The sequence below is a fragment of the Lygodium microphyllum genome, chromosome 28, assembly GCF_053477565.2.
Source record: "Lygodium microphyllum isolate KBCC chromosome 28, Lygodium_microphyllum_v1.1.10, whole genome shotgun sequence".
Taxonomy (NCBI): domain Eukaryota; kingdom Viridiplantae; phylum Streptophyta; class Polypodiopsida; order Schizaeales; family Lygodiaceae; genus Lygodium; species Lygodium microphyllum.
In genome coordinates, this window is record NC_141162.1 from 34,731,002 (window position 1) to 34,803,090 (window position 72,089).

The 72,089-nt window shown below is 41.2% G+C and overlaps 1 protein-coding gene across 1 annotated transcript; it reads left to right on the forward strand.

Moving 5' to 3' along the window:
* The first annotated feature begins 19,214 nt into the window (after positions 1-19,214).
* MSH3 (homolog of DNA mismatch repair protein MSH3) lies at positions 19,215-59,447 on the forward strand. Its single transcript, XM_087670172.1, has 12 exons — positions 19,215-20,683; positions 46,464-46,646; positions 46,805-46,969; positions 47,117-47,215; positions 54,642-54,917; positions 55,671-55,934; positions 56,016-56,147; positions 56,369-56,629; positions 56,732-56,800; positions 56,915-57,064; positions 57,162-57,656; positions 58,046-59,447. The coding sequence occupies exons 1-12, from the start codon at positions 19,337-19,339 to the stop codon at positions 58,403-58,405; spliced, it is 3,801 nt and encodes a 1,266-aa protein (XP_087526298.1). The 5' UTR covers positions 19,215-19,336; the 3' UTR covers positions 58,406-59,447.
* Positions 59,448-72,089: the final 12,642 nt, after the last annotated feature.

Sequence of the window (72,089 nt, forward strand, 5' to 3'; positions counted from 1 at the left end):
TTAAAGAATCACGTACGTATTCTTCTTCTTGCCATGAAGTTGGACAATACTCTCATGGTTTTGAACAACAGCAAGGTTCTTTTGGTCAACCATATTTACCATACTCAAATGCTTTTGAACAACATACTTATGATAGTGCTTACGGAAATGCCTATAGCTATGATCAGCATTATACGTATGTATGCAATGGTTATGATTGCTCCAATGGATAGCATCCTAATGGGAATCATGCTACTCTCTCTCAGCCATATGCAGTAGAGAATGGACAGCACCATACATCATTAAATGTGGGGATGCATTCCATACTAATTCATGTTGATCATGCATATGGAGAAGAGTTGAAAGCTAAAGGAGTGGGCAGCATTGAAGAAAATGAAGAATATGAAGTACATGACAACTTACAAAATGAAGAAGATAATGAAGAAGAAGATGAAGAAGAGGACAATGCAATAAATGAGGAACAATATTATGATCAAGAAGGGGATCAAGGAGAAGAAGATGACATTGAAGACACTCAAGATCCTTTTGTCTTTCAAGAATGATATGATAGGGATAGTCTTGTAGATCTTGTGATGCCTCATGTGCACCATGATGCTTATCATCCTATTGATGATGATGATCTCTATTATCATGATACACACATGTTTAATGAGAATGATGGTAATATTGATGACTTTGAGGTATATGTGGTACACAGATCGGATGTTGTACGTGTGCATAGTGAATGCTGGAAAGTCCCCAAGAACAAATAACTCTACAAACCTTCATAATTCCAAGTACAAAGCAGAAGCAAATTTGCACAACATGAGATAAAAAGACAAATTGGGTGCAATCTCCCCCCATGCCTTGTGTGAGCGCTTCACAAGGCATGTATTTATAGATTTATTTATTTTCAAGCCCAAAAATAGCCCACTTTAACCGAGAGCCTATGCACATACAATATAATAAATGTTTTGTCAAGTGCTTTAATAAATAAGTGCGCTTAAATAAATATTGGCGCCACACCTTTAGTGATAAGACGTGCATCCATAAAAAAGAGAAATTATTCTAGGCGTTTGGATTCATGCTATCACCCGGTGCTACCCAACGCCACCGGCGCCTACTCTACGCATCAAGTAAAGCATTCACAATTGTTAGAATTTAATTAAATAAAACCCAACAAAAGTGAATACCTAGCAGTCTTCAGCTACAAAATAATTAAATAGGTTGGAACTCTGTCCTAAACTTAATTTAATTCGAGTGCACACTCTAAACTCGTAAACGTCTATTAATTTAATATTTATTTTATGGAATCAACTGCTATGAAATCACCCATGTGCACATTTAATTAATCTGAGGTCCAAAAATGACGTGTCCCTGTCAACTTCTCGCACAAAGAATCCTTCTTGTGTACAAGCCCTGACAAATAAATAGTTTTGCGGAATCCATTGAAAAACCTCACAGAATCCACTATGAAATATGCCTCTTGGCATCATATCCCCGGGGTGGGATAGCAATTGTCCTCAATTGCTATTAGCTCAATGTGGAGCAAGTAGTGAGAGGTAAGCACTTAGGTCACGGGCGTGCATCCATTGGGCCTCCTCAACAGGATGATTTTTCAACTTAACTAAATACCTAGAATATCTATGGCTAGTTCTAGTAGTCATAAAGTCAGTGCCTAAAATAGTTTCAAGTTCAAGGATTTCAATTTCTTCTTCTAATAAAGGGGGGTTTTCATAGACAGCGTGGACATGTAATTGGCCGTTGAAATGTCATAATAAACTGATATGAAAAGTATTATAGATATTCCAATGCTTGGGTGGTTCCAATTTAAATGCATTGTCATTGATCTTGTGAATTATTTTGAAAGGTCCATAACACATGGGTGCTAATTTAACAACAGGGTGTTTCTCAACACTTTTCAATCTTCTATTTTCAATGTATAACCAAACATAATTAGCAACATTGAAACTCATGACTTGTCTTTTCTTTTTAGCTTGTTTAGTGTATGATTGCTGGGCTTTCACAATCATATCTTTAACTTGAGCAAAAATAGTAGCATGCATATTGACAATATCATCAGCAGCTTTAACTTTATTCGACAATGATGTAATATGTGTAGGCAATCTATGTCCATAAATGATTTCAAAATGTGCTTTATGCGTAGCTGTGTGTGGTGTATTATTGTATGCAAATTGAAGTAGATGCAATTGTGTGTCCCATGTTTGTGGTTTTGAAACGGTATTTGCACGCAAAATATCTAGAATTGTACTATTAGTAGCTTTTGTTTGCCCATTGGTTTCAGGATGGAATGCAGATGAGAAATAAATCTTAGTATCCAAATTAGCAAACAAAGTAGTCCAAAAATTATTACAAAATCTAGAATCACGATCAGAAATAATAACTTTTGGCAAACCATGATTTGTGAAAACACTTAAAAAACAATTGTGCAGCTTGAGATGCAGTTAATATATTCTTGCATGGTAGAAAATATGCTTATTTACTAAATTGATCTACTATAGTCTAAATCATATTATGATTAGCTTATATATTAGGCAAACCAATTATAAAATCCATTGAAATATGTTCCCATTGAAGGTCAAGATTTGGTAAAGGCATTAACAAACCATATTTCTTACCATGGTGTCGCTTGACTCTTTGGCAAATTAAACACTCAAAAACAAAGTTAGAAACATCAGATTCCATTTGCGGCCAGTAAAAATCTTCAACCAATGTTCTTAAAGTGGAAATAATACCTCTATGACCTTGATATGGAGGACAATGAATTTCGTGCAACGCAAATGATCTAAATTGAACAATGACACGCAATCTTTTCTCATAAGCATAAATCCATCAGAATAAGACAAAGAATCAATTGGAATCCAGTTATTAGCAACTAATTTGTTCCAATCAGCTCTTGAAAAATGGGGTCATGGTCATAGGTATCCTTCATAGAACTAAGGAATCAAAGGATAGACTTGAAATATTATGGATACTTGGTATTCTACTCAATGCATCGACAACAATATTTTCTCTTCCTAGTTGATATTGGATAAGTGGATGAAAAATTTGAATGAAAGCAGTCCATTTATATACGGCGGTCAGAAATTTGTGGCTGACTAAGGAGATGTTTGATACTTTGATGGTCAGTTTTAATCATAAATTTGAATCCCATCAGATAGTGTTTCCATTTATGTAAGGCTTGAACTACAACTAATAATTCTTTATCATAGGTGGAATACTTCAACTCAGAAGGTTTAAGTTTACAACTAGAATAGGCTATGGGATGTGAATCTTTCATGAGAACATCTCCTATTCCTGATCCGCAAGCATTAGGAATGACTACTAAGATGAATGGTCGACTGAAATCAGGTAATTGCAAGACAGGTGCATGTGTTAAAGCATGTTTCAACAAATCAAAAAACTTTTGCTGGTTTGCAGACCAATGATACACAACACCTTTCTTTAACAATTTCGTTAAAGGCAATGCAAGCAATGAAAAAATCCTCACAAATTTTCTATAAAAGCTGGCAATGCCTAAAAAAGAATGTAGCTCATGCACATTTTTAGGGATTGACCAATTCAAAATTGACTCTATCTTTTTAGGATCAACACGAATACCATCAGAAGAAACAATGTGAACTGAGTATTCAATCAGAGTTTGAAAAAATTCACTATTATTAGGATTAGCACATAATTGATTCTCTTTCAACAATTTGAAAACTAAAGATAGATGTTTACAATGCTCATTCTCATCCTTACTGAAAACCAATATATCATCAAAGAAAACAATCACATAATTTTGATATTTAAAAACTATATGATTCATCATATGACTAAATGTAGCTGGTGCATTGGTCAAACTGAAAGGCATAACAATAAATTCATAATGACCAAATTGAGTTCTAAATGCAGTTTTAAAAATGTCAGGTGTATCCATGCGTACTCGATGATATACAAACTGAGTTCTAAATGCAGTTTTAAAAATGTCAAGTGTATCCATGCGTACTTGATGATATACAAACTTGAGATCTATCTTGCTAAAAACAGTGGCCCCTTGTCATTTATCCATGAGGTCATCTACCTTAGGAATCAAATATCTATTCTTAACAGTGATTTTGTTGAGGACACGATAGTTAATGCACATTCTATAGGTATTATTTTTCTTCTTAACTAATAGGACAGGTGCACCAAAAGGAGAACTATTGGGTCTAATGAGTCCTTAGTTCAACAATTCCTCAACTTGTGTTTGGATTTCTTTTTGTTCAATCAGATTGTGTCTATAAGGTGCTTTGCATGGTGGTTGAGAACCTGGGATTAAATATATTTTATGGTCTTTGGGACGTGTAGGTAGTAAATCAGGTGGTAAATTAGCAGCAAAACAATCTTTAAATTGTGAAAGAAATTGTGCATGTCTAGATGCATCTTATTTTCCTTAGCTTCAATTTCATTTACCCATACTAAATATGATTTGCTACCTTTTCTCAATGCACGTTTAGCCTATGTGTGACTAAGCAATGGAAAATTATCAAAGGTGTGCAATCCATGTAATCTGATTTGTTTTTCGTTAAAATAAATTTTAATGGAATGTGTGGAATAATCTATATCAGGGTCATATTTGTGACGCCAAGGCATTCATAAAATAATATCACTAGCTTGCAAAGGCACAACTAAGAAATTTCTACGCTCAATATAATCATCTATTTTAATCTCTAAATCATGTACTTCTTGCATACCATTGTAACTAGTGCCTACTAAGAATGCAGCCTTTATGCGATAATGAGTTAGAACAGTATATAAATTCAATTATTTTACCAACTTTGCGAAAATAAAATCATGCATGCTTCCATCATCATGCAAAACAATATTTTCCTGACCATGCATAAAATATTTCATTATTAATAATGAATGAGGATTTGGCATATCTAGTAAAGTATCTAAAGCATCATCAATATCAACATCATCTTCAGTGAAGTCTGGCATATCTTCATGGTCCTCGTTTTCAGTTGCTCCCCAAGGAATTAATTTGAATAGCTTGCTTCTTAGATTGACAGTTCGCTGTTGAGTGTCCAAGCTGATGACGCTTGTAGCAAACCATAATCTTTGCTTTGGAGACATCGTTGGTAAGGGCTAGAAGTTTGGGTGTATTGGGATTTGGCTGGAGGGAAGGATTAGGGTTTAAATTTGTATTTGATGGTAAAGCAAGAGGTTTGAGTCCAAGGTTTATGGAAAGAAGAAGGAGCAAAGCGATTTTGATTGAATTTTTGAAAATTAGAATTGAATTGCTTTGTACCAAAGTTACCATTAATCGAAAATTATTGTGGTCACCTTTCTCGTCCACAAATTTTATCATCCACTAAAGAAATCATATCCTCCAAAGTCTTTGGCTTGAACATATTCACTTCTGTATAGAAGTGACCAAGCAAACCAGACATGTACTTGCGCTTGTGGGTCGCTAGTAACATCTTCAAGCATTGGAAGTTGAAGTAAGGCACTCAAGAAATGCTCTGTGTATTGCGGGATGGATTCACAATCTCTTTGTTGTAGAAGATCCCACTGTTTGATGGCTTTCTCATGGAATTGAGGCGGTAGGAAATTTTGCAAAAAAAAAATTTGAAAGTCTTCCCAAGTAGAGGGACAATCAACACTCTTGTGGACAACAGTCCACCATAATGATGCTCTATCAGCTAAATGGTTAGTGACGCATTTAAGTTTATATTTTTCAGCATATTGCTCTTCATGAAAATAGTCATCAAACTTACTAATGAAAGCAATAGCAATTTTGCCATCACGTTATCCATTAAAAGTACAGAATTTAAAATTTCTTTTACTTATCTTGGACTCTTTCCTAAGAGCATGTGTATTGAGCATTGCATCAATAGTACGTCGAATGACATCTTCAAGTTGCACTCCATCTTGCTCAACAGCGGATTGTTGAAGTGCAGCCAATTGTGCTTGCAAGTTTTGACATTTCCTTCACTCTTCTTGAAACTGCATCATGATTTGATCCAATTTCTGTTCCATAGTCGGCTCTAGCAAATCGCCTTCGCCCATAAAATCATCCATGTTATGATCCGACATCTTGCAAAAATCTCAAACAACCTCACAGACTCAAAATATCATTAGAAGAATGAGCATAGCTCAAATTTGGGTTTACAAGGCTTGCTTTTTTTTGTGGCAATTGAAAACAATCTTGTTTTTTCATCTTGCTTTTTCTCAGGTATGGCAATTGAAAACAGTCTTCTTCCAAGCAAAATAGTCTTCCGCATAGACTGCGTGTGACAACCTACTTGTTGTAAATCCATTCAGCCAAGTTGCAGGTGGGAACATGGGCTTACTGAAGATTCAAAACCGGTTCAAGAGTAGCACAGTATGAATGTTTGCTATGTAAAAGATTGGTAGTTATGCTTTAAGCTTAAGTTAAGCTTAATAACTTAAAGATTTTTAAAAGCTTATTGATTTGACAAATTTGACCCAAGACAATAGTATGGGTTTGAGGGAATGGTCGCCAACAAGTACATGTCAAGTTATTTGTTTGAGGAATTAGTGCTTAAGCTCTATCTAAGCTTAAACATAAAGCTTAGCAATTCTTATGAACATCAATTGCTTTCTCTGTGATAAAAACAACTTGTAGAAGAGACTTTCTGAGTGGTCCTCTGCCTCTTGTGAGAGGTCCTTCATGATCAAAGGGTATATCAAGGGGTTCTTCATCACCAAGAACACGCCCGTGTTGTCAGCTCATCATGAGACAACCTCTAGAGCTTGTTTATTCCAAGAGCTCCGCCTTTGCGCGAGATGGTAAGCGATTAGAAGCTCTTGATCTCAACTCTGCTCTGATACCACTGCTGCACAGATCGGATGTTGTACGCGTGCGTAGTGAATGTCGAAAGGTCCCCAAGAACAAAGAACTCTACAAACCTTCATAATTTCAAGTACAAAACAAAATCAAATTTGCATGACACGAGACAAAAAGACAAATTTGGTGCAATCTCTCCCTATGCCTTGTATGAGTGCTTCACAAGGCATGTATTTATAGATTTATTTATCTTCAAGCCCAAATATAGTCCACTTTACAAATAGAATACTTTCGCTTTTGCGTTAGCGTTTGCCCAAATATAGAGTAAGCTGTTTGGGCATCCAAAAGTCAGGCTGTGCCCAAATACAAATATCCAATAAAGAAATAATTAGTCGACCACCTATGCGCATACAAGATAATAAATGCTTTGTCAAGCGCTTTAATAAATAAACACACTTAAATAAATATTGGCACCACGCCTTCAGTAAGACATGCACCCATCAAAAATAGTAATTATTCTATGCATTTGGATTCACGCTATCGCCTGGTGCTATCCAACACCACCGTTGCTTGCTCTACACATCAACTGAAGCATTCACAATTGTTAGACATTAATTAAATAAAACCCAACAAAAGTGAATACCTAGTAGTTTTCAACTACAAAATAATTAAATAGGTTGGAACTCTGTCCTAACATTAATTTAATTTGAGTGCGCACTCTATACTCGTAAATGTCTATTAATTTAATATGTATTTTACGGAATAGCCTGCTATGGAATCACCCACATGCACATTAAATTAATCTGATGCTCGAAAAGGACATGTATCCCCGTTAACTTATCACACAAAGAATCCTCCTTGTGTATGAGCCCCGGCAAATAAATAGTTTTACAGAATCCACCGAAAAACCTCATGGAATCCACCGTGAAATATGCCTCTTGGCATCAATATGGGGTTGATTATGCAGATCATGGGTAGGACTCTTCTTATCCTTTTGACCCAAGTGGTGGTCAATATTGTGTTGATTATTTTGATGCTAATTTTCCTACCCTAGATGGCTATTATGATGGGATACCCTTTGATCCGAGTGAGGATTGGGTTCATTGGGCTGTAGATGACTATTACTTTGGAATCCCGTACGATCCGAGTTGATTTTGGGAGAATTGCATGTGGTTGGTGACATGGGATAGTTTGTTGTATTAATTTTCTGTGAGAAAATTAATCAATATAACTTCATCAAACATGGCAAATTTTGTTATGGGCTGATAGCTTATGTTGTGAACTTCGTTTCTAGTGTTCATATGTCCAGTTTGGATACTCCTGCTAAAAGTTATGATCATTTTTCCACAACTACCCTATTCAGCCCAGATTCATTGTTTCATGGCAAATCTCCTATCCTATGAAGACCATTCGTTGAAGATCCACTTTTGGAGTTTGTCATGAGTTTTGTGTCCTATATTCTCTCCTATTACATGTCTCCATCCTTGTATTCATTGTGATTTCAGCTTTGAGAACAAAGCTTTTCCAGGAGGGGATGGTTTGCAATGTAGGAAAATTTCCCATGTATTTAGGACACCATTGTAGCCATAAAATGGACTGACATATGTAAATACACCCTATAATTAGAGGATTAGGGTTAGCTATAAAAGGTGAGGCCAGCCAAATGTAGCATCATCTTTGGATCATTTGGGGAATTCATGTATGGCAATATCTTTACCTTTGCCCTACTAAGGCTAAGTACATTGTAGCCACCGTCGAGGCTTGTAAGGAGGTCCCATGGTTAGGTAGTTCGGTAGGGTAGACCTTGGTATGACTATGATTCATACATTGCATTGGACTCTATAAGTGCCATCCAGTTGGCATATAATCCAGTATTTCATACGAAGACCAAGCATATTGAGGTCTGTTACCACTTTATCTTAGAGATGGTTGAGGGCAAGCAAATAGAGCTGGTCAAGATCTCCATTGATGAGAATCCTATAGATCTACTCACAAAATTCTTCCAATGAAACATTATGCCTTCTGTAGGAATACGATGTGTGTAGGATAAGATGGCATTTATTCCTTATCTTGTTGTACTTCGACGTATACATTGTATTTTGTCACTTTTTTCTTATTTTCTCTACACTTAAGCATATTCTCCTTTAAGTGGGAGGTTGTTGGGGGTTAAAGGTGTCACAACTCTATAGAAACAGAATCTGTATCCTTTTTCATTAATTTGTCTATATAATGATTTATTAAATTTATTTCCTTTGCACTAATTAGATATAAAGAAAAGTGCATTGGAGCTGGCCACTGATGAGTGGTCACAGGTTATGGTGGACCCATGCGGTGGGTTAGAGAAAAGATAGTTCACACTTCCACCTACATGACCCGATTGGGCGCCTGTGACTAGAACTCACACATATTAGGGTTAGACTCGCACACAGAAAGGATTGATGCCTTGAAGTGTGGGCTAGATCCGCCAGAACAAACAGTTACAATCAACAAGATGGCATGATCATGAAATGCTTGTATAATGTGCATGTGTGGGCTGAAAGCTTGAAATGCACATTTCTTTGCATAGGAAAGTCACATGAAGATTTGGATACTATTTTTGCGATGTACACGGAAAAAACTTTCATATGGCACCCATATTGGGGGGGTCCCTAAATTTTAGGAGATCCCTAAATTTTAGGAGGTCCCTAAATTTTAGGAGCCTCGAATTAGCCTAAAAATGCTAGTCCTAAAAAATAGGGATGTCATTCTAAAAATAGTAAGTTCTGTACTCTGACTGTGCTTGCTAAATTTGATTGTTTCTATTCTTGACAGTATTCAACCCAAAAAGGAAGGCCATAGAGAAGAGACAAGTGTCAAGACACTTGTCACACAAGTTTCCAAGTGTCCCACCACTTGTCACATCTCATGACATGTGGCTGGACACTTGTCTTGTGCTACTCCACTTTCCCCTTTTGTACTAGCTCTCCCCTCTCCTATAAATAAGAGCTCGTTTTTCTTCATTCAACATCATTTTTCTTTGCTGTAAACTCATGTACAGCACCCACTGATAGCCAGAAATTGGCCCCATCCATCCCCATCATCATCCCCCGCTTCTCCATTATCAAATTCCTCCATATTCCCTCTTCTATCACTGTTGTTTTACAAGACAGCAAGCCTGTAAATTCATTACAGCACCTCCTTCTCGAGCTCTATCTTCTATTTTAGTAACAAGAAGCAAGCTCTATCCATGTACTGCTGATCAACGATGGAGAAAGGCTGATTTTCCCTTTTTCTTCTCTCATACTGTAATGAAATCAGTTCTTGTCATTGCATAATAGATAATGCATGTGTGTTTGTACATCTTTGCATGATCTTGTGAGAGTGAGAATTACTTCTTCTCACTCTCAGGTTGATTGTAACTGAGCTCTTCCCTAAGGGACTTGGGTTGAGCAGAAATACATTCCTTCGGGGGGGGTTGCCCATCTTCAACCCTCAATCTTGTCTCCATTACTTTTACATTCTCATGGCTGTAATTTTGTGAGTAATTTTCATTTTCAGCTTTAAGTGTTCATTCTCTTTTATATTAAATCTCGAAAACAAGCGAATATCATAATTGTTAAGCATACTACGTTGTTCGGGGCGTTTACAGTGGTATCAGAGCTTTGGCTCGGTCCTCACCCCCAACACTGGTAGTGCTTACAACTATAAGTTTGTTTGTTTCCAGCCCTTGCATTGAGTGCTTGAGCTTTTTTTTTTTCTTTAGTCTCAATGGAGCAATCAAGTGCTATCCTTCAAGCCATTCAAAGTCTTAGAGAGGAGAATCAGCAAATTCGTGAGCAACTTCTCAAACTAGAAAAAGTTGAGAATCCCAAAGAATTGAAGGAAAGAAGCCCATCTACTTCAAGGAGACAAAGCCATACCAATGAAAGGAGCCGATCAAGAAGTCCAACTACTTCTAAGAGGCAGTCCCATTCTACTTCAAGACAAAGAAAGAGATCGCGTCGAAGCTCATCCTCTTCTTCAAAGTCATCTGGCGCCTATTCTGATGGATCCTCTTCTAGCAATGAAGAGTCACACCCTTCTCGTGGAAGACCTCATCATCGTCAAAGGCGTCGACATTCTTCACCCTCATCTCCATCTTCGTCCCCATCAAGCACTTCATCATCTTCAACCTCAAGATCCGAGCATGGACGAAGGCATAAGAAGAAGAAGAAGACTAAGTCACTATCTCAACTTGAAAAGAAGATCAAGTTCAGTATGTATGATGGTTCCCGAAATCTTGATCTTCTTCTTAAGTTTATTCGTCAATTTCAAATTTTGTATGGTCGTGACAAGCATAAAGAAAAAGAAAAGATTAAGTTTGTAGCTTTACATTCAACCGACTTAGTCCATACTTGGTGGACGGGGTTGGAATATAATCATGCTGCCCCAAAATCATGGCGGTCCTTTGTTCGCATGATACAAAGCCAATTTCTTCCTGTTCATTTCAAAAGAGATGTAAAAATGGAATGGGATCGGCTTTGGCAAAGGAAAAATGAGTCACTTGGTGACTATACCAAGAGATTTTGGGAGCTACTTTTGAAGGTCCAACATTTCAAGAAGATCAGCAGTTCGGAAAAGCTTAGGAAGTTTCAAGGAGGTTTGCATTTTAAACTTCGTACTGCTCTTAATCATTATCATTGTTCTAGTCTCAGGGAACTCATTGACCATGCTGAGACATGGGAAATGGAACACAATGGCAACAAATCATTCCAAAAGAATGATAAGAAGAGAGTAGCTGATGATGAGGAGTATTCAGTCCCAAATGAAGGACAAAAACAGTGGCAAAAGCAGCCATCAAATCAAAAGAAGATGAAGCCCTATGCACCTCCTAATGCTCCTCAATTTCGCTCCAATATATACCCACAAGCAAAGCAACTTTCCGAAGAAGAAAAGCAACGCTTCATGAAAGAAGGGAAGTGCTTTAAATGTGGACAAACAGGCCACATAGCGAAGCAATGTCCAAACAAGGGACAAAGCAAGGTTTCTGACAACAAGCCTAAGTCGCCAGTGAAAATCAATGCTATCAGTGATGTAGTTGCAAACACAACTCACACTCCAGAGACGCGAAAATTATTAAAAGCTTGGGGACAGTTGCAAGGTAAGCAAGCACTATTCTTGATAGATCTTGGGGCGAATGAAAATATCATTTCCTTGCAATTAGCTAAAGAGCTTGGATTAAAGAACGAAGAGATGGACACTCCGACAGAAGTTCGCCAAGCTTTAAATGCTGATGAAGGTGACACAGTGAAGACTGTGATACCCTACATTGGCAAGCTCAAGTTTCAAATTCAAGGCTATAGTGACGAAGATACCTTCTGTATCGGAGACCTTGATGGTTGCGATGTGATTCTTGGCATGCCCTGGAATCATAGAGTAGATTCAGCGATCTTCTCTCAGAAAAAGAAGGTAGAACTCACCAACAAAGGCAAGAAGTACGAGATCCAAGCTGGAGTTTCTGGAGACACCATACCTATGGTAAGCCATATGCAAGTCTCTAGAGCAATTAAGGATTGTGTTCAATGTTGTCTGCTTTATGTCACTGATGTAAAAGATAATATGAATGCTGAAAACCAAGAGCAACATCGGCTCTTGGAAAAGTATAAAGATTGTTTTTCAGAAGATCTTCCTTATCAGCTTCCCCCAGAAAGGCCAGAAGACCATCATATTGATATTATTCCGGGCAGTTCTCCTCCTAATATAGCACCATACCGTGTGAGCCGTCCTCAACAAGAAGAAATCAGAAAGCAAGTCGAAGACCTACTCAAGCGTGGGCTAATTAGGCCAAGTAGCTCACCATTTTGTTCACCGGTTCTTCTTGTTCAAAAGAAAGATGGCACATTCAGGATGTGCATTGATTATCGAGCCCTTAACAAAATCACTGTGAAGAATCGGTTTCCTATTCCTAGAATTGACGACATTTTGGATCGTCTAGGAGGCTCAAAGGTTTTCAGCCGCATTGATCTAAAGAGTGGTTATCATCAAATTAGGGTAATACCACAAGATGTGCACAAAACTGCTTTCCGCACTTCATACGGTCTTTATGAATTCTTGGTGGTTCCTTTCGGATTAACCAATGCACCAGCCACCTTTAATCGAATGATGGAGCGCATCTTTAGAGAGCATCGACAATATGTCGGTACTTTCTTTGATGATATTCTTGTCTTTAGCAAGAATGAAGAGGAGCATCATCAACACTTGGAAATTGTTCTACAATTACTACAACAAAATCAACTCTTGGTAAATGGTAAAAAGAGTGAATTTTTTATGCATAAAATAAATTACCTTGGGCATGTCATCTCTTCTGAAGGGATTCAAATGGATCCTGAAAAGATCAGGATAATCCAAGAATGGCCTCCTCTTCGTGATGTACATGAGGTGTGATCGTTTCTTGGCTTATGTTCTTATTACCGCCGCTTCATCAAGCATTTTGCACATATGGCTTCTCCACTTCATGACCTTACAAAGAAGAAGATCTCTTTCCAATGGAAGGAAAAAGAGAATGCAGCCTTCACAAGGCTGAAAACAGCTCTTACTTCTGGACCTGTTCTTATCATTCCAGATCTGGTAAAACCATTTGTGGTGGAAGCAGATGCTTGCGGTGATTGTATTGGTGCAGTGCTAAATCAAGAAGGCCATGCCGTAGCCTTTGAAAGCCGCCGTCTAAATGATGTGGAGAAAAGGTATGACATTTATGAAAAGGAGCTCTTAGCAGTGGTTCATGCTTTAAAGATATGGAAACATTATCTTTTAGGCAATGAATTCCTTATTAAAACCGATCATCAAAGCTTGAAGTATTTCAAGACTCAAAAGCATTTGCAGGAGAAACATGCAAGATGGGAAAATTTCTTGTCTATGTTTCATTTTCAAATTATGTACACTCCAGGAAAACAAAATGTAGTTGCTGATGCACTTTCTAGAGTGCCTCGCATTGCAACTATTACAGTGGCTCATCATGAAGATTTTCAAACAATGAAGAATACTTATGATGAAGATACTGATTTTGCAGCAATTTGGTCAAATTTACAGCAAGGAGGTTCTCATCCAGATTATTCCATCAAAGACGGTTACCTTCTCATGAACAATCGCCTTTGTGTCACTCTTCCTGTTCGACAAAAGGTGCTTAAAGAAAGTCATGAACCCCCTTATGCAGGGCATAGAGGGAGGGCAGCCACTCTAAGTGCAATTGAGCGCTACTTTTATTGGCCAACATTACGAAAAGATACACATAACTTCATTGAAGCTTGTCTGGTATGCCAAAAATCCAAATATGATAGGCAGAAGATTCCAGGATTGTTGCAACCTCTTCCAGTGCCCAAAGATCCATGGGAATCTATCACAATGGATTTCATCTCAGGTATTCCAAGAACACCTCAAGGTCATGATATGATTTGGGTCATAATTGATAGATTCAGCAAACAATCACATTTTATTCCATGTCATAAAACATTGAAATCCGCACAAGCTGCAAGACTTTTCATTCAACATATCTTCAGATTACATGGTATGCCTTCTAAGATCATTTCAGATAGAGACTCCAAATTCACAAGTAACTTTTGGCGTACTTTATTTGAGAATTTGGGAACCACTTTAAAGTTCTCCTCAGCTTTTCATCCTCAAACTGACGGCCAAACAGAGGTGATGAATCTCACTCTTTTGGATATGTTGAAAGCTTATGTTAGTGAACATAAGCCACAATGGGAGAAATATCTTCCATTATTGGAGTTTGCTTACAACAATACGGTGCACTCATCCACAGGGAAAGCTCCAAATGAAATAGTACAGGGTAAAGTGATTCCTCCTCCAATTATTCGCACTAAAGATAAGATTTTTGCTGCTGATGAGTTTGCTTTAGATTTAAAAACCACAATGGATCAAGTTCGAGCCACTATCAAAGTTGCCCAAGAGCGACAAAAGAAGCAAGCAGATAAACGAAGAAGACCTTTGGCTTTTGAAAAAGGTCAATATGTCTTGCTAAAGTTTGATAAAAGCAGGCTCAAACAAGGTTCTGGTCAAAATTCATCTTTTCCAAAGCTCTCTAGTAGATACTTTGGACCCTTCAAAGTGATTGAGAAAATAAATGAAGTTTCTTATCGACTTGAGCTTCCTACTCATTGGAAAATACACAATGCTTTTCATGTAAGTTTGCTAAAACCTTACATAGGACCAGAACCAAAGGAACCCATTACTGAAGATCCCCCAGAAGTTGAAGAAACAGAGCAACTCTTGGAACCTGAAAAGATTTTGTTTCTCAAGGATCGAACCACGAGAAGTGGCCTTGTGACACGAAAATTCTTGCTAAAATTCAAGAATCTACCCACAACAGATGCACGATGGGTAGATGAAAAATTCATGAAGGATTACCCAAATATTCTACAACAATATCAAGAAGCTTTTCAGCTGAGGACAGCTGAATAAAAGCCAGAGGGCTGTCACAACTCTATAGAAACAGAATCTGTATCCTTTTTCATTAATTTGTCTATATAATGATTTATTAAATTTATTTCATTTGCACTAATTAGATATAAAGAAAAGTGCATTGGAGCTGGCCACTGATGAGTGGTCACAGGTTATGGTGGACCCATGCGGTGGGTTAGAGAAAAGATAGTTCACACTTCCACCTACATGACCCGATTGGGCGCCTGTGACTAGAACTCACACATATTAGGGTTAGACTCGCACACAGAAAGGATTGATGCCTTGAAGTGTGGGCTAGATCCGCCAGAATAAACAGTTACAATCAACAAGATGGCATGATCATGAAATGCTTGTATAATGTGCATGTGTGGGCTGAAAGCTTGAAATGCACATTTCTTTGCATAGGAAAGTCACATGAAGATTCGGATACCATTTTTGCGATGTACACGGAAAAAGCTTTCATATGACACCCATATTGGGGGGGTCCCTAAATTTTAGGAGCCTCGAATTAGCCTAAAAATGCTAGTCCTAAAAAATAGGGATGTCATTCTAAAAATAGTAAGTTCTGTACTCTGACTGTGCTTGCTAAATTTGGTTGTTTCTATTCTTGACAGTATTCAACCCAAAAAGGAAGGCCATAGAGAAGAGACAAGTGTCAAGACACTTGTCACACAAGTTTCCAAGTGTCCCACCACTTGTCACATCTCATGACATGTGGCTGGACACTTGTCTTGTGCTACTCCACTTTCCCCTTTTGTACTATCTCTCCCCTCTCCTATAAATAAGAGCTCGTTTTTCTTCATTCAACATCATTTTTCTTTGCTGTAAACTCATGTACAGCACCCACTGATAGCCAGAAATTGGCCCCATTCATCCCCATCATCATCCCCCGCTTCTCCATTATCAAATTCCTCCATATTCCCTCTTCTATCACTGTTGTTTTACAAGACAGCAAGCCTGTAAATTCATTACAGCACCTCCTTCTCGAGCTCTATCTTCTATTTTAGTAACAAGAAGCAAGCTCTATCCATGTACTGCTGATCAACGATGGAGAAAGGCTGATTTTCCCTTTTTCTTCTCTCATACTGTAATGAAATCAGTTCTTGTCATTGCATAATAGATAATGCATGTGTGTTTGTACATCTTTGCATGATCTTGTGAGAGTGAGAATTACTTCTTCTCACTCTCAGGTTGATTGTAACTGAGCTCTTCCCTAAGGGACTTGGGTTGAGCAGAAATACATTCCTTCGGGGGGGGGGGGGTTGCCCATCTTCAACCCTCAATCTTGTCTCCATTACTTTTACATTCTCATGGCTGTAATTTTGTGAGTAATTTTCATTTTCAGCTTTAAGTGTTCATTCTCTTTTATATTAAATCTCGAAAACAAGCGAATATCATAATTGTTAAGCATACTACGTTGTTCGGGGCGTTTACAAAAGGCTACGTGTGCCTAGCCATCTACATTTTCTTGTACTTATGATATGCACACTTGTATATTGCAGGTTGTGGCCACCCATCATTGCCATTTTATTATCTATTATTTCTATGACAATAGAATAAGAGAAGGTAGGTCACCATTGTGATTGTTAGAGTTCTCACACATTGTCTTGCTCTCTCTTGCTTGAACCTACATAGCTCTTGCTTCTAGTTGTGCTTTCACTCTTGCTCCACCTTTCAAATAACACTTTCATAGTAAGCTAGTAAATTGGATTATTGAGCATTTTAGGCACATTAGAAATCATGGGAGGAGGTTTGGGTAGCTAGCATAAGAAAGTGGGCCAAGTCAACACCCTTGGAATATTTTGTTTACTTTCAAACTTCATCTTGAATGGCTTCAATATCAAATTTGCCCGATTGTTAGTTTATTGGTGATACTCCAAGAAACCACCCAATCAAATCCTTCCTTTTCCAACAATGATTTTATTGAGCTCTCTAGCACATATATATTTGAACATTCTTGGCAAATTTTTAAATCTAAGTGTTTCTCCATGCCACCTATTAGAAAAGCCTTAGTCTTAGGCAATCAAGAAATCAATTTGTGGTCTTGGACAAGTAATTGTAGTTTTAAGTAGGCATGGCTATGCATAGTCTTGAGTAAGCCTACATAGTCTTGGTCTTATGCATACATTGTCTTAGTCAAGCAAGCATTGTCTTGATCTTAAACAAGCAAGAAAGTGGTGATGTAGTAGTAGTTGTAGATATGCAGCACAAAGTTGAGGTCTTAAACAAGTCTACACAATCATGACCTTGAGCAAGCCTTCGAAAGCTTGGTTTTAGGCAAGCATGCACATAGTGATGTTGTCATAGTAGACAACTATGCAACTAGAAAAGTATTAAGCAAGCAAGCCAACCATGGCCTTAAGTAGGTTTAGCAAATTCATTGTTCGTGCTTGACACAATGTTCAAATTGGCATTAGAAACAACATGAAAAGGGCGATTACAAAAACATTAGAAAGACCGTTTCATTAGGCATTAACAAACCCTTTTGCACAGGTTTTAATCATGCATTAACAAACCCTAACCATGTTTGCACAAAGTTTCTATCATGTTTAAACATGCATTAAATACATCATTAGATCCAATGTTCATTAATGCATTCAATAGAATATTTCATGAACCCAACCAAAGTTTCACAAGGTCTGTTGCATGTTTCATGATGAATTTAATAGAGTGTCTAAAAACCCATTCAAAAAAACATTTAAATTGCAATTCAAAAACACGTTCACAAGCATTTAAAAATGCATATGATATGCAATGGTTCAAATAGAAAATTGACGTATTCAACAACAAACAAGAAATAAATTCTATATGAGGAAATGATAAACATATAAGCCTTGGATTTTTGAAGAAGAGGGTTCTCTCCACTTTTTGAAAGCTTGCATGCTTTGGATATGAGCAGTAGTACCTCATTGAACCTCGAACAAGCTCACACACACACACACACACACACATACACACACACACACACACACACACACACACTCTCTCTCTCTCTCTCTCTCTCTCTCTCTATTTGCCCTAAACTTCTTGTTTCTTTTTTCTTTTCCTTGATTTTTTGGGATGCCTAAATTTAACGTGGCAGAGTTCAAAATTGGGTGCATGAAAACACACATTAAATACACCGTAAAAAGTGTTACTAATTTGCATGTCTGTAATACTTCAACCAACGAACCAACCTCATAATCATCTAATCAGATGGCCTAGGAAAGAAGATCCAATTCATTTACACTAGTGTTGTCCCAAATGCTTCAACCAACGAATCAACCTCATAATCCTCTAATTAGATGACCTAGGAAAGGAGATCCAATTCATTTAGATTGGTGTATTCGCAACAAGAAGAAAGGGATTGGAGATTGGCTTTATGTGTGGAATATTGAGGAAATTATGTTTATACTCTACCATAGTCACCTTAATTAATGTTCGATATTGATCCATGGATTTGAAAATATGTATCCTAACTTGAGTTGAATGCTAAGGCCTTCGAAAACTTGGAGATCCATATATGATAACCACACTAAGAAAAGCACACTTTAATTTTTGATGCAAAGACTTCTTAAAAGAAAGTATTTTGTTTGCACTCTAACATAATCTGCTTTGCCTCTTCAAAGCAAACTTTTACCATGGACCAACAATCTCTAATGTGCTAGAAGGAGATCGACATCGGGAGAGAAGGAGATCACACCAATGGGCCAATCATTGGCAGGCACATTGTGCTCTCATTGGCTGTGGTCGCTCACAAAAGTGACATAATAGTGGAGAAATAGCAATTCTCAAATAGGGGATACGTTGACGTGCTTCTGAATGGGGCTCTTAGCTTTCAGTAGGGCGAAAAAACCCTTGTTTGGACAAAAGCTGGTGTTAAGCTGCATGTGTAAAACCTCCATAGGCTAGGACATGAGTAGCCCAAAAACCTCGTCATCATACATACTTGTAAAACCTCCATGGGCTAGGATATGAGTTGCCCAAAGACCTTTGTAAATCATACATTCCTTGTGAGAGACAAAACTTGGCGCCAAATGCATGGACAGTAGGTAGCGAGAGGTAATGTCGGCTCGCGCTCTCTCTCTCTCTCATGTTATCATTCTCAGTCGTTCATGGTAAGGCAGGCGATTGCTGCCTATCAGCATGAAGCACAAACAGCAGGTCATCTCGCGCTTCTTCACCCCCAAACCATTGCTTTCGCAGGCCACCGCCTCCCCTGCGTGCTCGCCTCCCTGCTCTTCGACCGTCCAATGGCCTCCCGCCAGGACATCCGCCTCCCTCCGCAGGGTTCAGCATAGTTCCAGCACCGACTCCCCGAGCAATAAGCCCCCTGGGCACCACTCATCGAGGAAACGGCCTAGCTCTGAATTCACACACGACAACTTTCGGCATGGCAGCCCCGAGTTTGATGGTAATGGTGGCGTGGGCATGGGCATGGGCAATGACGACGCAGAGCTTCTGAATCCTGTCGACCTTGAGCGGCCTGAAATCTGCAGCGGAGCGACCCTACTGGGCGACGAAGAAACACAGGATCAGAAGGAGCACCTTCATTCTGAATCAGTTACTTATAAAAGGAGGAGGAAGAGAGAAGTATGCCTTGAGACGCAGACACATCCGTCGATATCCGACCAGCCACAGATTCCACCCCAAGAGGAAACAGTTTCCTCGGCCGTCTCTGCATATTGGAAACCAAAAGAGAACTTTTACATTCCTGCTTCTGACCCAGCAAGGCATAAGAGGTTCGTCAAAACGCTCCTAGCTTCAGATGACAAGGACAGGCTAGCTTCGGTAGCTGAGCACAGGGCCTCTTCTAAAGAGCAGTATACCCCACTAGAACAACAGGTGGTTGAGCTCAAGGCAAAATATAAGGATGTCCTCTTGCTGATAGAAGTGGGCTACAGATACAGGATCTTTGGGGAGGATGCTGAGATTGCTGCAAGGGTCCTGGGCATCTTAGCTTACAATGATCGCAACTTCCTTACTGCCAGTATACCCAGCTTTCGTCTTCATGTCCATGTGAGACGCCTGGTGGAGGCGGGTTACAAGGTTGGTGTAGTGCGCCAAACAGAAACAGCAGCAATCAAGGCACATGGAGCAAATAAGTTGGGTCCGTTTGCGAGGGGCCTGTCGGCTCTGTACACCAGAGCTACACTTGAGGCTGCTGCAGATCTAGGAGGAGAGGACAATCATGTAGAGTCAGGCGCCTGCAGCAGCTACCTCATGTGTATCACGGAGCAGGTAGACATCCCCAGTTCTGGGGCAAAGAGCTTGGTCAATAAACAAGGAATTCAAGCTGTTGGAGAAGTTGATAATGAAGCAGGTGCTCATGATACAACTATTGGGGTGGTTGCTGTTGAAACTGCCACAGGAGATGTCATGTATGGGCAATTTAAAGATACTATTTTGCGTTCTGAGCTGGAAGCCCATTTGCTTGCCTGCTCACCTGCAGAACTGTTGCTTGCCTCTCCATTGTCATCAGCAACAGAGAAGGTACAAGAAATGACTTTTGCAAGTTTGAATTATATATTAAGGACATAATCAGGGCATGATTTTGAGTGAGAAGTGAATAGTAAAACACTCCAAATTTGCGCGCCTACCTATTTTCAGGAGTCCTATCTTGTGCAAAGTTGCTTGGATTTGAAGTTTATCCTTGAACATGTATAGCTATCCTAAAGGGTGAAATTGCTATTGTAGTTGGATTGTTAAGGTGTGAAAATCACGTTGAAGTATTTTAAGTATTGACTAGTCAAAATAAAGTCAAACGAGTAAGACATCGATTGCACTTTGATGGTTGGCTACTTTAAGGTTGGGTTACTAGATCAACTAGATTGTAACTAGAGCAGATGACTACAAAGATGAGGGCGAGATTGATCTTTTGTTACGGTTTGTGCTCTTTTGCGGGTTCGAACTCCATCTAGATTTGCCAACTTTGCAAGACCTTGGTTTGTTTCCTCTTTCATTGGAAACACAAGAGCATAGCGGTGAATCAAATTGAGTGCACAAACACTCGAGGATTTGGTAATGTGAGGTGTCAAATGATTGAGAAGATTGGCTTTCTATAGGGAGAGGTTAACACATTGGGATCATCTTGATTAGATTCCTTTGTTTTCCAATCAATGAGTTCATTGGTCAGCTAGACTAAAGTAGAGAGTTTGGAGAGTCAATGTTTGTGCTCCATGACACTCCTAGAAGACCCACATTGTATCATCTCAGAGGCATTCAACAAAATTGGTAGATGGCCATGACGTTTTCTTTGGTGTCTTTTGAAGGAACCAAGTGAGAAAAAGGAAGCAAGTGTTGTAGGTGTTGTGAAGATATGTTAAGGTTTGCACCGAGGAAACACAGTATATACGACCCAAGTCGGAAACACAAAGATTTAGATAGAGACAAAAAAATCTCAAATCCTAAACGTAAAACACAAAACCCAAAATACAAAAACTCAAAACTCAAATGCAAAGATAAACATAGAGAAAAAACTATGAAGTGAATGAATGTTGTAAATGAATGTAAGTGTATAGAATGAGGGTGATGTCCACCCGAGATGGATCCCAAGTGCTGTGACCACCAATTGGAGTGTTGGAGTGTGGGAAACACCAAACATTGATCACCAGAGTGTCAGGGAATTGAGGCAACGATAGAAGAGGTGTTTGTTGATGTAGACAACTTGTTGGATAGCAAAAATGCAGGTATTGTATTAGTCTCCTAGTGGGAGAGATGGTAGTAGCTAGTCACCTGGCACCAGATGCTAAAAATGGAGGCTGATGAGGTGCTTTGATGATGTTGTAGATGGAGATCTCCAAAATAGCAAGGTGATGGCTAAAAGCAGACCGCCTAGGGTTGGATAGTGATGGGATGTAGTTGATGATGGTTGGACAGTAGATGGTAGGTGGCTGATGGCTGAAATTTGCATAGTAGAGTGAGAGACTTGCACAAAAGGATCTGATTGAATGGTGGGCAGCTTGTCTATTTATAGGTGTTAAAGAGTGTCCCAAAAAATTATGGTTTTGGGGAATCATTGAAACTCTTTGGAAATGTATACCAAATTTGCATTTTTCATTAATTAAGCGTGTTTTGGGGTTGTTTAAAACTACTAATTAGTTGTAAAGCGTGTGTTAGCTCAACATCCCCTCTTAAGCTCAAAACTAAGTCTAAAAGGAAAGGGCCGGCAACCTTTTCCTCAAGGTGTTGCATCCCAAAGCAGTTAGGGCATCAGACAAAGAGTGCACATCGATTGCCTAGTGGCTCATCAAGACTATAGAGGCGATAGTTTTTTTACCAAGGGAGTCTAAGTAGTCACCCTAGAGAGGACAAGGCATTGGACAAAGGGTGCTCGTTGGCTGCCCAGTGGTCTACCAAGCCCTATAAAGGTGAATGGAATCATATTGAATTGTTTGTTTTCGTTTATGGTTTTTTTTGGGTGGTGAAAAGTTAATTTTAAGAGTGGTAGCCGATTATGTAACAGTGACCTAGAAAATGGGAGTAGGGATGATACATCCAACACATGACAAAACAATACAAGTTTACTTAAATACTCAAGGATACTGATGAGAAGGGAACTGTGTTGAAGTATCATGTGAAGAAGAATGGTGGTGTACTTCACCGGTGGAAACAACTTAGGATTCGTATAGTAGTGCTTTGCACAATGGGATGTATAGTATGCTACATGTTGAAGAATGCTTATGTAGCAAGTGTCACTTGGACAGTGTCCCTCATGGAAAAGTTGTTCACTTGCCCAAGCGCCTTAGTACAAAGATGATGAAATTATGTAGTGCTAAGAGAAAGATACAACTTAGATTCTCCTTGATTTTCTAATTTGCCAGCTTGCTGCCCATTGGGAAAGTCCCTTGTAATGTGGCCCTCTTGTTCACAAGTAAATATTTATTTGCAGCCATCAATTCCCTATGTTGTGCCAATGTTTTTGAGTTCTTTCTTTGTTGTTTTGGCCTCTTTTCAGATTGATTTTCAGATCTGCCCCTTTTCTTAGCCTTAAACAACTTTTTATTTGGCTTCTTCCCACTCTCTAGGAAGCCCGAATCCTTCCCATGCAGCAAAGCATTGGTGGTAGTAGCAATCTCTATGAGTTGAGACATGCTAGACATGGTGGATTTAATGCAAAAATCCTTGATTCCTTTGGGCAGTCCACAAACATATTTTTCCACTTGCTCATGAAGGGGTACAAGGCAATTCTTATTATATTGCTCCAAATTCTTGCATTCCTTAGCATCCATCTTATTCCAAGCTGTCATAATGTCCACCTCAAAGGTACTTATCAACCAATTTGATGCAAACATTCGCTTGAATTGTATCCACATTGACAACACTCTACCTTGCATTAAAAGAGTGCACTACCATTGCAATGCATTTCCTTTCAAGAAAGTAGCTTCCTTTTGAATCTTCAAGGACTCGGTGAAATCCCCCCTTGAATAGGTTGCATCAAATTGTTGAATGAAAGTCAAAGCTTTCAGTCTAACTTGTGTTCCGTTGAAGGACTCAAACTTCACTACTTTTCCACCCTCATAGTCTTTTGTTGCCCCTTTGGGTGTCAAGTTGTCATACATTGGCTGTTGCAAAAAGGATGCATTTGCAGAATTTATGTCAAAACCAACACCAAATGGAGCATTTCGTAACTAGCTCTCATTCCTTGAGTCCCATAAGCATTTGGGGGACGTAGATGCCTTACCAAACATGCTATTTTGTGCCCCAGGCATCAAACGAGTGCTGCCATACATAGGGTTTTGCACATTTCTAGCCATATCTGAATACATTAGGCCTTGCACACCATGCATTGATTGTTGCATACCATAGGGATTTGTGCCATACATTTCGGTATGCGGTCCTTGTTCAACCATAGTATAAGAAATCATGCTTTCACTAAAGTATCTTGGTTGCTCCATCATAGCACACATGCTCAACTGTCCAAAATCCATTGGATTGGCACTTCCATGATGGTCTTGCATTTGCATTCCTTGCTCTGTAGGTATCAACTGTTTCGCTTCAGTAGCATCTTTGGGAGCTTCAAATGAAGGGTTTGACATTATCTTCGGTGCACCTCGCTCTCGAAGGTGTAGAAGATGCCTTCGTCTTCTTGCTCTTGTTATTATTCTTCGAAGCATTTAAAAATCGGACAAATTGAAGATCCTTTGCTAATTTAGCAAAGAGATTTGTTGCTGTCCTCATACGATTCTTAAATTGGTAATCAAATTCCTCTTCACTTTATTGGTCATTGGTCTCATTATTCCTTGAAGGTCATGCATCTTGCCCAACAGCAACATTCTCCTCTTGTTGTTCATGGTATGAGTCTTGTCGTCCAAGATCAAGCATTGCATTTTCTTCATTTCCATGTGAATGTTCATATTGAGGCACATCATCATTGCTTGATTGCATCTCACTATATGAAGATATATTGCAATAATTTCTTAGCTGTGAGCAAAAATCGACACTAGCACAAAGCTTTGGCTTGCAATCAAGTGCCTTGGGCCGACCAAATCAAGGGATTGAGTGGTATCCCAACAATGGAACCATGAAACCAACCTTTTTTTTGGAGAGGATGGTAATTCTTTGATTAAGCACTTAATTACAGTAATCAACAAATAAACATAAATTAAAATGTACAATTTATCTTAATAATATTGTCCAATAGACACCCAATGGACCCCAAAATTGGCACCCCTTTCGCTATTTCTTTAACTTTAATTGCCAATGGATTGAGTATAAGTTGAGATTCCACAATCTTCTTTGTTGATCTAAAAGCCCCTTGTTGTATATACAATTAGTAAGCAATTTGGGCCAATTGCCCCTTGATTTTCACCTTGGAATTGCACAAATGGAAACACCAATTGGGCAAATGTTGCCCCAATTCACAATGGATGGCTTGGCATCTGAAATCCCTGTCAATTCCACGAATTTCAAGTGCTAATTTTAGTGTAAGATGCCTTCTCTTGTTGGCATGGTTCCCAAGGTAGCTGCTAAACCCTATATGGTGCCCACACAACCAGTGACTCATTGTTGTATGCTGCTGTCTCATGTTCGATATGGATTTCGTCTCCCAAGCATACATTTGAGTTCTCATCTGTATTTGTGTTCATTCATTCATTAATTCATTCTCTTGTTTTGTATTTCAGTAGTTTATTTCAGCATGTTTATGCTTCCATTGTTGCACCACTTCTGATACTAAGGTGTGTTGTAGACATGGATAAAGAGGCTCTTGTTAGAGTGTAGTGTCACAGAAGCATATGCATGGATTGATCAAAGATGCTGATGAGAGAGAGAGAGAGAGAGAGAGAGAGAGAGAGAGAGAGAGAGAGAGAGAGAGAGAGAGAGAGAGAGAGAGAGAGAGAGAGAGAGAGAGAGGAGAAGCAAGCGATAGTGGATCTGACTTTTGACGTGCGGACGTGTTTTCCTGCCCTGCGCCCTGTCTGAGTTCGCCCCTCAGACTCGTGCCGGGTTTGTTTTGCCCACTCCTATCAGTGATCCCTGCTTCTGTCTACCTGTAAATACCCTGTCGACCCTTGGTGCTTACTAGCCGCGACCTTTTTTCCAGTGGCGCCCTGGAGAGAGAGAGAGAGAGAGAGAGAGAGAGAGAGAGAGAGAGAGAGAGAGAGAGAGAGAGAGAGAGAGAGAGAGAGAGAGAGAGAGAGAGAGAGAGAGAGAGAGAGAGAGAGAGAGAGAGAGAGAGAGAGAGAGAGAGAGAGCGAGAGAGAGAGAGAGAGAGAGAGAGAGAGAGAGAGAGAGAGAGAGAGAGAGAGAGAGAGAGAGAGAGAGAGAGAGAGAGAGAGAGAGAGCGCCTGCGCTATCTTGCCCCGCTTTTGCAGGTAGCCACACAGTGAGAGAGAGAGCGTGAGCGAGCAAGGGAAAGAGGCGTCGTGTTCCTTGCTTGCGGACGTGCCTTTCTTGCCCAGCGGACATCTGTTCATGCTCGCGCGCTGCTTGAGCCCCTTCGTTAGTCTAGTGTAGGGTCCGTTTTGCCCTGTTCGTGCCCTGCCATCACCTACTCGGGAACATCTGGCCTTCCTGGGGAGCCCTACTTTGCGTTTGACACACAGAGAGAGAGAGAGAGAGAGAGAGAGAGAGAGAGAGAGAGAGAGAGAGAGAGAGAGAGAGAGAGAGAGAGAGAGAGAGAGAGAGAGAGAGAGAGAGAGAGAGAGAGAGAGAGAAGAGAGAGAGAGAGAGCGCCCTCCAAATAGTTTTAGATCTCTGGTTAAAGGGGTGATACAACATGGTTGGTCTGGACATGGCCTTTATTGACCAAACGGTGGCAGCCCTTGGTCCGGATTTTGGAACAGAGGAACCAGAGGATATGATTCCTTGCAGAGAAGAGATGCCATCTGGTCCTGACTTCCAGCCTGCGGGCAAACGCACCAAGCATACTTCGGAAGATACAATGGATCATCAGGAACGTTCTTATGCTCAGGTTGCTTCTGGTTCTGTGGATTCTCAGGATGTTGACTAGGAGCATTTGTTGGAGTTTGCCAACACTCTGCTTGGTGATTATGTTCAACATAATCATGAAGTGTTCTCTGACTCAGGAGCTGAAGATATTCTAGAAGCCATTGTGGATCCTAAAAATGTTTTGCGCTCATTCTCAGTGTTTTATGATCGTGTTGTTATACTCTTCTTCACTGGTAGAATCCCAATGCTGTTCTATATTCGCTAGTGGCTGCAAAGTCTCCTACAAGGGGAGTGTGTTGAAGAGATTTTTGTTTGGCCCCGAGGCTTTTATGAGGTGCTGTTGAAATCTGAGAAGCATCGTGTTGATCTGCTGACTAAACTGCCAGTGTTCTTTGATCGCCGTTTGGTCCATGTTGTGCCATGGCGCCCAATGGCGGATTTTCAGCGCTTGCTTCAACGCGAATGCCCGGTATGGGTTGAAGTGGAAAACTGTCCGGCAGTCTACTGGCCACTGTTAAAGGATGCCATGGCTGTTGTGGGCACTGTTTTGGTTCCGTCGAGCTTGAGGGCCACGAATCGTAACCATTTGTGTATACTTTGGGACACGGATCGGTAAAGGCCTGCTTTGTTACGTCTTAATTGCTCTGGCATGCATCCTTTGCACTTTCGTTTGAAATGGGGTAACTTTGCAGGGCATTGTTTTTCGTGTGGAAAATTGGGGCATTTTATGGCCGAGTGTCCAACGAAGCAATTGACTTCAGATGCTCAGCCTGTTTTGCCTTCCATGGAAGATATGGTGCTTGATGCTCCGTCGCAGGATGCGACTCAGCCACCTAAAGTTTTGGATAAAGGCAAGCAACATGTTTCGGGTTTGGATTCCCGTGACAATGACTGGGTAGATGTTTGAGCCAAAAATGGCAAAAGGTTTGATGCTCGCATGGCGGATACTGTGCCTAATGCTTCATAAGATTCCATGCGTACTTATATGCACAGGAAAGACATGTCTTCTTCAGAACACACTACTCATGCTATGGTTTCTTCTGCTCCTCGCAATCAGCCCACTCGGAAAGTCTATACGGATGGTTCGAAGGGCCCACCTGCTAAGTTGGCTTTTGATGCTAAAGGCAACGTGATTACCCCATGGGATCGTTGTTATCCCCGTTTCATTCCCAAGACAGTGGATACACCGTCTACTTCTAAATCTGGCCGTCCGAACTCTTTTGCCGTGTTAGCTGATTTTCTGGATGAGGGAGTCCTTGACATTTTAGCAGAAAAGGTTAAATTGAGGCAAGCTTTGCCTTGTTCCTGATTTTCTTTTTGAATAGACATGAAGATAGCTACGTGGAATGTGCGAGGCATTTGTTCTCGCCATAAGCAACATGCCATGTGGAGTTTATTGCATGAGAATCAGTGGGATGTCTTGTGTGTTGTTGAGCACAAGAGTCACGGTGAAGCAAGAAAAGTTGTGGATTGTCATGGGTTTTGCTTGTTTTATGCAGGGACACATGCCATGCATTATTCTGGTGTGGTTATGATTGTACATGAGAAATATCAACCTGTTCTTATTAAAAATGATGTACATGGTCGTTTTGTGGTGATTGAAGTTTTGTTTGAAGGAGAGATCTTATGGTTACTTGGGCTCTATGCTCCAAATGATCCTTTATCCAGCAGGGATCTTTGGAATACTTTGCAGACCTCCTTGTCACTTGGCAGACGGGGTTTTTTGATGGGGGATTTTAATATGTGTGTTGATTCTTCACAGTCCACATCAGAGCATTCGGGGATGGGCGCTCCAGAAAGCCGTGTGTGGAATGCGTTTGCTCGTGCCGTACTTAAGCAAGATCTTTGGTCATGGCTAGCAATATGCCTTGTCGGACCATTTTCCTTTACAGCTTGAGATGCCTGTACAACCCATTGCACTTTTTAAGCAATTTCTGGATAGACTCCCTTTGTGCTTCAACTTGTCTTATTTGCAGCATTCAATCTTTCAGGGTTATATGCAGCAATTGATTGATAGATTTCTGTTGGACTTCTCTTCGGAGGGCAATGCTTCTTTTGAACGTTTGCTCTCTAATGCGCAGCGGGTTGTTCGGCAGTGTGGGATTCATCATGCCTCTCTTTATCGGCGCCGTCGACAAACAACGGAGGAATTATTGGCTTTGGCTCGTTCTCTACTGGTGGAGACTCCAGATGATGTATTTCTGCTGTCATTGGCTATGCGTTTGGCTGATCTTATTAAAGAGTTTCAATTGAAATTTTATCAGCAGACCAAATTGCAAAATCTGACAGAAAATTTGCAAGATAGTGCTTGTCAGACTCATAAGTTCTTTCGAGCTCTCCATGGCTCTTCTGCTCAAGAGAATATGACTAGACTCCAGGATGCAGAAGGTCAAATGGTCGTTGATCCGTAGACTATTGTGAATATGTGTAGGAATTATTTTCTAGACCTTCTTGGTTCTACTCCTCCACCTTTAGACCAAATTACTCATGCCTGCTCAGTTTTCTATGATTTGGTCCGCAATCAGGTTCCACATGACATGCAAACCACTTTGGAGACAGATATTCGTGAGGCGGAGGTCATGGATGTTTTGTTACACTTGCCCAAGGATAAAAGTCCTGGTTGGGATGGTCTCACCAATGAATTCTTTGAGGTTTTTGCTACCCAACTGGCGAAACCATTGACGGCTATGTTTCAGCAGGTTTGGGAAACGGGGTTCATGCCTTGCTCATGGAAAGAAGGACTTATTAAACTGCTTCTAAAAGTTCCTTGGCCGTCTATGTTGAAACATTGGCGATCAATTTCGTTGATGGGTTCTATGTATAAAATCTTTTTCAAAGTAATGGGGAATTGGCTCCATAAGCATCTTCCTGCCATTGTGCATCCTCTTCAATATGGTTTCATTAAGGGCCGAAACATTCTGTATAATGTCTTAAATGTGCAACTGGCTATTGACTATGCAAGGCACTCTAATCAGGAGGTGGTACTGATTCAATTGGACCTGGAAAAGGCTTTTGATTGTCTGGACTGGTCTTTCATTGCAGAACTTATGTCTACTATGGGCTTTGGTACTCGGATGTCTCGTTTGATATACACCATTAGTGCTGCGGCTTCTTCGCGAGTTATGCTGAATGGAGGTGTTATCGAGCCATTTGTCCTTGTCCGCTCGGTGAGACAGGGTTGCCCTTTGAGTCCTCTCTTTTTCGCCCTTGCGACTCATCCAGTTCTTTCGATATTATCTCATATGGCAGCTTCTACTCAGTTGGCTGGATTGTCTCTTCCTTTTGGACGGCACTTCATTAGTCAATCCTTGGCTGATGATAGCTTTATGATTCTGCGTGCGGACAAGGATAATCTTTGCAAAGCATTAGATGTTTGGACTCTCTTTGGTCAGGCTTCTGGTCTTCGTATCAATGCTTTGAAATCAGCCCTTCTCAGCTGCACGGAGTCGGATTTGCAGTCATTGGACTGGCAGGGAATGGTTGTTTCCCTTGGTTCCATTGTCAGACATCTTGGGTACCCTTTGGGTGTTGATGTTTGGCCAAAGCAGCTACTAGAGTGGATTTCACAGAAACTGGCAGCTAAGTTTTTGTATTGGAAGTCACAGGCTTGGCCCTTCCATGTTCGCCTCAAAGTGGCTCATACAATTATGTTGCCAATGCTCACATATTTCTTGCCATTGCTGCCTTGGACTACTACTACATTGAATGCTCTTACTCAATCTATTCGTTTCATGTTATGGAAGAAGGATTCCTTGCATGCAGGCATTTCATGGATTTCTTGGTCGCATGCATGTACCCCCAAACGCATGGGTGGTGGGGCTATTTTGGATGCCAAAACTCATATGCTGGCTCTCCGTTGGTCTCTTTTTCGCGCCATGTTCTTGGATCATCACCCGTGGGTCGTTATAGCCCGTTATTTTCTTGAGGATCACGGGCTTGTGCATGGTAATACCCAAATTTGGACTTCTTGGTGGCATTTTCTTAATGCGGACTCTCGGTTTTCTAGTTCTTCATCATCTCTGCTTGCTCATTTGGTATGTTCTTGGAAACTGGTCCTCCAGAAGGCTCAGTGGCATCCAGCGGAGGACTGCTTAGCTACTAACTCTTTTTAACTGGAATTGTTGGCAGCCTCGCGGTTACTTTCTTGGGAAGGCAAACATGAGCTCAGACCAAAATTTAACCGCATGGCATGTTTGGGCTTGACTTCAGTTGCAGATGCCACCCTTGCCAGTCGCAATGTGTTGATATCGTTTTGTACAGCCAGGAGGCTTTTCAGGATCCCTCGTGGATACATGGATTTATGGGGACAGCTTTTGATGGTGCTCCAGAGCAGACAACCCTTTCCTGCCCTTGCTTCGGATCGTCCCTGGCAGGACTGGGACCTTGCAGGCCGGCTGAATTTAGAAAAGGCTTCAGCTAACCAGGTGTATCATCTTTTGATTAAAGATCATCAATGGCTGGTTACTAAAGCTAATACTGTATGGGGATTGCGTAAATCTCAATCATGGTGGAAGGTAACTGTGATGGAGGGCTGGTTGAACAAGACACCTTTCAAATGCAAGGTCTTTCTTTGGAGGGTAATGATTGGTGGTCTTCCTCTTGCTTCAACCCTTTCCAAGCGTCGAATCTCCAACGGCAATTGTTTCTTTTGCACCACCAGTGTGGAATCGGCCCGTCATCGATTTATTTCTTGCCCTCTCGCTAAGAAAATCTGGTCACTCTTGTCAGCAGTTTGGCGAGCGGTGGTTGGTTTCTCGCTAAGCCCTTTTGATTGGGTTTTTGTGCGGCCTAAATACCCCACACCGGCACAGCCACATGTGAAGATCTTGTTTCACTTTCTTAGATATTGGGGTTGTTGGCACAATTGGACCATTCGGAATGCTTTTCTTTTTGATTCTGCCTCGAATGTTTAGGGACATCTTGCTAGGCTTAAAGGTCTCTTGCATTGACAGATAGATCTCATTCGGCACTCTGACTTACTCCCTCGGGAGGACTTAGTTCCTTGGCATATGGCAATTTCCTCTGCATCTTTGCCATGACTTTTGTAACTCTTTTTGTTGTTTAGTACTTTATAAATATAACATCCATTACGAGGAGAGAGAGAGAGAGAGAGAGAGAGAGAGAGAGAGAGAGAGCAATATAGATCCTATCCAGTTTGGCCCATGTGTTTGGATGCTGAAGAGAACGATAAGTATATCCTAACTGAGAGGGATGTATCCAAGACCACATGTCCTGTTTCAAAGACTCAGATTCAAGAGCATCCCAAGCCAGTCGCTCAAGACCATCCATAACTGAGTGTTGTGAAGTTGTTTGATCCAGAGATGTACATGTCAGAGATCATAGCCTGTTTTCAGGCAGGCAGCAGCAGGCAGCAGCTGCACAGTCCAGCTGCACAGTCGGACTGCCATGTGGCAGTCCGACTGCCTGCAGCTGATTTTTATCAGGCTGCGTCCTATTTTGGCGCCCCGTCCTAGGCAGATTTTCGCCTATTTATTGCTGACGTTTTCAGCAGTCTGGCATTCATTCTCTGTCGCAAATTACAGACCGGTGCCGTGCAGATCTCTGTCTCTGTTCGCAGATTTCAGACAGCAGACAGTGCAGACTGCAGCAGACTTCGAGGTGGACAGCAGGTCGCATCGTCGAGGTGGAGACACGCAGTCCAGCGCACTGCGCCCGTGTATATCTTTGTATTCAGCATTCTTTATACAGCAGATCTTCAGTGTACACTGTCTCTTTCTCTCCCTTCTCTCTCTGCGTTCTCTCTCTCTCAGTCCTACGCTTCCGCACCGCTGCACTCTGACATGGTATCAGAGCAGTGTTTGAGGGCTGACTGAGCGCAGAATCAACCTGAAGAGGAGTTTCCATCGCGACACAAATTTGCGTTTTTTGCGTTTAAGGGCAGACAGGAGGGCTGCGCCTTGGAACAAGGCTGAAACGAGTGTGGGCGCACAGGAAAGGAGTACAGGTGGTGGATTTGCTGCTGTTTACTGCTGTTTGTCGCGGAGAAAGTTTGAGTTTACAACCTAAAAGTGCAGGTTTTGCTTTTTCATCGCCTCCGGCGGGTGAAGGAGCTTCGGGACGCTGAAGAGCCTTAGCAGGCTGAGTCTACTCAGTCAGAGGGGGCTGCTTTTGCGTTTGAGAAGGCATTGCAGGTGAAGATGTCTACAGAGATGGACTTGGAGTTCCAGGTGATTATGGACCGGAAGGTGCCTGTCCTACCGGCTCTTCCTACAGATCAGAAGCTCGACGGCGACAACTACCGCATTTGGCGCGTTATGATGTTGGCCATTCTGGAGTCCTATGATTTGGCGGAGTTGGTACAGGAAGATATTGACCGGCCCTCGGTAAGAGATGAGTCCAAACTCTCTTCCGATGCTCGTGCGGAGTTGGCCAGGGCCCAGTCTCATTGGGACAAACTGAATGCCAGGATTCGATCCTTTCTCTTTCTATCATGCACTACAGCCGTGATCGCTCACATCGAGCACTTGACGGTGGCTCGTGAGATATGGCTGGAGCTTGATCAAATGTACAATCGGATGACCCTGATGAAGAGGGTTTCTTTGGAGGTTCAGATGCGGACCTTGTCCGTCAATAAGTCTTCTTCGCTAAGGGAACACATTAACAAGCTAAGGCAGCTACAGATGCAGGTTCAGAATGCGGGGAAGCCGATCTCCTCCGAAGACATGGCGATTACACTCTTGTCCCAGTTGCCGCCACGATTCGGTACATTTTACTCTGCCCTTATTGCTTCAGGGCAAGAGTCTACTCTTCGGTGGGAGGAGTTGGTTCCTATGGTCTTGGACCAAGAGGAACAGTTAAAGGGACAGAATGCTTCCAAGACGGAGGCGTTGACAGGTCAAGCCTCTCAGAAGAAGGGGAAGGACCAAAAGAAGAAGAAGGGGGATAACAAGTCCAAGAAGGACAAGGAGAAGGACAAGGACAAAGACTCCACATGCCATATTTGTGGAAAGACTGGCCATTGGAAGAAGGATTGCCCTGACAAAGACTCGAAGGACACCAAGAAGAAGGAAACCAAGGATTCTGGAGCGGTGGCTGCACCCTCATCAGCTGCATTTCTACATCTAGTTGTCATTGAGGACGCTTCACCGAATGCTTCTGATGCTGCGATGGCGGCTTCCCAATCTCGAGAGTGGATTCTTGATAGTGGTGCCTCACGGCACATGACTCCTTCATCAGATGGTGTTGCCCAGCTGCGACCTTCGCGTGGGCAGGTTCTCATTGGAGACAGCTCTTCAGTTTCTATTGCAGGTCGGGGTAAGATGCAGCTTATTCCGGATGGACGAGGTGGCACCCATACTTCAGAGGTTTTGCATGTACCAGGATTGGGTTACCATCTCCTTTCAGTCCATAAGATTTGTTCCCTTGGTCTTCTGGTGGAGTTTGACAGTTCTACAGTGCGAGTCCTTGATCGTGAATCGAGGAAGGTTCTATCATCTGGATATGAGGAGAACGGCATTTACAAACTGAAGTCGTCCACTGCCCTCTCTACTCTTCTTCTTACCTCACAGTCACAGTCTGAATTATGGCATGCTAGGTTTGGTCACCTGAACTATGACTATCTTCGGAAGGCGTCACGGGGACAGCTTGTTCGAGGGTTGCCGGATATAGTGGTGAGCCAGCAGCCATGTGTCTCCTGCATACGGGGGAAGCAGCATAGAGATGCCATTCCCCACACCGCTTCGCGGCGGTCTACTTCACCGATGGAGTTAGTATCTACGGATCTATGTGGCCCTATGAGGAATGAGTCCCTGCGTGGGAGCTCGTACTTCATGCTGATCGTGGATGACTATAGCAGGATGACATGGGCCTACTTTTTGGCACTAAAATCAGAAGCTTTCTCGCACTTCAAGGATTGGCTTCTCTTTGAGGAGAACCGATCAGGCCGGAAGTTGAAGACCTTGCGATCCGACAAGGGAGGTGAATTTGTCTCTCATGAATTTGCTCGGTTTTGTGCAGATAGAGGAATTCACCAGGAGTTTGCCAATACGAATACTCCACAAGAAAATGGTATTCTCGAACGGAAGAACCGCAGTGTGATCGAGATGGCGCGCACCATGATGGAGCACCGACAGACCCCCCAGGTTTTGTGGGCCGAGGCTGTGGCTACTGCAGTCCACATTCTTAATCGCTCTCCTACTTCGGCCGTGGAAGGGATGACTCCATTTGAGGCGTATTTTGGGTCGAAGCCAGATGTTTCTTACTTTCGGGTCTTTGGGTGTGATGCCTATGTTCACATTCCCAAAGCTCACCGTGACAAATTCGAAGCGGCTTCCCGCAAACAGGTATTTGTTGGCTACAGCTCCCAGTCCCAAGGCTACCGACTGTATGATCCCGTCAAGCGGGATGTATATACTAGCCGTGATGTGCGGTTTGTGGAGGTTCCGGCTTCTTCAACGGGTGAGGAGCATCCCGTTCTTGGAGATCTAGGGGAGAGTTTGGCTCCTTCTACAGTTCCACTGGAGCCTGTGCCGTTTGATTATGATTCTGTTTCTGACACAGAGTCTACTGTTCCACCGGATCCTTCTGCGGAGTTTCCACTGGTGGACATTCCAGAGTCCTCTACTGATGGAGAACGACGAGGGGAGGTTCGGCCTCCTCGCTAGGCCCGTGACACACTCCGTGATTCAGGGATTGAGGGGGTTCCTGAGGAGTGGGGACCGCAGGATGGTCCGCGGCGGTCACGGAGGCACCAGGTGCATTCTTCGGAGCTTGTGTGCTCCAATTATTGTTTGATGTCCCGAGTTATGCAGGATCGAGAGCCCACCTCCGTGAAGGAGGCTTTACAGTCCGCCCCATGGAAGAAAGCTATGGAAGCTGAGTTGGAGGCTATTGAGAGGAATGGCACTTGGTCACTTGTGCCACGCCCCCCGAAGAAGAAGGTGATTGGAGTCAAGTGGGTCTTCAAGACCAAATATCTCAGTGATGGTACTTTGGATAAGCACAAGGCTCGCCTTGTTGCTAAGGGTTTTGCCCAGCGCCCAGGGATTGACTGTCATGACACCTTTGCCCCTACAGCTCGTATGGCAACCATTAGAGCTGTTCTTGCTTTGGCTGGCCATAGGAGATGGCCTGTTTATCAGCTGGATGTGAAGTCGGCCTTCCTGAATGGTGATTTGAAGGAGGAGATCTACGTTGAGCAGCCTCCTGGCTTTGGTTCTTCAGATGGGAAAGTCTACAGGTTGAAGAAGGCCCTGTATGGTCTCAAGCAGGCCCCGCGAGCTTGGAACGAGAAGATTGATTCGTTCCTCCAGACTCAGTTGGGATATCGGCGGTCCAAGGCCGATCCGCAGCTGTATGTTCACATTTCCGAGGATGGTTGTGTGCTGTTTGTATTATATGTTGATGATTTGATTGTCACAGGTGATGATGCACAGCAGGTCCAGGAGACAAAGTCAGCTTTACATCGGACGTTCGAGATGACGGATTTGGGGCTACTCCATTTCTTTTTAGGACATGAGGATTTTCAGTCTCAGAGGGGGATCTTTCTCTCCCAACAGAGATATGTACAGGAGCTCTTGGTGTCTTTTGAGATGGAAGATTGTCGGGCCCTCTCTACTCCTATGGATCCGAACTGGAAGGCCACTTCCCACTCAGCTTCTCCTTTGGCGGATGCTTCCCGCTATCGACAGTTGATAGGGTCTTTGATTTGGCTTCTCAACACCAGGGTTGATCTATGTTTTGCTGTTGGGCTCTTGGCAGGGTTCATGAGTGAACCTAAGACGGTGCATTGGCAGGCTGCTCAGAGGATACTTTGGTATCTGAGGGGGACGTCTGATTTGGGGATTCATTACCCCGCAGGGACAGATGGGTCAGATCTTGTACTTGCAGGATGGAGCGACTCGGATTGGGCCGGTGACGTGGATCACAGGCGGTCTACAACAGGTTACTGCTTTACTTTGGGTGCAGGTGTTATTTCTTGGAGTAGCAAGAAGCAGCCCACGGTAGCCCTTTCGTCTACTGAGGCGGAGTATCGGGCCGCGTCTTCCACCACATGCGAGGTTGTGTGGCTTCGGAGACTGTTGGAGGAGCTTGGGTGCCCCCAGACTCGTCCTACATTGCTGCGATGTGACAATGAGAGTTGCATTGCCTTGGCGAGGAATCCTGTTTTTCATGCCCGGACGAAGCACATTGAGATCCAGTACCACTTCATCCGAGAAAAGCTTTTGGATGAGACCATCACTGTGGAGTATTGCAAGACGGAGGATAATCTTGCGGATTTGTTTACGAAGGCGCTTCCTCAGGCTCTACTTCGGCAACATTCCAGATCCCTCAGGCTTCTGCCCTGTCCAGGCTCTGAGAGGGGGTGTCAGAGATCATAGCCTGTTTTCAGGCAGGCAGCAGCAGGCAGCAGCTGCACAGTCCAGCTGCACAGTCGGACTGTGCAGTCGGACTGCCACGTGGCAGTCCGACTGCCTGCAGCTGATTTTTATCAGGCTGCGCCCTATTTTGGCGCCCCATCCTAGGCAGATTTTCGCCTATTTATTGCTGACGTTTTCAGCAGTCTGGCATTCATTCTCTGTCGCAGATTACAGACCGGTGCCGTGCAGATCTCTGTCTCTGTTCGCAGATTTCAGACAGCAGACAGTGCAGACTGCAGCAGACTTCGAGGTGGACAGCAGGTCGCATCGTCGAGGTGGAGACACGCAGTCCAGCGCACTGCGCCCGTGTATATCTTTGTATTCAGCATTCTTTATACAGCAGATCTTCAGTGTACACTGTCTCTTTCTCTCCCTTCTCTCTCTGCGTTCTCTCTCTCTCAGTCCTACGCTTCCGCACCGCTGCACTCTGACAGTACATGCATTAAAGTCTCCCATTACAAAGCCTTGACGAGCCATGGCAAGGCAATGCAAGTCATCCCAAAGCTGGCGATGTTCACGAGTAGTGGAAGGAGCATACACACCCACCAGCCATAAAACCTCTCCCTCATATTGGATTTCCAAAATCATGAATTTGCCTTGATGGTCCTGAGAAATCAAAGATGGTTGCAATGAAGATCTGACAGCCAACATTACTCTAGATTTATGTGGAACAGAACCACTAAAGAAGACAGAATAATCCTTATATACATAAGATGATCCTCCCAAAGCATGCTTTTTATGCTCCACAACACAAAGATTATCCCAATTGCCGGCTTATACAACTTTCCACAACCGATATTGCTTACTGACCGAAGAGATATCTTTAACGTTGGATTATAGAAAAGAAAACTACTGAATTCCCACTTTTTCCGATATTGCTTACTGACCGAAGAGATATCTTTAACATTCCATAACGCAATTCTCATGATGGATTATAGAAAAGAAAACTACTGAATCCCCACTTTTCCTTTCCTTTTAACATCAACCGCTTTGATTACTTGAAATCTTTCCATCTCGCTTCGAATCACATCAACTAGATTTGCCCTTTGCAAACTAGCAATCGAAGAACGAGAAGGGAACTGCTGTTGTTGTGCACGGAAAACATCCCAAGGAGGCACCATCCTCCCTCGCAAATCGAAGTGCAGAGCAGTATTAGAAACCCTTTTTTCATTCTCACCAATTGTAGATTGAGGTTTCATATAGAACCCTCTGTCTCGGTGTTGAAACGATTGAGTGTTAGTTTGGGGAGCTGGGTGAACAGGACTAGATCAAGGCTTTTGTCTAGCATTACGGCGAACCATCGTAACCTAGGAATTATCTTTAGAAGACAAGTTCTGATCCACCAAAGGCGATGCATGCTAAATACGAGCTTGAGAAGCAACCTTCTTTCCATCTACTTGTCCCTGTTGGACAATTTACTCAGAAACAGCTTCAAGTTGTTGAACCATCGACTGGGGAAGATGGTCTTGCATATCTAAATCACGATCCATAGACGGCTGCATTATCTCCTGGCTTTTGTCACATTCTGAAATGAAATGTCCCAATTGTCCACACCTGAAACAATGTCCAGCCTCCATTTCAACTCGTAAACCAAAGTTTGCAATCTCGGAATCTCATGGCCTTGCCCAGGAATGACACTATCCTGGACTATCTGTAGCCCTAAACGAGCCATCTGATTAAACTTATCTCTCTACAGATCTTTATCAAGCCAATCCAACAACCCAGAGAAGGCCAGTACCTCACCTAGCAAGGAATTCTCCTCCTTTGCGAAAATCGGAGGAGCACCAAACTGCAAAACGTAACATCGCCTGCCAAGATGTGATCATATGTGAAAGGAGAAAAGACTCAAAGACCTTAATAGATCTTGTGGAGTTTAGCACATGCCACCAAGAAGCATGAATCATGAGAAATGCCAGTCTTTTCTATAAAATTTTTTACTATATCTGTCCAGGGATGAGACTGTGCACAAAGTGCCTGTAGAAGAGCTAACCTCAAAGCAGCCATATGAAAATTAACATCTAAAAGAGCAGCTTCCCCCATCCTTTTAGGAGTAGCCACGTGCCTTGAGACTTCCAATACATAAACGGATCATGAATACGGGATGCCATCCAATCCAACAAGGCATGAGGAGCTACCTCCACATTGATAGGATAACCCAAGTGCCTGGTTATATTTCCCTTAGGAATCACAATACCATTCCAACCCAAAGCCTGCAAATCATTTTCCATATAAGAGAGCAAAGTGGATTTCTGAGCATTAATATGAAGTCCTGATGCCATAGTAAACAGTTTCCATGCGACCATTACCCGATTAACATTTGAGCGATCAGCCTTAAGAACATAAAGGAATCATCTGCCAAAGATTGACCACAAGTTGGGACCCACTGGGAAGAGACAAATCAACGATCTCGATTGGCCAACTTATCCAACAAAGAAAGCATCGGGGAGTAACCAAAGCAAATGACAAAGGACTGAGAGGGCAGCATTGCCAGAGAGAGCGAGATGAGGTAATTTCATTAGCGATCCCTCCATTAAGTGCAATATGGGCCACTTCCCCTTGACCAATGGTGTCTACAAGAGAAACCATCCATGGCCCAAAACCCATGGTGAACATTAGCTGCCTCAAAAAAGACTAGCTTACATTATCAAATGCCTTTTCAATATCAAGCTGAAGCATGACCACGTGCTGGCCTGAAGCTTTTGCAAAGTCAATCCCCAGTTGAACATTCAAAATGTTATGCATTATATTCCGACCCTTAATAAAACCGTATCGGCATGGATGAACCAAATGTGAAAATACTTTTTGCAATCTGTTGGCAATGATTTTTTGAGAAGATTTTGTATAAAGAGCCCATAACAGAAATGGGTCTCTATTGTTTCAAAGAAGTAGGAGAGGGAACCTTGGACAATAATCGAATGATTGCAATCTTCTAGTCCAGAGGCATGACACTGGAATTCCAAACTTGTTGACATAGAAGAGTTAGCGGATCCTTAAGTTGTTCAACATTCTCAGGAAAGCGAAAATAAGTGGTAGGACAGATTCATCCAGCTTTGGAAATCTAAGGTTTCGTATCAAGGAAACGTGTTTATGTGGAGGCTACTTATTGGAGCTCTTCCTACTGGGAATGTGCTGCGTGCTCGTAAGATCTCTGCTAGGCGATGTATATTCTGTACTACATGTGATGAGACAGTGCTTCATCTTTTTGTCTCTTGCCCTGTTGCAAGACAGATTTGGAGTTTTATTTGCTGTGTTTGGTCCTCATTGACTCGGCAGCGGATATCAGCCCGTTTGTGGATCTTGGGGAAGATGGCCTCCATGACCTCTTTGAGTTCAGATTATTCCTGCCTTTTCCATTTCCTTAGATGGACAGCCTTGGGGCATATTTGGTGTACTCGGAATGCCTTCATTTTTGATTCAGTATTTGGTATTCATGGTCATATGGCCCGAATTTGGGGTTTAGTGTTGTGGCAAATCACCTCTATGGTGTTTGCCGATCTGGCTCTTCCCGATATTGTTGCTCCTTGGTTGGATACTGTTTGCTCCACGCCAGCTGTACCTTCAGTGTGACATTTTTGTGTCAGAGTCACTGTAGATTTTCCTTCATGTCTATTATTTTCAATGTTGACCTGATGGTCTGATGTAAATATTTACTACTTAGTTCAATTATCTTCACGAAAAAAAGAGAGAGGAACGTTGAGAATGCTAAACATTGAATGTTGAATAAACATGGAGAGGAGAAGAATGTTGAACATTGAATGTTGAATAAACAAGACAAAATTGAATACCAAAGATTGTGTGTGTACAATAGCTAGAGAATTGACGAATTGTTGCCAGTGCAAAAGTCTAAATAGGCTAGAAAAAGTAGGAGATGATGTAGGTGGCTTGTCCATGAGGCTTTGATTGGGTAGGTTTGGTCGGTTATGCCACGTGGCAAGTAAATTGATTGGGCTATCCTTGTGCTGTGCTTGTGAATGGACCTTGCTTGTCAACAAGGTTGCCTGTTGCTTGCTGCAACTGGAATTGCGTGTATTGGTGTTTGCCTTGCTTGACTTGATTGGATTGCCCAATCAGATGTTTGTTGTCCAATGTTCTATCCAACCCGCTCGCCCATCTAGGAGGTGCATACTCTACCACTCCCTTTTAGATCGTAGACACAGGATGAGGCTCAAAGATCTTGAGTGTCGTTTGAGAACAGCTTGAGGAAGACGAGATCTGCCAAGTTGTCTTTTGTCTTGCAATACTCCACCTCAATGGTACCATCCAAGTTTTTCTCTTGAATGTTTTGGTATTGGATCTCGATGTGCTTCGTTCATTTGTACGTGAAACATCGGGTTCCTTGCAAGAGCGATGTAACTTCATTGTTGCATAGTAGAGTGTAGCTTGGGTTTGAGGACAACCAAGCTCTTGCAACATTTGCAAGCTACGTGGTCTCGCATGTGGTAGAAGACTTTGCTTAGTACTCAAACTTTTGTAGAAGATACGACAACTATTGGTCACCTCTTGGAGCTCCATGAAACAACACTTGCATTGAGTAGAAAGTAGAAACTTGTTGTTGATCAATGAAAATCAATGTCGCTAGCTCAATTTGAATCATTCCATCCTTGCAACACTAGGTTGGTGTGTTGGGAATAAAGGGCTATCGTGCCTTTTATATGTGCACGAGTGTGAACACACCCTTAGCACATTGTACTTTCATACATATATCTATCTAAAAACCTAAAGTGGTACTCATCTGTACCTACAAACGCGCTCACTCTCCACTCTACTCTCTTGCACTCGTTGAGCACCAACAAATGCAGTTGTGGAAGTTGGATTTGATGTAGATGGGCAATGAGGAGAGAGAAAGACTAAAAACGCAAGTACCTGAGTAGAGAGAAAAAATTGCAAATGCAGCAGGCTGATGATGCTGTGGTAGGTTGATGGCAGTAAAAACGCAGGTATGATGACATGGTAGTTCGTACAGCAGACGTAGATCACAAATGCAACAGTTCAGCAGTTCGCGAGTTGTAGACAATGTGGCCTGTCAGCAAATGTAGCAGAAATTGATGTAGATTGTGCGATGGAGGTTGGAAAGAGGTGCTAGAATAATGTAGACAGCAATGGGCAGCCTCGGATGAGATGCCCTCCGTGAATGGGGTGTGGGCAGCAAAGCTAGAGGGCCTAAAACTTGCAAAAACGAGATTGAATGGAGGGTAGCATGTTAATTTATAGAAAGTTTTGGGACCTTGTATTGTGCACCGTTTAAAAGTTCTCGAACCATGCACCAATTTAGGGTTTTCATTAATTAAGCATTTTTGGGCTTGTTTAAGTGGCTAATTCAGCATGTAATGCTCATGTTAGCTCAACACATTGTTGCTGCTCGAAGTTGCTACCTTTGTTGCTACAACAGGAGATGCATACTTGACAACTCACATCATGTTAGCAGATGATTGTTTCATTGATTGCTCTTTAAAGGTGAGTGGCTACTTTTGCCAAATGGACATCCCTACTTGGAGTCTTTTTCACTATGTTAGCATCGGAGTATCTTGAGATTGAGTGATACACTCGTGATAATTGCTCTTGGTCTTGAAATTGAATCCATTGTCATTATTCTATTTTTTTCATTTTTTAAGCTCACCCTAGCAAGCATTTCTTAGGTCTTTTATCTAAACCTAAACGCATAATCACACCTCAAAGAATAATATTCAGCCTATGTCTTGGAGTGCCAATCCCTTAGGAGCATTGCATTCCTTTGACTAGATTGATTTTGCTTATAGCTATACTAAGCTTTTTTGGCTAATGAATACTAGCTTTTCTTGCTGATTTGTGGTTATATGGTGTGAGAATGGAGTGTGTACATGAAATTTTTGCTTGGTATGCTAGACATGTCCATGATTTCTAGACTTCCATGATCCTTGTGAGCTTTTTGCAAGCACGTAGACTTACTTGAAGGTATTACATGACTCTAAATCGATGAACACTAACATCTATTGTAATCCATCTATCTTCTTACTTGGACTTACCTTTGAATATCACAGTGCATCTGGTGTCCCATGTAAGCTGTTTGAAAAGAGTGCTTAGGGCAGGGTGAAGTGATAATCTTGATTGAGAAAGTATTGTACTTGGAGGCTATGACATGCAACACTCCACTCAAGTTCTTGACCCCGGTAGGACTAAACTATTTTGTTGAATTGCTAATGTAGAATAGTTTGTAAAGTGGAAGAATTGCTTAGATGTAGGGGTATGTAGGAGTTAGTATGCTCACTTAAGAGTCTCCTTTCTTTACGTTGTCTTGGATAATATTGTTGAGGACAACAATCATGATTCGTTCGTATGGGAGGAAAGGGTTGCATTCTTGGACAGCTTGGATGGGTGACTAAAACATTGGCCATTGACCATTGACCATCTACCATTAGGTCACTAGGGTTGACTAGGGGTGAACTTTTAGGATGCGCTAAATGGCCTTGTAGTGGGAACACACTTAGGGCACTTTAGGGTTAGGGAAGATTCATTTCCATACATAATCATGCAATGCAATCTTGGACTTAGGACCCTAGACAAGCATTAGCTCTATTCGCACATTTGTACTGGTGTGCATTGGTCATATGGAATGCCAAGCCTTGTGGTAGAAGCTTAGTCCATTTTGTTGTTGGCTCCAAGGCTCGTAAGTTTGCTTGGCTCTATGGTTGAGAGGCCAGTTTGATGCCCATCTCTTTTTGTTCCTCTTTGTGCTCATATGGCTTGTGTCATGTCGTGTGTGGATTGGAGATCTATGTGGGTGTTACCAAGGGTAGCATCTAGTATATAGCAGCTCACTTTGAGCCAAGTGGGAAAACTTGGACCCAAGATGGAGTGCACTCAGCCATACATAAAGGTGAAAATAGCTCCGATGGACAACATTGTTCTGAAATGAAGATCCCTTGGAGGATATTAGATTCCCCAAGTTCAAATAAGATAGTTGCGATAAGTTTAGGCTAGGCCAAGGAAGGAGTGTGGTAGGCCCAACTCCATGTAAACGCCTCGAACAACGTAGTATGCTTAATAATTATGATATTCGCTTGTTTTCGAGATTTAATATAAAAGAGAATGAACACTTAAAGCTGAAAATGAAAATTACTCACAAAATTACAGCCATGAAAATGTAAAAGTAATGGAGACAAGATTGAGGGTTGAAGATGGGCAACCCTCCCCCGAAGGAATGTATTTCTGCTCAACCCAAGTCCCTTAGGGAAGAGCTCAGTTACAATCAACGTGAGAGTGAGGAGAATAATTCTCACTCTCACAAGATCATGCAAAGATGTACAAACACACATGCATTATCTATTATGCAATGATAAGAACTGATTTCTTTACAGTATGAGAGAAAAAAGAGGGGAAATTAGCCTTTCTCCATCGTTGATCAGCAGTACATGGATAGGGCTTGCTTTTTGTTGCTAAAATGGAAGAAAGAGCTCGAGAAGGAGGTACTGTAATGAATTTACAGGCTCGCTCATGAGATGTGACAAGTGGTGGGACACTTGGAAACTTGTGTGACAAGTGTCTTGACACTTGTCTCTTCTCTATGGCTTTCCTTTTTGGGCTGAATACTGTCAAGAATAGAAATAACCAAATTTAGTAAGCACAGTCAGAGTACAGAATTTACTCTTTTTAGAATGACATCCCTATTTTTTAGGACTAGCATTTTTAGGCTAATTCGAGGCTCCTAAAATTTAGGGACCCCCCAATATGGTGTCATATGAAAGCTTTTTCCGTGTACATCGCAAAAACGGTATTAGAATCTTCATGTGACTTTCCTATGCAAAGAAATGTGCATTTCAAGCTTTCAGCCCACACATACACATTGTACAAGCATTTCATGATCATGCCATCTTGTTGATTGTAACTGTCTGTTCAGGCGGATCTAGCCCACACTTCAAGGCATCAATCTTTTTTGTGTGCGAGTCTAACCCTGATATGCGTGAGTTCTGGTCACAGGCGCCCAATCGGGCCATATAGGTGGAAGTGTGAACTATCTTTTCTCTAACCCACCGCGTGGATCCACCATAACCTGTGACCACTCATCAGTGGCCAGCTCCAATGCACTTTTCTTTATATCTAATTAGTGCAAAGGAAACAAATTTAATAAATCATTATATAGACAAATTAATGAAAAAGGATACAAATTCTGTTTCTATAGAGTTGTGACACTCCATCATCTTGAATGCCTAATGCAACTATTTGAAACTCTCAAATCTTTTCATTGATTTGAAGCTACAAACAAAGACACAAAGCCAAAGCCCGTGCACTTCTAGATTTTGGGTCAAGTATGTTGGCCTTTTCCATGCCTTTTAGACTAGGTGAGATAGCATCCTCCTTTGCTGTCCTTTAGCTTTTTGGTCCAATATTAATTTGGGTTGGTTTTAGGATTGCAGTTTAGAGACTTGTCCCATCTGTTGATTGGGAAGACAAAATTACCTCCCAAATGACCATGCAAGTAGCCCAACAAGACGTGTAATGGGGGAAGTGCTTAGTTGGTGTTATGTCCTTGGACATCCGGATGGGCGCTAGTAGCATTGGTCACACTGGTCTTGAAGTGACTTAGTGCGAATGCACTAAAGACACTTTGAGTTTAGGGCAGCGGATTCTTATTTATAGCACTTAAGGCCCTATTGCGCACATTCATTATGTGATCACCACTCTTGGACTCTTGGCCCATTGGCTGACACATTTGTACACTGTAAGGGTGTGGGGTGATGGTATGGGAACGCCGACCCTTGGGATGTGTTCGTGGCCTTGAGTGTTGGTGCTCCTAGGCTTGGGGGTGGGCCCGTTTGGCTTTACAGGTTGGGAGGTGAGTTTGATGTCCAGTCCCTTTTATGGTGAGTTTGGCTTGTGCCATGTGTCCTATGGAGGTTGGATCCTAGCCTCTAGGGGGACGTTTCAGTTGGATTGCCTGTCTAGTCTATGTCAGTAATTGTGAGGGAATCAATTGTCATGTGTGTACTAGTGTTTTTTTAATTTAAAAAAAAGGGTGTTTTGTGGGGTTTATTTATCAAAATGGTCAAGGGGTTATAATGATGTTTAGATTGGCACTTTCTAGGGTTGCTTTCCAAAGCTCCTATCAATGCAAGGTTTACTTGTTTTAAGTTATGAACCTATTTACTAGATAACATGCTTAACTGCTGATAATAGCTATCTGGAATGTAGACTAACTTCCATTTTGTTTGCTGCTTGATATCAACAATCTTTTCTAGAGTCTTTTGCTATGGTTGATTTGCTCAGTAGTCACCTAACTTTGCATACGGCTAGTTGTCAATATTTCGTGCTGCTATCATGCAGTTTAGATGGGAGAAGTTGTAGAAAATGAGTCCTTTACTTTGATCTTTCTGCAAGACTGCAGATTACCAGTAAGCAATACAAATGCCTAGTTTTATGCCCATGCCCAAGGCTATGTTTTCTGTAATGATGTTAGCTGAAAATCCATGCTTAATAATACTCACAAATTCGGCACACAAGCTTAATGTCTTATGCTCTGTTGAGTGTAGCTTCTTATGGACTTTGTGGGACCTTCCTCAAGCATTCGAATAGAGCGAACTCCTCGTGAATCACTAAGAAATGGGGCTGCATTATCTGAGGTCTTGTCATTTTATGAATGCAATGAAGATTCCAGGTTTGATGCCCAGACAGAAGAGGATGAAAAGGACGAGAAAGTTGATGGTGGATTGGAGGTAAGATTTGACATATTTCCTCTTGCCTTGTTGGTTTTTCTGAGGAGAGCTTTTACCGCAGTTCCTTCTGAATCTCTGATCAGCACTTGTGAGCTGCTAGCATATGTTAATAGTGTTCTTTTCTTTCCCTTTGATATTCTAATCTGATAACAATGCAGGCAATCATGTCAATGCCTGAGTTAACCATACAAGCACTCGCACTAGCTTTGAGGCATCTGAAGCAGTTTGGATTAGAGAAAGTCCTTCGTCTAGGTGCAACATTTCGGCCTTTTGCTGATGTTAATGAGATGTCTCTCTCTTCAAACACATTGCAACAGCTCGAGGTATTGGAACTAAGAGTTTAGAAGTGAATTTTATTCTTTAAGGTCAACTGGCCTAAATGAAAACTTGCATTCTATTGAGATTTGTGCAGTCATGTTTTTGTACAAATTTCTCTTTTGTTAGTCCCTAAATGTTTCAAATGCCAACAGATACTGCAGAACAATACAGATGGAACTGCCAAGGGATCTTTACTCTGGCTTATGGATCATACTCATACGGCTTTTGGTGCACGCTTGTTTCGTCATTGGGTACTTCAGTTTATGCCAATGCTAATTTCTTCTGAATATAGTAATACAGAAGCTTGTTCAATGTACTGTTACTGTGTTATTACATTTTAGCTGCACCCTACCCTATGAAGTTGCAAGCTAGACTGGAGTTGGAAACTTGCATAGTATTTTGTTGGAAATAGGAGAGATTCGTACTATATATACAGAAATAGGAGAGATTTGTACTATATATACAAACTCTCTGTGTACGTACATATATATGGATGTGGGTGTGTGTATACATATACACTACCTCTACTTCAGAAGATCTTTGCAACAATTTCTCTTTGATTGTCTTGCCACTAAAAGATTGGATCGACCTTGGATCTATTTTAAAGAGTTTTTTTTGACAATCATAGGCTGCAATATTCTGTAGTATACAACCCCTTTGTAATGGTTGTTAATCTCATATATGTAAATACATTGAGAGAGAGAGAGAGAGAGAGAGAGAGAGAGAGAGAGAGAGAGAGGTGCAATCCATGACAGGTTACCAATATCCTTTAGTAGGTTGTTCAAGCAATGAGCCATACAATATGAAACTATGATATGCGGATAATATCCCTGGATAATAGCACCTGTTGTCCTATTTGCGGGCTCTCCATCTGCAACAAATTCCACAACATGCTCTGGGCCAATAAGCTCAACACCTGTAACACACTCTGCTGCAAGTACATCTACTGACTTTCCTGTCCCCGATGCATCATGTGAAGATATGAAATAATTTCCCCACGAGAATAAGCAACCATACCATGAATGGATCGCTTGCGTGTATCACTCCAACCATCAGCAATCAAGGAAACTCCATTTTTAGCCCACATACTCTTTCTAGTCACAGCTGCTTGCTTAACAAGGCGCTTTTCCTTGTTGAGCAAAGTGGTGCGTAAGGTCTCTGATGATGGAGGTACATACGAAGGGCCATACTCACCAATCTTCTTGCACATCAATTTAAAATACTCTGACCTGGCTGCACGAAATTGAATGTGGTCATGATAAAAAAAAGTGTGCCATTGATGTATCCATCTCTTCCTTCTTCTTGGGATCCCAACTAGCATCAAGTGTGCTATGTCTACGTGCAATATGTGGCGCTGTTGATGCCATGGCCGGTGCAATGCCTGCAGTAGGTATGGAGGTAGCACTTTTTGATATTGACTCTGCTCTAGATACATTTGATGGGGATGGTGTCACAAAAGTTGCAGGGTCAACTGCAACACGTCGTGGTCTAGATGCAAGATAAGCTTGTTGACTTGTTACACGGTCACGAAGCTCCCTTTGCTTCTCCAAGGTCACATTCGGACAAAACTGTACCTCTGAATTTGGCTCATGTAGGAGATGAGCTCGGACCTGATTATGCATAAATATTAAAATGGAACAAGTGGCAATTGGTATTCCATATTCTAATATTTAAGTAACTTTGAAAAATTAAAATCAATAAAAATTTGAAATACAAATGCTCGGCTCAATGGATTACCTTGTTTGCTCCACTAGTTCGCTTGTATGGGCAAAGCTTGCAAGTCCATGGTCAAGATCCTTCACCACTCAATGGGTGGTCAGCATTTACTTCTTCCCACCATGACCAATCATCACATCTTCTTCCTCGACCACCAATCCGACGAGCGGGGTGGAAAGATGAAGCCATTTTAGGCTGAAAATTGAAGGCTCAAGAGTGGAGAGAAGGAAAAATTAAAGGCTGAAAATTGAAGGCTCGAGAGAAGGGAGAAGACTCAAGAGTTAAGACTCACTCAAGAGTCGAGAGAGAAGGGAAAAGGAGAGAAGGGAGAAGAAGAAAAGAGGAGAACTTGAAACTTGGAGAAGAAGGAAGACTCAAGAGAAGAGGAGAAGAAGAAAGAAAATAAAGAAGGTTCAAGGAAGAAGGAAGAAGAGAAGGAAGAAGTGAAGAAAAGGTAGAAGGAAGAAGAGAAGGAAGAGAAAGAAGAAGAAGGAAGAGAAGGAAGAGGTTGGAGGTGGGAGGAGACGGGGGATGGCCGTTGGGCCCTGGCGGCTGGGATTGGCACAGGTTGCAGCGCAGCACGGAACAGGGGGGCACAGGTGATCTGGAGCGGGAGCAGTGGCATTGGGCGGAGGCGATCTGGAGCGGGAGCAAGACACGGTTGCAGATCATCCAGGCGGGGTCAGGGGGCGGTTGGCCGCAGGTAAGTGATGCCATGTGGTGTTCCTTGCCCCGTTTCAAACAGGGAACGCAGCAGGGAATGCGTTCTCTGCAGCGTTCCCTGTCTGAAATGGGACAGGGAACGTTCCACCAATTCGAAACGCGGTCCACGACGGATTTGTGCCGGGGATGGTGATTCCACGTGCCGGGGGGGCCGCTCCGGGCGTTTCCTGTCACTATGTCCAAAAGGCATGACAATAAACTCCCGCGTTCCCTGCTGCGTTCCCTGTCTGAAACGGGACAGGAAACGTTCCACCAATTCGAAACGCGGTCCACGATGGATTCGTGCCGGGGACGGCGATTCCACGTGTCGGGGGGCCGTTCCGGCCATTTCCTGTCATTATGCCCAAAAGGCATGACAATAAACTCATATAGCCCAAAAGATGTTCTGAAAGCCGTCTAAAGCACATTCTTTGGTCTAACACGTATTTGATGATACCCACTTTTCAAATCTATACGATTGAATATGGTTACCCCTTGCAATCTATCCATAACACCATCGATTAGAGAAATTAGAATGCGATTTTTTTCCGTGATTTTGTTCAAAGCACAATAATCAATGTACATACGCCATGAATCATCCTTTTTTGCACCAAAAGCACTGAAGAACAAAAAAGAGATGAGTTGGGCTGAATCAGTTCTAACAAATCATTCACTTGCCTTCGATCTCTCTCTCTAACCTCCCTTGCTCTTTCATTTTCATCATCAGCCTACCTATCATTTCATCCATTTGTTTTTTATGCTTCTCCCCTTCTAGGGCTTTTGCTACTTCTTTTGCTGCGAGTCAATTCATGGCTTGTTGGATCATGTTCATTCGCCTTGTCAGTTCTTCATTCTGCACTATGGGGAGTCTGTATTGTCTTTGTAGGCTGATTAGCTCTTGATGCTCAATGTCACAACTCTATAGAAACAGAATTTGTATACTTTTTCATTAATTTGTCTATTACGGTTGAGCAGGTCTTCGACTTGCTTTCTGATTTCTTCTTGTTGAGGACGACTCACACGGTATAGTGCTATATTAGGAGGAGAACTGCTCGGAATAATATCAATATGATGGTCTTCTGGCCTTTCTGGGGAAAGCTGATAAGGAAGATCTTCCGAAAAACAATCTTTATCCTTTTCCAAGAGCTGAAGTCGCTCTTGGTTTTCAGGATTCATATTATCTTTTACATCAGTGACATAAAGCAAACAACATTGAACACAATCCTTAATTGCTCTAGAGACTTGCATATGGCTTACCATAGGTATGGTGTCTCCAGAAACTCCAGCTTGGATCTCGTACTTCTTGCCTTTGTTGGTGAGTTCTACCTTCTTTTTCTGAGAGAAAATGGTTGAATCTACTCTATGATTCCAGGGCATGCCAAGAATCACATCGCAATCATCAAGGTCTCCGATACAGAAGGTATCTTCGTCATTGTAGCCTTGAATTTGAAACTTGAGCTTGCCAATGTAGGGTGTCACAGTCTTCACTGTGTCACCTTCATCGGCATTTAAAGCTTGGCGAACTTATGTCGGAGTATTCATCTCTTCATTCTTTAATCCAAGCTCTTTAGCTAATTGCAAGGAAATGACATTTTCATTCGCTCCAAGATCTATCAAGAATAGTGCTTGCTTACCTTGCAACTGTCCCCAAGCTTTTAATAATTTGCGCATCTCTGGAGTGTGAGTTGTGTTTGCAACTACATCACTGATATCACTGATTTTCACTGGCGACTTAGGCTTGTTGTCAGAAACCTTGCTTTGTCCCTTGTTTGGACATTGCTTCGTTATGTGGCCTGTTTGTCCACATTTAAAGCACTTCCCTTCTTTCATGAAGCGTTGCTTTTCTTCTTCAGAAAGTTGCTTTGCTTGTGTGTATAGATTGGAGCGAAATTGAGGAGCATTAGGAGGTGCATAGGGCTTCATCTTCTTTTGATTTGATGGCTGCTTTTGCCGCTGTTTTTGTCCTTCATTTGGGGCTGAATACTCCTTATCATCAGCTACTTTCTTCTTATCATTCTTTTGGAATGATTTGTTGCCATTGTGCTCCATTTTCCATGTCTCAGCATGGTCAATGAGTTCCCTGAGACTAGAACAATGATAATGATTAAGAGCAGTACGAAGTTTAAAATGCAAACCTCCTTGAAACTTCCTAAGCTTTTCCGAACTGCTGATCTTTTTGAAATGTTGGACCTTTAAAAGTAGGTTCCAAAATCTCTTGGTATAGTCACCAAGTGACTCATTTTTCCTTTGCCAAAGCCGATCCCATTCCATTTTTACATCTCTTTTGAAATAAACAGGAAGAAATTGGCTTTGTATCATGCGAACAAAGGACCGCCATGATTTTGAGGCAGCATGATCATATTCCAACCCCGTCCACCAAGTATGGGCTAAGTCGGTTAAATGTAAAGCTGCAAACTTAATCTTTTCTTTTTCTTTATGCTTGTCACGACCATACAAAATTTGAAATTGATGAATAAACTTCAGAAGAAGATCAGGATTTCGGGAACCATCATACATACTGAACTTGATTTTCTTTTCAAGTTGAGATAGTGACTTAGTCTTCTTGTTCTTCTTATGCCTTCGTCCATGCCCGGATCTTGAGGTTGAAGATGATGAAGTGCTTGATGAGTTTGCTTCAGATTTAAAAACAGCAATGGATCAAGTTCGAGCCACTATCAAAGTTGCCCAAGAGCGACAAAAGCAGCAAGCAGATAAACGAAGAAGACCTTTGGCTTTTGAAAAAGGTCATATGTCTTACTAAAGTTTGATAAAAGCAGGCTCAAATAAGGTTCCGGTTAAAATTCATCTTTTTCAAAGCTCTCCAGTAGATACTTTGGACCCTTCAAAGTGATTGAGAAAATAAATGAAGTTTCTTATCGACTTGAGCTTCCTGCTCATTGGAACACAATGCTTTTTATGTAAGTTTGTTAAAACCTTACATAGGACCAGAACCAAAGGAACCCATTACTGAAGATCCCCCAGAAGTTGAAGAAACAGAGCAACTCTTGGAACTTGAACAGATTTTGTTTCACAAGGATCGAACCACGGGAAGTGGCCTTGTGACACGAAAATTCTTACTAAAATTCAAGAATCTACCCACAACAGATGCACAGTGGGTAGATGAAAAATTCATAAAGGATTACCCAAACATTCTTCAGCCATATCAAGAAGCTTTTCAGCTGAGGACAGTTGAATAAAAGCCAGAGGGCTGTCACAACTCTATAGAAACAGAATTTGTATCATTTTTCATTAATTTGTCTATATAATGATTTATTAAATTTATTTCCTTTGCACTAATTAGATATAAAGAAAAGTGCATTGGAGCTGGCCACTGATGAGTGGTCACAGGTTATGGTGGACCCACGCGGTGGGTTAGAGAAAAGATAGTTCACACTTCCACCTATATGGCCCAATTGGGCGCCTGTGACCAGAACATATAGAAAAGATTGATGCCTTGAAGTGTGGGCTAGATCCACCAAAACAAACAGTTACAATCAACAAGATGGCATGATCATGAAATGCTTGTATAATGTGCATGTGTGGGCTGAAAGCTTGAAATTCACATTTCTTTGCATAGGAAAGTCACATGAAGATTCTAATACCGTTTTTGCGATGTATACGGAAAAAGCTTTCATATGACACCCATATTGGGGGGGTCCCTAAATTTTAGGAGATCCCTAAATTTTAGGAGCCTCGAATTAGCCTAAAAATGCTAGTCCTAAAAAATAGGGATGTCATTCTAAAAATAGTAAGTTCTGTACTTTGACTGTGCTTACTAAATTTGGTTGTTTCTATTCTTGACAGTATTCAGCCCAAAAAGGAAGGTCATAGAGAAGAGACAAGTGTCAAAACACTTGTCACACAAGTTTCCAAGTGTCCCACCACTTGTCACATCTCATAACATGTGGTTGGACACTTGTCTTGTGCTACTCCACTTTCCCCTTTTGTACTAGCTCTTCCCTCTCCTATAAATAAGAGCTCGTTTTTCTTCATTCAGCATCATTTTTCTTTGCTGTAAACTCATGTACAGCACCCACAGATAGCCAGAAACTGGCCCCATCCATCCCCATCATCATCCCCCACTTCTCCATTATCAAATTCCTCCATATTCCCTCTTCTATCACTGCTGTTTTACAGGACAGCAAGCCTGTAAATTCATTACAGCACCTCCTTCTCAAGCTCTTTCTTCCATTTTAGCAACAAGAAGCAAGCCCTATCCATGTACTACTGTTCAACGATGGAGAAAGGCTGATTTCCCCTCTTTCTTCTCTCATGCTGTAAAGAAATCAGTTCTTATCATTGCATAATAGATAATGCATGTGTTTGTACATCTTTGCATGATCTTGTGAGAGTGAGAATTACTTCTCCTCACTCTCAGGTTGATTGTAACTGAGCTCTTCCCTAAGAGACTTGGGTTGAGCAGAAATACATTCCTTCGGGGGAGGGTTGCCCATCTTCAACCCTCAATCTTGTCTCCATTACTTTTATATTTTCATGGCTGTAATTTTGTGAGTAATTTTCATTTTCAGCTTTAAGTGTTCATTCTCTTTTATATTAAATCTCGAAAACAAGCGAATATCATAATTGTTAAGCATACTACGTTGTTCGGGGCGTTTACACTCAAGCCCCTTCCGCCACTTATCTTTGTGTGGTTAATAGTACATTGCATGCAGCATAGGGGAAAGGAGGGAGCTTATGGATGTGGAGTTGAAATGATGTAAGACATGCAGCCTGCAATACAAACTCCTTTGCTGATGTGGTGTTCAAAAGATGCTTTACTGGATATCATCACAAGTGCATTCACAATTTGAACTCATGCTTTCTACACTTTTATCTCATAATCTGGGTATGCTGTATCATGTTTGTTGTTGCTGTATGACTAGAGTATTAAGCACCCATATTTTGTTCCTGATTCCTGGATGGGGGAAGAAAGACGAGGAGGTTTGTGGGACACAGTGTCTTTAAAGATCAATGAGGCGTATGAAATTAACGGTCATACAGGGACTTGAACACGACAATTCTATTTTCCCAGGCTTGTTGCAGCAGTGGAACTCTGGTTTGTTGAGTGCACCTAGTTGGGATTGGCTTTCCTATGGCTGTTGGGGTGCTTCATAGTTACTTCAAGACCATGATGTGCTGCATATTAACAAGTTGGTCATTAATTTCTTGAGTTGCGTGTATTGACAGAGACTACACCCTGCTTTGAAAATTTTTGCTGTGCAGAAGATTGGTTCTGATTTTGATCTTTTTTTTTTTCAGTTGACACATCCTCTACGAGACCGAGCTCTCATATTGGCTCGTCTTGATGCTGTTTCTGAAATTGCAGAGTCAATGGGAAGTGTTGGAGGATTACATAATGAGGGCACTTTTCCAGGCAGTGGTAGAGGTGGCGGATCTGTTGGTGCTGCAAGTAGAGGCCTTGTAGATGGTCTTTCCAAAGGACCACTGGCAGCAGTTCTGATGTCACTTAAGAAAGTGCCAGACTTGGAACGAGGAATAACAAGAATTTTTCACCGCACTGCTACAGCGGCTGAGGTATGTTGGCATCAATGGTTTCATTGAGCTATTGAGCCTTAAGATTTCACTCAGTTAACTAACATGAACTAATTAGCTTTACTGATATCTTGTATTGGTCAGACATTTTGAAGTTTGTGAAACTTAGCATAATAGTTAATGAGAGACTGTCTCTCATTACCTTGCCATTCTCAGATTCTTTTAAATTTGTTCAGCATCCATTAGTAGATTCTTTAAAAAAGACAACATGCTTGAATTCTTTTAAGTTCATTTGAGTTCTGCTGGAAGGATGTCCACATGTTTGGGCTTGTAACTTTTTGCTGCTGAATCATTCCCTGAGGCTGTCTGATTTAGGGCTATCAGTGTGTTATTGAATCATATTTGTTTCTCTTTAAAATTGAGAAGCTGAAGATAAATCTGGCCTATCAACCAATTTTGCTACATATCTGCTAATTTTTGTTTCAATGTTCTAAACACAATTTAGTGATATCAGTGTGTTAGTTGATGTTTTTTTTCCATCTTCAAAGTTGAGAAGCTGAAGACAACTCTGACCTATCAACTAAGTTTCCTAAATACCTTCTAGTTTTCTTTTGATGTCCTAAACATCGTATGGTTTCTGCACTTTGCTTGGGGTTTCTAGAAGTATGATATGTATGAAAAACATTGTTTATGCTGGTATGAAAAACATTGTTTATGCTGTCTACCTAAAAAAGTGTTTTATGCTTACCCCCATATTGCTTTTAGAAATAACAACCTTGATGGTCCGAACTGCAGTTTGTTGCTGTTATCCAAGCACTGATCACAACCGTGAAGCAGCTGCAGCGGCTTCAGCTCGAGGATGAAGCTGGATCAGAATCTGATACTGCAAAGAATGAAGATGGAAAAAGTTCTAAACTTCTAAAAAGACTAATTGCAGCAGCATCATCCTCAGTTGTCAGTGAACATGCTTCCAGATTATTATCATTCCTAAACAAAGATGCTGCATCTGCAGGGGACAAACACAATCTGTTTGTCAGTGGCAATGGCAAGTTTCCTATGGTAGGGTTCCACTTCGAAAGAGAGTATGTTTAAGGTTTGTACTTCTTCTGACTGAGGCTGGTCTGATTTGATGCTTATCAGGTAGAAAAGCTTCAAACAGCAGTAAAAGAAGCAGAGCATTCTCTTGATTCGTTGCTTCCCCAGTATCGAAAGCGGCTTAAGATACCAAATCTGCAGTATTTAAGTGTATCAGGAAACACTCATCTTATTGAGGTACACCTGCTCTGATGGATTTTCAAATATTAAAGTGGATCTCAAGAATGAATGTCACATGTTTTTCAGAGATAGTACTGTATCTTAGGGGGTTTGGCTACCCATGTCTTGAATGAGTGTTCCTTTAGTCTTAAGATACTATACCTTAGGGGAATTGGCAATCCATGTTACCTTGTGTGAATGCTCTTGTCCTCACTACAATGGATAATTTATGGATGCAGGTGCCAGCAGCACAGCTTGTTCCTCAAAATTGGGTCAAGGTTAGCAGTACCAAGAAAACAAATCGTTATTACTCGCCAGAGGTGTTACAAGCATTGGATGCCCTGGCACTTGCCAAAGAGGAACTTACTGTTGCATGCAACAAAGCATGGGACTCTTTCCTTGCAGACTTTGCTTCTCACTATGTTGATTTCCGTACTGCAGTTCATGCTCTTGCTGCCCTTGATTGCCTTTACTCACTTGCCATTGTTTCTCGCAATCAGGTGATTTGTGCCCCATTTGCATTTCTTAGCTCATAATTTTCATGTATATCCATACAAGACACTTTACATATAGTGTTAGTAAACAGTGGTTGGTGTTTGCAGGGCTATACTCGGCCAGAGTTTGTAGAACAAGGGGCTGCACAGTTATGGATTGAATGTGGGCGGCACCCTGTATGAATCTTTCCCCTTTTGGTCTATGTTTTCTTCTGGTAAGTCACAAGTTAGAACAGAATGCCTGCTTACAGCAGCAGCCTGAAATGGAAAATGCCTGATTGAAATCGACAGGTTCTAGAAGCAACATTACAAGATGGCTTCGTACCTAATGACACATGGTTGAGTGCTGAACGAGAACACTGCCAGATCATTACTGGCCCGAACATGGGTGGCAAGAGTTGCTATATACGTCAAGTGGCTTTGATTTCTATAATGGCTCAGGTTGACCCGTATATTCTATGAATGCTATCCACTTCTGGTCTACTTAATGAATATTACCTTCCTGGGTTTTTATGTTTGCCATACTTGGTCTTTGTAGGTTGGATCCTATGTTCCAGCAGTATCAGTGAAGCTTCATGCCTTTGATGCAGTTTACACAAGAATGGGTGCATCAGATAGCATTCAACGGGGTTCAAGCACTTTCTTGGAAGAGCTCAGTGAGGCATCAACCATCCTTCAGAGAGCCACACCTTATTCTTTGGTGATAATGGATGAGCTTGGCAGAGGAACCAGTACACATGATGGTGTGGCTATAGCATATGCTACACTAGAATATTTACTGAAAGATGTTAGATGCCTTTCCCTTTTTGTTACACATTACCCCAAGCTTGCTGATCTGAGGGATAGGTTTCCTGGGGAGATTGGTGCTTATCATGTTTCATATTTAGCAGAAGCATCATCAGCTGTGATGGAGGAGACTAATGTAACTTGTGATCAAGTAGAAGCAGCTACAGACAAAATAACGTTTCTATACAAGCTTGTTGGAGGAGTGGCAAGCAGAAGTTTTGGCTTACATGTGGCTCGACTTGCAGAGGTGAGTCTGCCTCAGAATGTCAAACTAAATTTTGTGTCTAGAATAATGCTAAATAGAGTCAAATTCAATCACAGCAAAGTGAACTCTTAAATACTGCTGGAACTGGGTGCCTGATGTGTGATTGCCTTAGATGAATAATATAAAGCTACTGGCCTGCGAAAAGGGTGGAAAAAACTTGGCTTGATGTGATTGCAGCAGATGTCTGTAATTGTGCCAAAACCCCTTCTAGTGATGTGTGTCTGCCTCAACAAAGGCTATCTACAGATATGTATTATGTGCAGACATTAAGCTAATGTACTCAGTGCTATCTTACATCGGAACATATAACACTATCTATTAATCCTCTTTGGTGTATAGGTTTTGAGCACAGTTTTTTTTTGACCTTTCAGATTCCTGAAAGTTGTGTTGCACGGGCTTCAACAATGGCTGCAACTTTGGAGAGAGAAGTTAGATTACGATCCTCTCTAAGGAAACTGTGTGCAGATTCTGGTGCTGGGAGTGCAGTAATCAGAGAACGAGGTATTGAGCTAGGAACTGAAAATCATGCTTCAAAATTTGATGCACATTCTGTTCCTGAACGAAGTTTGCTGGGAAATGAAGCTTGCCAAGGGCTAAAAGGTTCAGCAAGTGCTTCAGATGTGGGGATCCTGCTGTGTTCTGTTTTGTCACTACGAGATTGCTGTGAGGAAAATTTTTCTGGCTTGAAGAGATTACAAGAACAAACAATCTCTATGCTGAGAACTCAGTAAATTGTTTTAGTTTATGTAATTTATATGCGCCATAGTTGTAAGCTCAGTTTAGAAAGAGCATAGCTTGGTAGTGGCTGCACACTAATAAGCTCTTTTTGCAAATAGAAAATATAGCTTGCTGTGGATGATAAAATTAAGCTTAGCCATCATTAAATTGGCATTCATCTATCTATACAGCTCAATGCCTTGGCCCCAGTATAACAAATTTTCAATGTGTGCTTTTGGAAACATGGCTCATAGTAGAAATTCTCAAAGCAAGTTCAAAGCATTCTTCTTGTTCTGTAGCATAGATTGTTAGGAACTTGAATGGCATTAATGGATCAAACTTAACAAAGCAGTTTTCAGACCTAGACTTTCAGGTGGAAACAGAGCCAGTCTTTTCAACTGTTTGTGTTTACTCGGGTGCATGCACATGCATGCACACACATTACAGAAAAGAAAGCTCACAATTATGTAGGTTCGATTGAGTGGCAAGGAGAATCTAGATATGGTATACTAATTAGGGGAGAAGTGATGACTTGGGAGTTGTGGTAGTATGGGCCATTAGTGGCCTTTGTCATTTGAGGCCTTAATTGATGCTTGTAGTGGCAGCTGCCAAATGGCTGTGCACACCACCCCCATCCCCACACCACCACCACCACCCCAAAACACCCCCCCACTACCCATTCCACCGACCCCACCCACACACTCCAGTCTCTGTCAAACGAGGAGCTGAGGCAAGGGGAACAGATGGTGGATAGCAGCAGCTGCAGAGATGCGAGAGGGATGGAATGGTAGTTGAATATGCTGCAGTAATTCTAACTGAGCATGTGGGTACGGAGGCCATGGAGAAAGAGCTTCATTGCAACCTGAACATACACAAAGAGAAATGTAAAGTGGGAGTTAGCGTGGATAGGAAGGTACTCCATGAGAAGGTGCTGGGTGGTCCTATAGGCACTACTTACAAAGTGCATGTAATATGTAAATGTTCCTTATTTTTTGCAATACAATTTATCATTTCCTCAAAAAAAGAAGGGAGTCACTCCATGCACCTGTGGCCTTCACTTAGTAAGCTAAAAAATAGGTATGATCACTATTTTCATGTTGGCCTATACTATTTCATGGGATCTGTCCCAGGAGAGTCCACTTTGGAGTGATGGTTTTTTCAAACTTTTCAAGCCAGAGCATTGCTGGTGCAATACAGATTGCCCAGTAAAGGCTCTCTCTTGAGTTCCGCTGCTGAAAGCAAGGTTGTGCTTGGTAGCACTGTGGGTTTTGCAGGCAATCTTATTTACTCCCCCATGGCCAGCCAAGTTTGACCATAAGGTCTTACTCTATGAATGTCTCATATTTGTTTACTTTCCCTTTTTCCTGGATTGGCTGGAGGGCAAGAGCATGCATACTCTGGTATAGGTGCAAAGAGATCCTGGATATGCTGGAACTCGTCGACACAATGGGTTGGAGATTGTCACTAAAGTCTTTCTTGATGTGGTGCGCAGATCGGATGCTGTATGCTCGCGTAGTGAGCGTCGGAAGGTCCCCAAGAACAAAAGAACTCTACTTTTTGCACAAAACTCAAGGTAGAAAGCATGCACGACATGAACAAGAGACCAATTGGGTGCAATCTCCCCCCATGCCTTGTGTGAGCGCTCCACAAAGTATGTATTTTATGTATTAATCATCTTCAAGCTCAAATAATAGCCCAAATTACAAAATAGCACGTTATTGGCTTTTGAGTTTGCTTTAGTACAAAATAGAAATAAAGTTAATGGGCGGGCGTCCAAAGAGTCAGGCATACCCAATACAATGTCCAAATACAAAAATCATAATCGTGCGTCCATGCGCATATAAAATAATAAATAAATATCCAACGCCTTAATAAATATGCGCGACAAAATATAGGGGTGGGATAGCAATTGTCCTCAATTGCTGTTAGCTCAATGTGAAGCTAACAGAGTGGGGAAATCATTTAAGTCTCTAGCGTGCATCCCTTGGGCTTCTTCAACAGGATGGATTTTAAATTTGACCAAATATTTAGAATATCTACGATCAGTTTTAGTAGTCATAAAGTCAGTATCTATGATAGCTTCAGGCTCAAGGATTTCAGTCTCTTCATCTAGCAAAGGTGGGTTTTCATAAACAGGGTGTACAGGTAATTGGTCTTTAAAGGGTCATAATAAACTAATGTGAAATGTGTTGTGAAATTTTCAGTGAGGTGGTAGTTTTAATTTGAATGCATTGTTATTGATTTTGTAAATTATCTTAAATGGTCCATAGAATCTAAGTGCTAATTTGACAACTGGGTGTTTATCTACACTTTATAATCTACGTTTTTCGATTCTTAATCAAACATAGTCATCAACTTTGAAATTCATGGCTTGTCTTTTTTTATTGGTTTGTTTTGTATATGATTGTTGGGCTTTGGCAATGTCTTTAACCTCATCAAAAATAGTAGCGTGCATTTTAGCAATATCATCAGCACTCTGAATTCTATTTGATAAAGATGCAATAGGTGTAGACAACCTATAACTATAAATCACTTCAAACGGTGTTTTCTTTGTAGCTGTGTGTGGTGTATTGTTATATGCAAATTGTAGTAAATGTAAATGTGTGTTTCATGTCTGTGGTTTAGAAATAGTGTAAGCACGTAAAAAATCTAAAATAGTATTGTTAGTGGCTTCTGTTTGTCCATTAGTTTCAAGATGAAATGTAGATGAGAAATCAATCTTTGTTCTTAGGTTAACAAAGTAATCCAAAAATTATTACACAATTTAGAATCACGGTCAGAAATAATAACTATTTGTAATCCATGATTAGTGAAAACAGTTTTCAAAAACAATTGTGCTGCTTGAGATGTTAAAGTTTTCTTGCATGAAATGAAATATGCTTGTTTACTAAACCTGTCTATTATAGTCTAAATCATATCATGGTTAGCTTTAGTATTAGGTAAACTAGTAATAAAATCCATAAAAATCTGTTCCCATGGTCTTGATGGAATAGATAAAGGCATAAGTAAACCATACTGTTTACTATGATGTTTTTTAACTCTTTGACAAATCAAACATTCAGAAACAAAGTTAGATACATCAGTGTTCATATGTGGTCAATAAAAATCTTCAGTCAATGTACGTAAAGTAGATATGATACCTCTATGACCTTGATATGGAGGACAATGAATCTCATTCAAAACAAAAGATCTAAATGGAACTGTAATACATAATCTTTTTATATAAAACATGAATCTATCATTGTAAGACAGTGAATCAATAGGAATTCAATTATTTTCAACTAATTTATTTCAATCAGCATGAAAAGTAATGTCCTGATGATAAGTATCTTTCATAGGGGGTTAGAGAATCAAATGATATAACAGAGATTATGAATGGTCGGTCTTTTACTTAATGCATCGGCTACTACATTTTCTTTACCTAGTTGATATTAAATAAGAGGATGAAAACTCTGAATAAAAGTTGTCCATTTGATGTCGGTCAGATATTTGGGATTGACTAAGGAGACGTCTAATACTTTGTTAATCAGTCTTAATTATAAACTCAAAACCCATTAAGTAATGTTTCCATTGTCTTAAAGCTTGTACAACATCTAACAATTCTTTATCATATGTAGAATATTTAAGTTCGGAGGGTTTCAGTTTAGAACTAGAATAGGCTATGGGATGATTATCTTGCATAAGTACGGCTTTTATTCCAGATCCGCTAGCATCAGTAACTACTAAAAAGAATGGTCTATTAAAATCAGGCAGTTGTAATACAGGAGCATGGGTTAATGCATGTTTCAATAAATCAAAAGATTTTTGGTGATTATCAGACAAATGATAAACAATACATTTCTTTAAAAGTTTAGTAAAAGACAAAGCAAGTAATGAAAAATTTCGCATAAATTTCCTGTAAAAACCAGCAAGACCTAAAAAAGAACGTAACTCGTGCACATTTTTGGGTATAGGTCAGTTCAATATTGCTTCTATTTTCTTAGGGTCAACCTTAATACCTTTTGATGACACAATATGACTTAGATATTCAATTTCTGTTTGAAAGAACTCACTTTTTTTCGGATTAGCATAAAATTGATTATCTTTCAACAATTTGAAAACCAAAGATAGATGTTCATAACGTTTTTTTTTCATTTTTACTGAATACCAAGATATCATCAAAAAATACTATAACATAATGTTGATATTTCAAAAATATGCGATTCATCATTCTATTAAATGTAGCAGGTACGTTAGTCAATCCAAAAGGCATCACTAAAAATTCATAATGAGCAAATTGTGTTCTAAATGCAGTCTTGAATATGTCAGATTTATCTAATCTCACATGATGATAACCAGATTTAAGATCTATTTTATTGAATATGGCAAAACCTTGTAGTTTATCCATAAGATCATCTACCCTAGGAATTGGATATCTATTCTTTACAGTAATCTTATGTAGGGCACGATAATTAATGTACATACGATAAGTATTATTATTATTCTTTACCAACAAAACAAGTGCGCCAAATGGAGAACTACTAGGTCTAATTAATCCTCTGTTTAATAATTCCTCAACTTGATTTTGAATTTCTTTTTGTTCTATCTGGTTATGCCTATATGGTGCTTTACAAGGTGGTTGTGTACCAGTAATTAAATCTATTTTGTGGTCTTCAGGACGGGAAGGAGGTAGTCAATGTGGTAGATCTTTAGCAAAACAATCTTTAAATTGTGCAAGGAATTCTTTATGCCTAGGGTGCATATGTTTTTCTTTAGCTTGCAGTTCATTCACCCAAATTAGATAAGATTTATTACTTTTACGTAATGCACGTTTAGTTTGAGTATGAGTAAGCAGTGGAAAATTATTGGATGCATGCATATCATACAATGTAATATATTTTCCTTGAAAATGAATTTTAATTGAATGCGTTGAATAATCTATGTCAGGATTATGCTGATGACGCCAAGGCATACCTAGGATAATATCACTGGACTGTAATGGTACAATTAGAAAATTCATTCTTTCAGTATATTCACCAATTTGAATTTCTAAATCATACACATTTTGTGTTCCATTATACCTTGTGCCTAAGAATGCTGCTTTAATGCGATAATGCGTAGGAACAGTTTGCAATTTCAATTTTTTCACTAACTTTGTAGAAATAAAATTATGTGTACTTTCATCATCATGCAAAATAATCTTTTCTTTTCCATGCACTAAACATTTTATTGTCAACAAAGAATGTGGAGTTGGCATACCTAGTAAAGTATCCGAAGGAGTAGTAATGTCATCCTCATCTTCCGTAAAGTCAGGCATTTCTTCATGTTCTTCATCTTTCATTGCTCAAAGATAGTTGATATGGACATGTGGCTTCGTCAATTGGCAATTGGCTACTAGATGTCCAGGTTGATGGCATTTGTAACACACTATAGGTTTAGCTTTAGATACATTGTTTGTAATGGCAAGAAGTCTAGGTATATTAGGATTTGACTGTGAGGATGGCTTAGGGTTTTGATTGGTATTTGATGGCAAAGCAGGTGGTTTTGTCCAAGACTTACGGAAAGATGATGAAGGAAATCGACTTTGATTGAATCTTCTAAAATTTGAATTGAATTGCTTAGAACCATAATTATTATTTGTTTGAAATTGTTGTGGACGCTTGTCTCTTCCTCGAATCTTGTCTTTAGTGCCATGAGCTAAAGAAATTGCATCTTTAAGAGTTGCAGGCTTGAACATATTGACTTCAGCGTAGTAATGCCCAAGTAATCCAGACATATACTTGCGCTTATGAGTCGCTTTAGGTAGTCTTCAAGCATGCGTAGTTGGAGTAAAGCATTCCAAAAGCGTTTGGTGTATTGAGAAATAGACTTACGATCTCTTTATTGAAGAAGGTCCCATTGCTTTATGGCTTTTTCATGGAATTGTAAAGGAAGGAATTTCTGCATAAACTTCTTCTTGAAACTCTCCCAGGTAGTGGGACAATCTATGCTCTTACGAACCACGGTTCACCAAAGAGATGCTCTATCCACTAAATGATTAGTGACACATTTGATTTTATCTTTTTCAACGTATGTCTCCTCATGAAAGTAATCATCAAATTGATTGATGAATGCAAGAACAGTCTTTCCATCTCGAGTGCCATTGAAAGTACGGAATTTAAAGTTTCTTTTACTTATCTTTGTTTCTTTGCGGATGGATTGAGCTTCGAGAGTCGCATCGATGGTTCGTCGAATAAGATCTTCGGGTTGTGGTTCATCTTTGTCGGTAGTCGATCATTGTAAATTGGCCAATTGAACTTGCAAGGCTTGCCGGGCTCTTCGTTCTTCGTACAACTGCATCATAATTAAATCCAATTTTTGTTCCATCGTAGGTTCAGGTAGATTGCCTTCAGTCATTAAATCATCCATATTTTGTTCCGTCATCCTGTAAAAATTCAAAAGACCTCACACTCTCAAAATCCAATTAGCGGGATGAGCGTAGCTCAAAATTGGGTGTACAAGGCTTATATATTTTTGTTTGGCTTCTACGGTCTTTGACTTTTGCGGTTGCAGGATTTGAAATCTTCGTTAAATTTGCGTATGTCCTTCTGCGTGTGCTAAAACTGGTTTAGCAAGTCTGCATATGCGAGCTGAGTCTTCCAGGGAACAACTTTGCAGTTCGGTGCTTTTGCGCAGGAACAATTCTTATGGGAGTTTTGGCACAAGTCAGTTCTGACTTCTTAAAACTTGTTGGACTTGTAGAGTAAGTAAGTTTATACTTGGGAAGTAAGAAAGCTTTAGTAGACTTGATTTACTAAGAAGCTTTAAGCTTCTTAGACTGTCGTGAATTTTTAGGACATATTCATGTCCTTGGCGGATTCGTTGCCGCCCAAAAGATATTACTGCCGCCTGTTGCCGAATTTAAAAATTGAAGCTTTATAAGCTTCTTATTAAGCTTTCCAAGCTTTAGTTAAAGCTTAAGGCTTTTAGATATGGTGAAGCTTAATATTTTTTTCTCTGTGGAAAAACGTCTTGAAGAAGAAGATGTTGACGTGGTCCTCCGTCGTTTCAGGCCGGTCCTTTGCGATCAGAGGCTGTAAACAGAGGTTCTTGACCGCCAGGAATCCACCCGTATTGACCGTTCATGATGAGACTGACCGTAGAGCTCGATCGTTCCAGGAGCTCCGCCTTCGCACAAGATGGGTAGCGATTGGAAGCTCTCGATCTCAGCTTCGCTCTGATACCACTGGTGCATAGATCGGATGCTATATGCTCGCGTAGTGAGCGCCGGAAGGTTCCCAAGAACAAAAGAACTCTACTTTTTGCACAAAACTCAAGGTAGAAAGCATGCACGACTTGAACAAGAGACCAATTGGATGCAATCTCCCCCCATGCCTTGTGTGAGCGCTCCACAAAGCATGTATTTTATGTATTAATCATCTTCAAGCTCAAATAATAGCCCAAATTACAAAATAGCACGCTTTTGGCTTTTGAGTTTGCTTTAGCACAAAATAGAAATAAAGCTAATGGGCGGGCGTCCAAAGAGTTAGGCATACCCAATACAATGTCCAAATACAAATATCATAATCGTGCGTCCATGCGCATACAAAATAATAAATAAATATCCAACGCCTTAATAAATAGGCGCGACAAAATATAGGCGCCATGTCTAAGGTATATACCCATCAAAATATAAGTGATAACTCGAATACACGCTATCCTTCAATGCTTTCCTCCGCCACTGCTGCTATCTCTACACATCAACTGAAGCATTCACAATCGTTAGTGAAATAATACAATTAAACCGATAAAAGTGAATACCTAGCAGTCTTCAGCTACATAAATCAACTGGTTAGAAATCAATCCTAACCTTAATTTATCAGGAGTGCGCACTCTAAACTCATAAATGTTTATTAATTTAATATATATTTTGCGGAATCACCCGATATGGAATCATCCATGTACACACTAACTTAATGAAATGCCCGAAAAGGATAGGCGTCCCCATCAACTTCTCGCACAAAGAATCCACTTTATGTATGAGCCCCGGTCAACAAAGTTTACGGAATCCACCGTAAAACCTCACGGAATCCACCGTGAAATATGCCTCCTGGCATCATGATGCGTGCTACCTCTGCAAGTCTTATGGCCATTTTGCAAAGTCGTGCCCTAATAAGAAGCAAGAGACTAATAAGAAGCAAGACATGGAAGAAATCTTCTTGGAAGAAGGAAGCACAGCTTGGTTGAGTCACTAAGGTACTGGCCAAGTCGGCTCATCTGAAGGCAAGTACAACAGCTCAAAACAATAAGCAAGAGAGAACTAATGCAACAGGCAACACAACGGGTGGACTGGTGCCCATGCTGCATGTTGCAAACCAAGGCAGTGATGTTGCCGAGTGCAAATATGGTGGCTAAGGTGAAGGAAACTGTTCAAAGAGGTAAGGAGAATATGAACCTTGCATTGGTGGAGCTTGGGTCTCAGAATGGTAGTAAACCCAAAATTGCTCAAGTCTGCAAGGAAGCCACTGTATGAGAGCAGCATTTATGTATGCTTTTGGAAAGTTGAGAATGGTCAATTTACTTAAATAGGTTGACAATGAAAGTAATGTCCTGGAACAAGGGCTTTGAAACTAGCCTTCCTTGATAGAGAGGATGGTGATATGCATGGTTTATAGCAATTTGCACCAAGCAATAATCTATGAAGTAAATAAGATTCACACTTTTCTAATCACAGGAAACAATTGACATTGCTTGGCCCTAAAAATGGTGCCCCTTGCAGTGTTTCTTTAGCTTATATTTCAAGATCTTGTTGTACAACCAAGAGAATGGATGGATCCTTTAGAAGATCGAAGGCCTCATCATGAACTTGAGGAATATATCCAAGAGTTTCCAACTTCCTTATTGACCAAGAGCTATTTCTTGCGAAATTTGGAACACTTCGTTGCCCCAAATGACTGATGATGATTATCCCCAATTTGTCCCTTGACTCTGCAAAATTAGGGAGCCAAATAGAGTCTTCAAGCTTCGTATGCAAATTCCTTTTGTTGTAATGTGTTGGATGTCTTTAAATTTGTTGTAATTTCTTTGATTTATAATGGTGGGTGTAAAGAAGGGAAAATATAATATTATTTTGGAAAGTAAGTGAAATATGCTAGCCACATTAACATATGTGTAAAAGATGTAAGAGTTTATTTTTTTTCATCATTGTGTATAATAAACAAGCCTCTTCATCTTCTATCTTTTCGTTCACAGCTTCCATAGTTTCCTTCTCTCCTTTTTGTCTCTCTCCCCTCTCGTTCCTACAATCTCTCTTTTTCAAGTCCATTACTTATAAGTGGTATCTTAGCTTATGATTTTGATCAACTCGTTTTTTCTTTACAAGTGGTCTAAATCTATGGAAGGTACATGGTAGTGACTAGCAAAATGTAATATTTCCGCACGAAATATTAATGACCCTAGACCCCGCACACCTCGCGCAAAAAGCAACCCAAAGTAATCTCCTGCAACAATAAAAGTTGGTGGCTAAGTGCTCCCTCCGCGTGCATCAATAAACACCAGCCCCGCGTCGTGTATAGGAAGCCGTGGCTAAAAAACGTAGCCTACGCGGGAACACCCCTTCAAGGGGAAAAAGAGATAATGAATTTATTGAATTTTTTTTTATTAAACCCCCCTTCCCTTCAGCCGTTGCATGGCGGGAAGAGGGAGTATATGTGGAGTAGGAGAGCATGGGGGGAGGAGGCATGCAACTTGCCACGTGTGTGGCTATTACCTCCCCCCCCCCCCCCCCCCCCCCCCCCCCCCCCCCCCCCCCCCCCCCCCAAGCTTGAGAAGACGAGAAGGAGGATCGTGCTGCTGCCCGCTGTAGCTGCCTGCCGCCACCGTTCTGGACACGCCATCGCAGGTTGTTACCGTCCCTGTCCTCATCTTCATCATCATCACCTTCATTACCATCATCACCTTCATTACCATCATCATCATCATCATCTTCAGCAATGTCATCCTCCCAATCATCTCCCCACCTCCACGTCATTTCTCTGTACTTTAGAAGCTTGGAAGCTTCCATTAAGGCTTCCATAAGCCTTGTTCACCCGTGCCTTCCCCGATTTTTAAAAATCGTGACTGCAAGGCCCCATTTCCTATGCGGAAGAAGAGAACCCCGGGCAGAGAGACTTCGAAACGCGTAAGAAAGCCGAGGGGAAGTTTGCTGAGTCAAAAGCTACTGCGTCAATGGCTTTGAAGCAAAAGTTGAGAGGAGCACACGCGGGAGTCTCCACCCCGAGTACGCGAGTGGACAACGCCGCGATTATTAATGCCCAGGTTCCTAAAATTAATCCCGCATGAAAAGGATGCACTTGGCATATTTAATTCTCATAGACGAGTTTAAATACATTGGGAAACTTATTTACTCGTTCGATCTACAAGTTAGTTGCATGACGTGTATTTGAAATTGCTTGCATTTCCATGGTCAAGGGTAGCTGCAATTCTAAACGTATGATGCATAAGTTAAAAAACGAAATTGTACATCTCCCAAAGGAAAAGATTTATGAACTTGATATTATGCAAATTCGCATGCAACGTTAGTTACAATTTAGGTTGCGATAAGCGGTAGAAGAAGGGTTAAATCAGCCATGTATTCATTAGCATCTCGTCACAAAAGAATGATGCATCCATGCATAGAAGCTCTTATCAAGGTTCGAAATTGGGAAAGGATGCATTTTCATTAAAAGACTAAAGCCATGAATTTGATGCATATACGTGGGATTTACAATAGAAGTAGTTCTGAATGTCAACTAATACCGTTAGGGCAAGGCAAAGAAAGATCATTGTAGATCTTATAGCTGCATAGAAGGAAAAGGTCTATGGTCTTGAAATCGTATATTTGCATGGAATGATGCATCTCACCTATCTTGCAGTTACTTACATCTTTTAGAAGAAAGTGTTTTCATCTTTAAAAGAAAAGATCATCTTAAATCGTGGGTTGGTTGGATCAATTAAGTAATCCGCTTATAGTTGAGTGGCTCACATGAAAATCATAAAGGTACGATTAGATTACATATGAAGATCACCTCAAAGTGCTAGGTAGGGTTAAGTTACGTTAAAATTTTGCCTATTATTGCACTTGGGTTGCCGACTTAATACTTCCAATCTTAAGGATCCTACCTATATTTACGAAATGTTAGGATTATTTAAACACTGCAAGAACGGTCTAGGGTTCTCACCCTAAGGATCAATTGATTAAATACTAGACCTCCGTATGAATTTAGGAACCCTAGGGCCAAAGCGTTATCGGCCTAGTAGGGTTAGGGGTTGGATTGGGACAAGAGGACTCCCAAACCCTACATCTTGACCAAAGGTATTCTTGTCCAAGGAATACCGTGTGATGGGAGAAATAATTTCACAAGTTAGATGTCGACACCTATCTCGTGCAACAAGTTGCAACGTCGCATGGTTTTGTGCCTAAATCACAAAATAGTATTGCCATTCCTTAGAACAAGGTTGGCGAGTTTTAAGTACAAGTCTACTTTTCTAGAGGATGAGTAGTCAACCTGCTACATCACCCTTTCTTGGGGTTGATTTGCCAAGTTAGGGTAATTATGAATTGCCAATGAAGCTTACCGGCGAAGCAAGACTGTGGTGGAAACAATGGTGCAGAGACCAAGGGATCTCAGAAGGGTCAGTTACTTGGGAGAAGCTTAAAAAAGCTGTGCGAGGGAGATATCTACCACCTGCCTACCGCATACAGAAGATGAACGAATTCTATGAATTGAAGCAGCTTGGACTATCCCTTGATGCATATTATTCAAAGTTCGTCTCTCTTTTAAAGTACGCACCACAAATGGATATGACACAACAGGTGTCAAAGTTTTGTGTTGGATTAAACCCACCCATAAACACCCGCCTGGAATCAATGCGCCCAACAGACCTTCAAGACGCGCTCATTCGAGCTGCACCGATAATACAGGAGGTGTAGACCAAGCTAAGAAATAACAGAACTTGGTCTTACAAGGATCAGAACAAGGGAGTATATAGGTCTCAGGCTAAGAGAGCGCAGGGCCAAAGTCAGGGACAAAGGAAGAAAGCTAGGGCCAACACTGTCAATAATTTCGTTCCTACACAAGGTAATGGCCGCAACCTCCGTTGCTTCCACTGCAACGAGCCTGGTCACTTTAAAAGACAATGTCCCAAGCTTATCAGAGGACAACGTCAAGGGCCACCCCAAGGAGCCGTCCATGGCCAAGAAGCCATCGTCTTGGCTAGAGGAAGAACCTCTAGTGTTGCCAACAAGGAGCTGGGAGATGAAGAAGACCCATCCATGGAAGCTGACATTGAGAGGGCAACGGTTCATGCTGCTCTTCACAAGAAAGGCTCGAATTGCCAATTCTCGGTGATTCAAACTTCATCGAATTATCAAGGTAAAAGCTTCAAAACCTTGATTGATTGTGGCAGTACACATTCCTTTATTTTGCCAATCTGTGCAAAAAGATTAGGAATAGCCACAATAGATGCACCTACCTTACTTATGGAATTAGCAAATGGTCGTGAGGTCACTTGTACTAGGCAAACTGCTAAGGTGAAATTCCTACTAGGAGGAAAGTCGACTTCGGTCAGATTCAGGGTTATGAACCTAGGTGTCCACGAATGTTTGCTCGGAATGGATTGGCTAATACCCAATGACGCCCACATTCACTATGGAAAGGGCCAAGTCTCCTTCCGAAATTCTAAAGGGGAACTAGTCACAACTCAAGGAGAGGCTGGGAAGCCAAAAATTCAAATGGCCAAAGCAACACGGATAATAAAAAGAGTTAGAAAGGGGCTACCTGTCTATTTGATTAAGCTAAATAAGCTATATCAGAATCAAGAATCTAGGGAAGAACCATCATGGTTAAAGGAATACATAGATGTATTTTCTGAAGAGCTGACAAAGCTTCCTTCTCAAAGGGAAGTCGATCACGAAATCAAGCTGGCACCAGGAGCTACACCAGTCACAAAGAGACCATATAGGATGTCCATTCTGGAAGCGATTGAGCTAAAGGAGCAACTCAAGCAATTGTTAGACCAATGCTACATCTGTCCTAGCAGTTCACCATGGGGAGCTCTAGTTCTGTTCCAGAAGAAGAAAGATGGAACACTTCGGTTATGCGTCGACTACAGAGGGTTGAATCAATCAACCATTAAAAACAAATACCCCATTTCAAGAATAGATGAACTTTTTGATTGTCTTCAAGGTGCGAAGGTCTTCTCTAAGATAGATCTCAGGTCTGGATATTATCAGATAAGGATCAAGGAAGAAGATATCCCAAAGACGGCATTTAACACAAGGTATGGACACTTCGAATTCCTAGTCATGTCATTTGGGCTGACAAATGCACCTGCTACCTTCAACAGGTTAATGCAGGATATCTTTAGGCCCTATCTTGATGACTTCGTACTCGTCTTCTTTGACGATACCCTAGTCTACTCCAAGCAAGAAAAAGATCATGAACCCCAGCTTCGCATCGTCCTTGAAACAATGAGAGCACACAAGCTTTATGCCAAGAAGAAGTGTGCATTTTTCAAGCGACAGATTGAGTATTTGGGATTCATTGTATCAGCGGAAGGAATTTCAGTAGATCCGGCCAAGGTAAGAGATGTTTTGGAGTGGCCAACACCAACAACTGTCAAAGAAATACATAGTTTTCTTGGATTGACAGGATGTTACAGGGTCTTTATCAAAAACTATGCTTTGATTGCAGCGCCTCT

What these genes read in the sequence shown, in the direction of transcription:
- MSH3 (XM_087670172.1), top strand. Translation starts at nt 19,337, where the DNA reads ATGAAGCACAAACAGCAGGTCATCTCGCGCTTCTTCACCCCCAAACCA. An exon ending in GCAATGGCAAGTTTCCTATG is followed by an intron (nt 55,935 to 56,015) that starts GTAGGGTTCCAC and finishes GATGCTTATCAG; the next exon opens with GTAGAAAAGCTTCAAACAGC. An exon ending in TTGAATGTGGGCGGCACCCT is followed by an intron (nt 56,801 to 56,914) that starts GTATGAATCTTT and finishes TGAAATCGACAG; the next exon opens with GTTCTAGAAGCAACATTACA.